Below are 72,089 nucleotides of genomic sequence, written 5' to 3'. Positions count from 1 at the left end.
TTCAAGATTTTCAGTTTCAAGTTCATCATCAGTTTCAACAATATCATGTTGTCTTACTCTAGCAATTTGTTCATCAAGAAATTCACCTAGTGGCACATTATCATCAAGCAAGGTACTAGCATCATCATGAGTAGCATTCATAGTAGAAGTAGCATCATCAACAACTTGCGACATATCATAATTAATAGCATGTGGTGGTGTGGCAAGTTTACTTATAACAGAAGGTGAATCTAAAGCGGAGCTGGATGGCAGTTCCTTACCTCCCCTCGTCTTAGAGGGAAAAATCTTAGTCTTAGCATCTTCAGATTCTTCATAGTGATAATATGATAATGATGCCAACTGACTCAACAAATATAGCTATGCTCCCGGGCAACGGCGACAGAAAAAGGTCTTGATAACCCACAAGTATAGGGGATCGCTATAGTTTTTGAGGGTAGAGTATTCAACCCAAATTTATAGATTCGACACAAGGGGAGCCAAAGAATATTTGCAAGTATTAGCAGCTAAGTTGTCAATTCAACCACACTTCGAGATTAATTATTTGCAGCAAAGTGATCAGTAGCAAAGTAATATGAAAGTTTTGATAATAGTAGCAGCAGCGGTAGTAACGGTAAGAGTGACAGCAGTGATTTGGTAGCAGTAACAATAGCAGTAGCAGCAGTAGTAACTTAGCAACAATAATTTAAGGTAAATTTGTAGGCATTGGATCAGTGACTCGTTGGATGATATTCATCATGAGACAGTCATACGGCGATACGACACTAGCTCCAATTCATAAATATAATGTAGGCATGTATTCCGTAAATAGTAATACATGCTTATGGAAAGAACTTGCATGACATCTTTTGTCCTACCCTCCCGTGGCAGCGGGGTCCTATTGGAAACTAAGGGATATTAAGGCCTCCTTTTACTAGAAAACCGGAACAAATCATTAACACACGGTGAATACATGAACTCATCAAACTACGGTCATCATCGGGAGTCGTCCTGACTATTGTCACTCCGGGGTTGCCGGATCATAACACGTAGTAGGTGACTATAACTTGCAAGATCGGATCTCGAACATGGATAAAATGATGATAACATAAACGGTTCAGAGCTAAAATCATGGCACCCGGGCCCAAAGTGACAAGCATTAAGCATGGCAAAGTCATAGCAACATCAATCTCAAAACATAATGGATACTAAACTAACTCGATTACATGATGAATCTCATCCAACTCCTCACCGGCCAGCGAGCCTATGAAGGAGTTGCTCACTCCCGGTGGGGAACATCATGGAATTGGTGATGGAGATGTGTTGGTGATGATGAAGATAGAAGATCCCCCTCTCCGGAGCCCCAAACGGACTCCAGATCTGGCCTCCCAATGAAGAACAAGAGATGGCGGTGGCTCGGTCTCGTGAAACGCGATAATTCTTTCTCTCTGATTTTTTTCTGGAAATATGTGATTGTATAGCATCGATTTCAGGGTCATTGGGGCCACCAGGTGGGGATAACCCACCTGGGAGTGCCTAGAGGGGGTGGCGCATCCTGGTGGGTTGTGCCCACCCAGGTGCCCCCCTCCGGTGGTTCTTGGCTCCATGCATTTTCTTTTATTGTATAAAAAATCCTCGCAAAGTTTCGTTCCATTCCAAGAACATTTATTTCTGCACAAAAACAACACCATGGTAGTTCTGCTAAAAACAGCGTCAGTCCGGGTTAGTTTCATTCAAATCATGCAAATTAGAGTCCAAAACAAGAGGAAAAGCGTTAGGAAAAGTAGATACGAAGGAGACGTATCAAAGACCATATCTATTCATGTGCTATGCTTTCAAGCAAATATCTTATCGGTATATTTATGACTTCCTTGTGGATATCTTATTCTTTGTGGATTGATATCATCATGATCTTCATCTACCTAGAATCTTATACACTTGAGAGAAGTTGGATATCTAGTTGATATCCCTTTCTTTCACGTCCACCTTTTCCTTCTTGTATTATTTCTTTCGTGGCTCCATGAAAGTGTGAGCCTTATGTGCAGGTCTTATCTTGTTACATCTTGATGCACTCTTGTGTGGTGAAGATACTTGTTTTCTCTTGCTTGTCTCGATGGTGCTTTTTCCATTCGATTGGTATCCCTCCTCTTGACAACGGTATGATTTTCTTTCTTCACCATGGGTTGTCACATGCGTTGGTTATTCTTTTTGCATATTGAGTGTGCTTGTGAACCCCTTTGCTTGATGTGTGTGGGAAGGACATGTATTGCACCTTGTATCTTATTTATTCAAGATAATGTTGATGCTTAATGCTCATCCTTATATTAGTCCTCTCAAGTGCTTTGGCATGACTCACACACATCATTTTGGTTGAGCCTATTTCTAAGTTGCCTCTTTTATATGTTGGTCAACTATTTGTTTGTTGCAAGTGCTAGGCTTAGTTTCCTATATGTATGCTTGCACTTGTTGTGAGGTTCTATTGATTTTGGGGGAGTGATGATCTTATTTTGTGCACTTTGTATCCAAATTCAAAAAATTCTTATTTATGCACAAATCATGGGGATCTTCTCTAGTTTCTTCAGCACACTCCTATGTTCATATCATAATATCTTTTATTCTTGTGGCTTGTAAGATCATTCATTTAGTTGGTTCAATTGGTATCTTTTGATTGCTTTTCAATTGGTATCTTTTGATTGCTTTTCAATTGGTATCTTTTGATTGCTTGATTGCTTGTTTCTGTCATTGTTATGTCTATGTGGCATATCATCCTTTAGCAATCTTTGGATCCTCAATATAGTTTGTCTTCCTCCAAATATTTATATTTGGATATGTGTATTACATTCCACTCTTTTTGAGAAATACATAATTTATTGAGGAACACATTTTGTATTGGTCTCCTATGCTTTTTTGCCCATTTTGTTAATCGATGCCAATGGGGGAGAAGTTTCAGAGAGTTTTGTGAAGAAGTTTAAAGAGCTACTTCTTCTTCCTTTGCTTTTGTGCCTAAGCGTTTGCATCTCATATGCATGCATTGTTGGTTGTTGCATTGCACGGTGATGCATAATTCCTTGTATAAACTCTCTTGAAAGTGATTGTCATCAATTACCAAAATGGGGGAGATTGAAAGAACATGCGGTGCCCCCATGTTTGGTTTTGGTAATTGATGACAATCTCTATGGACTAATGGTTGCCTTGAGTTATATTTGAAGGATTTGTCCATAGGCTTTTCTTGAGGTCCATTTGTTGGTTTCAAGGAGAGTATGTGATGACCAAGGTGCCATTCAAGGATTATCTAAAGATTGGTCATGTGAGAGGTTGATCAAGACTAAGTTAAAGAGAGAATCAAGTTGATCAACTCACAAAGCGTGCAAGATGTACCGAGAGGGATCAAGTGATCCCATGGTATGATAAGCATTGTCCATTATGCTTTGTGAACTAACCCATGGTCTACATGAGATTTCTGTGTGGGGTTAGTTATGTTTCCATGGGCTTGCGTCAAGAGGAAGATATCATACAATCCATGGAGAGGATGACATCAAGTGGTGATCGTCATCAAGATTGCGGTGTGCAAGTTCAAGTGGAGCATCATGAAGAGATCACATCATTGATGCTTTCCATCCATTTTGGTGACAATGCACTTGTGAAGATGTGCTAAGGAGTGGCTCACCCATAGTGAAGTATGGGGGAGCAATATACTAGTCTTCATCAAGCTAGCGCAGTCAAGAAAGGTGGTACAAGTTGAGGAGGTCAAGATCTTCATCATCTAGCTCAAATGGATTATGCACAAGGAAAAGCTAGCGCAATCAAGAAAGGTGGTACAAGTTGAGGAGGTCAAGATATTCATCATCTAGCTCAAATGGATTATGCACAAGGCAAATGTTTGTGAAAGTGCGTTAAGTCGACTAGAGGGGGGTGAATAGGCGATTTTATTACCTGTTTTGAATGATTATGGGCTTTATTATACACTTTTATATTACTTTTGGGACTAACCTATTAACCGGAGGCCCGGCCCATATTGCTGTTTTATTGTCTGTTTCAGTATTTCGAAGAAAAGGAATATCAAACGGAGTCCAAACGGAATGAAACCTTCGGCAGCGTTATATTTGGGAAGAATATCATCCTGGAGACTTGGAGTTTACGTCAGAAGATCCTCAAGGAGGCCAGGAGATAGGGGGCGCCCCCCCTACTGGGCGCGCCCCCCTGTCTCGTGGGCCCCTCGAGCACCTCCCGACCGACTTCTTTCGCCTATATAAGCCTATGTAACCTAAAAACATTGAATATCAAGATAGATCGGGAGTTCCGCCGCCGCAAGCCTCTGTAGCCACCAAAAACCTCTCGGGAGCCCTTCCCGGCACCCTGTCGGAGGGGGGATCCATCACCGGTGGCCATCTTCAACATCCCAGCGCTATCCATGACGAGGAGGGAGTAGTTCACCCTCGAGGCTGAGGGTATGTACCAGTAGCTATGTGTTTGATCTCTCTCTCTCATGTTCCCTCTATGGCACGATCTTGATGTATCGCGAGCTTTGCTATTATAGTTGGATCTTATGATGTTTCTCCCCCTCTACTCTCTTGTAATGGATTGAGTTTTCCCCTTTGAAGTCATCTTATCGGATTGAGTCTTTTATGATTTGAGAACACTTGATATATGTCTTGCCGTGCTTATCTGTGGTGAAAATGGGATATCATGTGCTACTTGATGTATGTTTTGGTGACCAACTTGCGGGTTCCGCCCATGAACCTATGCATAGGGGTTGGCACACGTTCTTGACTCTCCGGTAGAAACTTTGGGGCACTCTTTGAAGTACTTTGTGTTGGTTGAATAGATGAATCTGAGATTGTGTGATGCATATCGTATAATCATGCCCACGGATACTTGAGGTGACAATGGAGTATCTAGGTGACATTAGGATTTTGGTTGATTTGTGTCTTAAGGTGTTATTCTAGTACGAACTCTTGAATAGATTGATCCGAAAGAATAACTTTGAGGTGGTTTCGTACCCTACCATAATCTCTTCATTTGCTCTCCGCTATTAGTGGCTTTGGAGTGACTCTTTGTTGCATGTTGAGGGATTGTTATATGATCTATCTATGTTATTATTGTTGAGAGAACTTGCACTAGTGAAAGTATGAACCTTAGGCCTTGTTTCCTACCATTGCAATACCATTTACGCTCACTTTTACAACTTGTTACCTTGCTGTTTTTATAATTTCAGATTACAAATACCTTTATCTACCATCCATATTGCACTTTTATCACCATCTCTTCGCCAAACTAGTGCACCTATACAATCTACCATTGTATTGGGTGTGTTGGGGACACAAGAGACTCTTTGTTATTTGGTTGCAGGGTTGCTTGAGAGAGACCATCTTCATCCTACGCCTCCTACGGACTGATAAACCTTAGGTCATCCACTTGAGGGAAATTTGCTACTGTCCTACAAGCCTGTGCACTTGCAGGCCCAACAACGTCTACAAGAAGAAGGTTGTGTAGTAGACATCAAGCTCTTTTCTGGCGCCGTTGCCAGGGAGGCTAGGTAAACGACACTCACACCCCGTCAACTAAGCTCTTTTCTGGCGCCGTTGCCGGGGAGGTGAGTGCTTGAAGGTATATATTTAGATCTTGCAATCGAGTCTTTTAGTTTCTTATTTTATCACTAGTTTATTTTATAAAAGAAAACTACAAAAGAAAAATGGAATTTAGTTTGTCTCATACGCTTCGTCTTTTTAATATCTTTCGTGAGAATGATGGAAAGGGAAATTGTGCTCAAGTGCTAGAAGAAGAAATCTATAAAATGTTTGTCACTAAATCTTTGAATGATGAGCATGATTTCAATGTTATTAGTATGAATTCTTTGAATATCCATGATGCTAATGATATGCAAAGCCACAAGCTTGGGGATGCTATGTTTGATGAATATGATATTTTTTGTCCCCCAAGTTTTGATGAGCAAATTTACTATGATGAAAGCATGCCTCCTATTTATGATGATTATATTGATGAAAGTGGGTTTGGAAGAGTGTAAAATTTAGGTAGTATTGATCCCACTATTTTGGAGGATATTGAATCTTATTGTGATGAATATGAAAGTGGATTTGGAAGAGTGTCAACTTTATTTAGTGATGATTCCACTATTTCGGAAGAGGTTCCAATTGATTATGAGAACAAAGTTGCTATCTATGATGATTATTGTGATGACTTGTATGCTATTAAGAATAATGATAACCGTGAAACTTGTCATCATGATTTTAGTTTTCAATTGGATTATGCTTCACATGATAGTTATTTTGTTGAGTTTGCTCCCACTACTATTGATGAGAATAAATTTGCTTATGTGGAGAGTAGTAAAATTTCTATGCAAGTAGATCATGAAAAGAATGCTTTAGGTGCTGGTTATATTGTTGAATTCATCCATGATGCTACTGAAAATTATTATGAGGGAGGAACATATGCTTGTAGGAATTGCAATAATGTCAAGTTTCCTCTCTATGTGTTGAAAATTTTGAAGTCATGCTTGTTTTACCTTCCTATGCTAATTGATTATTGTTCCCACAAGTTGTTTGCTCACAAAATCCCTATGGATAGGAATTGGGTTAGACTTAAATGTGCTAGTCATATGGTTCATGATGCTCCCATTATGTTTCAATTGCTATCTTTTATGTGAGCATCATTGCCATCATCATGCCTAGCTAGGGGCGTTAAACGATAGCGCTTGTTGGGAGGCAACGCAAATTTATTTTTATTCCTGTTTTGTAATAAATAATTCATCTAGCCTCTGGTTAGATGTGGTTCTATGTTTTAATTAGTGTTTGTGCCAAGTAGAATCTTTGGGAAGACTTGGGTGAAGTCTATATGATCTTGCTGTAAAAAGAACAGAAACTTTAGCGCTCACGAGACTAGCTGCCATTTTTTACAGAAGAGTGATTTTAGGTTGATTCTTTTTGAAGATGATTAATAGACAAATTCCTCAGGTCCACCAATTTATTTCATAATTTTTGGGGTTCCAGAAGTATACGTTTGATACAGATTACTACAGACTGTTCTGTTTTTGGCAGATTCTGTTTTCATTGTGTTGCTTGTTTATTTTGATGAATATATGGCTAGTATGTAAGGGTATGAACCATAGAGAAGTTGGAATACAGTAGGTTTAACACCAATATAAATAAATAATGAGTTCATTACAGTACCTTAAAGTGGTGATTTATTTTCTTATACTAACGGAGCTTACGAGTTTTGTGTTAAGTTTTGTGTGGTTGAAGTTTTCAAGTTTTGGGTAAAGATTCGATGGACTATGGAATAAGGAGTGGCAATAGCCTAAGGTTGGGGATACCCAAGGCACCCAAAGGTAATATTCAAGGACAACAAAGCAACTAAGCTTGGGGATGCCCCGGAAGGCATCCCCTCTTTCGTCTTCGTTCATCGGTAACTTTACTTGGAGCTATATTTTTATTCGCCACATGATATATGTTTTGCTTGGAGCATCATTTTATTTTGTTAGTATTTGCTTTATGTTATTTAGAATAATGTTTTCCATCTATATTTTCAATAAAAATGTCAAGGATAGCCTTTACCATGCTTATTTTGCTAGTATACATGTTGCTGTTTGAAAACAGAAAGTTTACCGCTGTTGCAAAAATTCCCTAGAAAAGTCAGAGAGCGATATAATGTTGAATCTTTTTGAATGATGATCTCTGATAAATCGTTTACAGCGTAGTATTTTTCTTATAATTTTTAGAGTTAGGGAAGTATGATGAATCTTGCATTCTTTACAGACTATACTGTTTTGGCAGATTGCTGTTATGTTTGCATTGTTTGCATATGTTTGCTTGTTTAATGATTCTATTTGAGGATAGTAGTATTAAATTTACAGAGACATTTAGTATGCAATGTTGAATAATAATCTTAGTGATTTGTTACAGTATAAAATGATAAGGTTTTGCATTGGTTTATACTAACATATCTCACGAGTTCTTGTTGAATTTGGTGTGGATGAAGCTTTTGATAAAAAGAGAAACTGAGATATAAAAGGAATTAAGGAGACACAAAGTTTGGGGATGCCCAAGGCACCTCAAGATAATATTTCAAGAAGTCTCAAGCATCTAAGCTTGGGGATGCCCCGGTAGGCATCCCACCTTTCTTCTTCAACAACTATCGGTTAGTATCGGTTGAACCTAAGTTTTTCCTTCTTCACATGAGTTGTGCTATGCTTGCAATGTCATTTTGTTTTGCTTTGCTTGCTGTTTGAATACAATACCAAGATCTGAAATTCTTAAATGAGAGAGAGTCTTCACATAGTTATATAATTATTTAACTACTCATTGATCTTCACTTATATCTTTTTGGAGTAGTTTTTCATTTACTCGTGTGCTTCACTTATATCCTATGAGTAAATGGTTGAATGAGTTGAATGTCATAAATCTGAAATCATATATGTTTCATTTTCTTATCCCATGGGGAGTAATGACTTCACATCTAAGAAGTAGAGGTTGTAAATTTATTGACGGTTAGCTAGCATTGTATTGGTCATTTGAACAATTCATGAAAGAATATTGAAGGAAGAGATATTTCACATATAAATATATTATCATAGACATCTTTTATAATTGTGAGCACTCATTAAGTATGACATGCTAAAGAGTTGATGTTGGACAAGGAAGACAACAAAATGGGTTACGTTTTCTCACATCTCAGTTAAAGTATATTGTCATGGATCATTCAAACATGTTGAGCTTGCCTTTCTCCCCTTGCTAGCCTAAATATCTGTACTAAGCGGGAATACTGCTTGTGCATCCAATATCCTTAAACCCAGTTTTTGCCATGAGTGTCCACCATACCTACCTATATGCGGTATTTACCTACCATTCCAAGTAAATTTGCATGTGCCAAACTCTAAACCTTCAAATTATAATCTGTTTTGTATGCCCGAATTGCTCATGTAGCAACTAGGGACTGTCAGTGTCTTCCATGCTAGGTGGGTTATTCTCAAGAGGAGTGGACTCCGCTCCTCATTCACGAGAAAGTGGCGGTAACCGGGATGCCCAGTCCCATGATCAAAAAGATCAAAATCAAATCAAAAATAATTGCAAACAAAACTCCCCCTAGTTTGATGTTAGTTGGAGGCACCCGTTGTTTCGGGCAAGCCATGGATTGATGATTGTTGGTGGAGGGGGAGTAAAATCTTTACCATTCTGTTTGGGAACCGCCTATAATGTATGTAGTATGGAAGATATTGGGAACTCTTGGTTGTTATGTTGACAATGAGATCATACCTCTCAAAATTATTTATCTCTATTTCAAAATCGAGCTCTGGCACCTCTGCAAATCCCTGCTTCCCTCTGCAAAGGGCCTATCTTTTACTTTATGTCTTTTACTTTATGCAAGAGTCAAGGTGATCTTCACCTTTCCCTTTTTCATTTTATCCTTTGGCAAGCACTTTGTGTTAGGGTGATCCTGATATATATATATATCCAATTGGATGTACGTTAGCATGAACTATTATTATTGACATCACCCAAAGGTGAATACGTTTAGAGGCAACACTACAAGCCCCTATCTTTCTATGTGTCTGATTAAAACTTCATAACCACAAGTATTGCGTGAGTGTTAGCAATTGTAGAAGACTATATGATAGTTGAGTATGTGAAGTTTGCTAAATCAAAGCTCTGACATAGACTCTTCCTGAAAATAAGATGAATTCCAATTGTTTGATGACTAAGAACATAGTTTGCTAGTTTTCAAGAAAGTTTATGGTCTATGCTTTAACATGTGAATTGCTTGTTACTAGTTCGTGAAAAGTTTTATGAGATGAACTACTGTTATGACATATAATGATGCTAGTAAAGGTGATTGAAATTATCATTGATCAAACTTGTGCACCTCTAGCATTCACACTTCATAAATTCTTTCTTTATCATTTACCTACTCGAGGACGAGCATGGAGCTGAGGGACGCCGCCGGCCGGTATGATCTTCTCGAGAAGGAGAATCAGGCAAAGTCGGCTAACCTGAAGAAGGCCCTGGATGCGGCCAACGAGACGCGCTCTGAAATTAGAGCTGCGCGGGAGGAGCTTCGACAGGCCGGAGACATCGCGGTTGGAAGCCCCTATTTGTTGCAGATGAAGTTTGGAGACCCCAAGTATGCTCCTCTGGATCAGCTTATGAGCGCTGCGGACGTGTATGCAGACCTGGCAAAAAGTGTGGCTGATGCGACCAAGTTTTCAAGGATCAAAAAGATAATGACATAGAAAGGTTGTTCTGGTCACAATTCAATGCTCTGACGCGCCCGCTGCCATTGAGTGAGAGGATGGCCGCTATGGCCGAGCTCCATAGGTTGTCCGGTCTTGCCATGAGGTCTATAATAGACCATCTATGGCTAAAGGGACCAAGGTTGGGCAGATATTTTGGTTTAGTGCAACAATTCCTTGGCGCTGTATCGAGAATCGATGCCATGAGGAGGTCAGCGTGCATAGAGGGTGCGTGGATGGCTCTTGCCCGTGTTAAGACGTATTGGGCGGATATGGAGGCCACCAACATTGCAACGCAGAGTCCGACAGGAAGCCAGGACCCAGCCGAGCACTATTTTGAGCAGGTCATAGAAGGTGCCCGTATGATAGAGGTTCAGTGCTCGAAGAGTGTCATGTTCGAGTGGCAAGTCGTTTAATTGTAAAAACAATTCTGTGTTGATTATAAAGGCTGTGTTTATACTTTCGCCTGAAAGTTTTATAGTGCCTCCCGTGCGGCCGTTTATGTATGTATATAACCTGAAAGTTAGCAGTCGTTGGCTTCAGCCCCCATGCATATAATGCGGGGGTGTTCGAGAAAATGTGCGTAATCACACTTGATCCAATGTCTTGGTCCATTAAGGAGGTGATCGCACGTCGAACTAGGCAACTGGACTATATAGCTGTAACACTTTCACTTAGCCATAGGAGTTTGACGGTGGGGCTACTATGTAGCCCCTAGTACCTCCGCATTCATCCGGATAGGGGCGTGTGTGTACATGACCGGGAAACGGTCCTTCATTAATGCGGAGGAATCCTAAAGATTCCAATGAGTCCTCGAGTGGTTGACCAGTCTCTCGCTGTATCATGACAGTCGGTTTTCGGCTTTCTCTACTGAGGTGCTCATCCGGAATAACCAGGGCACAATCGCAGTAGTTCTCCTTTAGCCGCCTTAGCCGATAGAACGGAACGTAAGGCAGCAAACCCAGGAGCCGGGAAAACCCAACATTTGACCAAAGACATGATTCAGAGCTGATTCATATAAGGCCAAACTCGCGACGCCGAACACTCCCGAAGGTATTCGGCCTTTATAACATATACTGGGCTGAGCAACGCCCTCGATTATGAACCCTGTATTTCTAGGTACGTGCATTGATCTGTCATGGTAAAATGCCTATAACGCCAGTATCCCCTGTGGGTGTATTGAATACCCATGGGAAGTCAAGCAACAAGAGACAGTAAAGAAGGTCTGCACAGGGGCTTAATCTAAAGAGAAACCTTTGAGCGGGGCCCTGCTGTATGTCTGCGCCTTTGTCTCCGTTGTGCCATATCTTGGAAGGGTGTCGCACGAATAGTGTCTGTAAAAAACGAAAACTCATGTAAAAGAGTAAGCGTGCGAAAGGTTGTTTATTCTCAATGAATGTTAAAAATGTGAGATATTGTCATATTAATAAGGTCACGCCGAATTGTGGGCCTTATTACATGTTTGCATCCCCTGGTACCATCTATGGGGGTGTATGTATAGCACCCAGCTCGGGTTTATCCGGGCTATTACTGACGGTGGTGCACCGGACTCGTCTAGTCGTGTCTGTGGTCTTAACGACCGATCATGCGCTCTGGTGGGAGAGGCCGCTTAGTGTCCGGCTGCAAGAGTCGCCGCATACTCTTCCACACGTGAGGAGCGCTCTGTGTTTCCGCTAACAGTGATGACGCCATGTGGACCGGGCATCTTAAGTTTAAGGTAGGCATAGTTCGGTACAGCGTTAAAGCGAGCGAAGGCCGTTCTTCTGAGCAATGCATGATAACCGCTGCTGAAGGGAGCGATGTCAAAGAGTAATTCTTCGCTTCTGGAGTTGTCGGGAGAACCAAATGTCACCTCTAACACGAGGGAGCCCCTGCAGCGGGCCTCAACGCCTGGTATCACTCCTTCAAAGGTGGTGTTACTTTGGCTGATTCTGGATGGGTCTATCCCCATCTTGCGAACGGTGTCCTGATATATCAGATTGAGACTACTTCTGCCGTCCATTAGGACTTGAGTGAGATGGTATCCATCAACTATTGGGTCGAGCACCAAGGCAGCCGATCCTCCATGCCGGATACTGGTCGGGTGGTCCTTGTGATCAAAGGTGATTGGGCAGGCCGACCAGGGGTTGAATTTGGGGGCAACGGGCTCTACAGCGTATACGTCTCTGAGCGCGCGTTTGCGCCTTCTCTTTGGTATGTGAGTCGCATAGATCATGTTTACTGTTTTGACTTCTGGTGGGAATTTTTTCTGTCCCCCAGTGTTCGGCTGATGAGGCTCATCCTTGTCTTCACTTGGCGTTTCCCTTCCCTTATGTTCAGCGTTTAACTTGCCGGCCTGCTTGAAGACCCAACATTGTCTGTGAGTATAATTTGCAGGTTTTTCGGTGGTGCCATGGATTTGGCACAATCTGTCCAGGACTTTATTTAGGCCGAATGGTCCCTCTTTGCTGCCTTTAATGGCTTCTTTCTTTGACCAGGTCGCGAGCCCCTGAATCCGGTGTTGACCACCGTGTTGTCCCGACTGTCTTCATTGTTTTAACGCTTGTTCTTATTGCGCCGTGGTTTTCCGTTGCCATCCCTAATTTCGGATGTGCCTGGGTCACTGGTGCCTCTACGGGCCAACTAGCTATCCTCGCCCGCACAAAAGCGGGTCATAAGTCTTGTTAAGGTCGCCATTGTCCTCGGCTTTTCTTGGCCGAGGTGTCTGGCCAGCCACTCGTCCCGGATACTGTGCTTGAAGGCCGCTAGGGCTTCGGCATCCGGACAGTCAACGATTTGATTCTTCTTAGTGAGAAATCTGTTCCAAAGCTTGCGGGCTGACTCTCCAAGCTGTTGTATTATGTGACTTAAATCATCTGTGTCCGGAGGTCGGACATAGGTCCCTTGAAAATTGGCCCTGAAAGCGTCCTCAAGTTCCTCCCAGCTTCTGATTGAATTTTCAGGGAGGCTTTTCAACCAGTGCCGAGCTGGCCCTTTCAACTTGCGGGGAAAGTATTTGATGGCGTGGAGGTCATCCCCACGAGCCATGTGGATATGAAGGATAAAGTCCTCAATCCAGACCCCAGGGTCTGTCGTTCCATCGTATGCCTCTATGTTCACGGGTTTGAATCCCTGTGGAAATTCATGATCCAGCACCTCATTGGTGAAGCACAGAGGTGCGCAACCCCTCTGTATCTGGACATGTCGTGGCAGGCTGTCGACTGTTGTTGTGTCCGGTGTTGATTCCGAACTGTTACTCGATCAGTTTGATCGTTTTGGTGACCATAATCCCGCGTCGGAGCATGTCCTCTGGATCCATAAATGGACCTGGTCGCGCCGACCTTTTTGTCCAGGAGCTCACATAAATCGTGTGTGGCGTTAATGGCTGCTCTATCATGGCCATGAAGTGGTTGGTCCGGCCGATTGGCCGTATTGTTCTTCGGTGGAATGGGCTCTACGGCCTCGTCGTCGAATTCGGGCAGCAGCTTGCGTTTTGGGTAGCTCTTTGTGTGACGATCGTCTCCATATTGTCCTTCAGTGTCTAGCATCTTATTCCATCTGCGGTTGAGCGTATCCTGCGCGGCCTTAAGCCTTTGCTTCTGCTTTTTTAGGCTCCTCGCAGTGGCCATAAGCCTTCTGTGGAGGTTATCTTGTTCCAAACGCTTTTCTGGGATGATGAATGCATCGTCGACAGGACTGTCCTCCTCTCCGGGTGCAGGTTGATGGGTTCGGCCTTCGGGATCGCTGTCATCGGGCTTCTTCTTTGTGTTGTGTTCAGCGTGGCTTGGCTCATCCTGCTCCATCGCCAGGTCCATATGGTTATTGTTGCCTTTGGAGTCGACCGGAGTGTCAATGTTTCTTGCGCTGTTATCGCTATTCTTACCGTAACTGGACTTAGAGCGGCGCCTATGCTGTTGTTTTGGCATTTGTCCGGGGGGTTTATCCTCCGTTGCGTCCTTTTTGTCGCCGTTGTCCTCCTTAGGCGTATCCACCATGTATATGTCGTATGATGAGGTGGCAGTCCAGTGATGTCTACTACACAACCTTCTTCTTGTAGACGTTGTTGGGCCTGCAAGTGCACAGGTTTGTAGGACAGTAGCAAATTTCCCTCAAGTGGATGACCTAAGGTTTATCAATCCGTAGGAGGCGTAGGATGAAGATGGTCTCTCTCAAGCAACCCTGCAACCAAATAACAAAGAGTCTCTTGTGTCCCCAACACACCCAATACAATGGTAAATTGTATAGGTGCACTAGTTCGGCGAAGAGATGAAGATACAAGTGCAAAATAGATAGTAGATATAGGTTTTTGTAATATGAAATAATAAAAACAGCAAGGTAGCAAGCGATAAAAGTGAGCGTAAACGGTATTCCAATGATAGGAAACAAGGCCTAGGGTTCATACTTTCACTAGTGCAATTTCTCTCAACAATAATAACATAGATAGATCATATAAGAAGCCCTTAACATGCAACAAAGAGTCACTCCGAAGCCACTAATAGCGGAGAACAAACGTAGAGATTATGGTAGGGTACGAAACCACCTCAAAGTTATCCTTTCTGTTCTATCTATTCAAGAGTTCGTAGTAAAATAACATAAAGCTATTCTTTCCGCTCAATCCATCATAGAGTTCACACTAGAATAACACCTTAAGACACAAATCAACCAAAACCCTAATGCCACCTAGATACTCCATTGTCACCTCAAGTATCCGTGGGCATGATTATACGATATGCGTCACACAATCTCAGATTCATCCAACCAACATAAAAGTACTTCAAAAAGTGCCCCAAAGCTACTACCGGAGAGTCAAGAATGTGTGCCAACCCCTATGCATAGGTTCCCAATGTCACGAAACCCGCAAGTTGATCACCAAAACATACATCAAGTGGATCGCAAGACATACATCAAGTGTCTCATAAAAGACTCAATCCGATAAGATAACTTCAAAGGGGAAACTCAATTATCACAAGAGAGTAGAGGGGGAGAAACATCATAAGATCCAACTACAATAGCAACGCTCGGGATACATCAAGATCGTGCCATAGAGGGAACACGAGAGAGAACACGAGAGAGAGAGAGAGAGAGATCAAACACATAGCTACTGGTGCATACCCTCAGCCTCGAGGGTCAACTACTCCCTCCTCGTCATGGAGAGCGCCGGGATGGTGAAGATGGCCTCCGATGATGGGATCCCCCTCCGGCAGGGTGCCGGAACAGGGTCCCGATTGGTTTTTGGTGGCTACAGAGGCTTGCGGCGGCGGAACTCCCGATCTATCTTCTGTTCTGGAAGTTTTATGATACGTAGGTATATATGGGTGCAGGGGGTACGTCGGAGGAGCTACGGGGGGCCCACGAGGCAGGGGGCGCCCCCACCCTCTTGGGCAGCCCGTATCTCCCCTGACGTGCACTCCAAGTTCCCTGGGTTGCTTTCCTTCCAAAATTAACTTCTCCAATTGATTTCATTCCGTTTTGACTTCGTCTGATATTCCTTTTCCTCGAAACACTGAAATAGGCATAAAACAACAAATCTAGGCTGGGCCTCCGGTTAATAGGTTAGTCCAAAAAATAATATAAAAGTGGATAATAAATCCCAATATTGCCTAAAACAGTAGATAAAGTAGCATGGAGCAATCAAAAATTATAGATACGTTGGAGACGTATCATCCAGCGCCCTATGGGCAGTGGTTCCAGATTGTCCCCTGCATCAATGTCTATACCGTCGATGTCGTCGGAGTCAAAATCAAGCATGTCTGTTAGGTCATCGAAAGTGTCTATGAAGTGGGTGGTGGGTGGGCAGCGATTTTCTTCGTCGTCCGTATCCCACTCGGGCCGGACATAGTTCGGCCAAGAGTCTTCTGACAAAGAGCGAGACCTTAAAGAGTTTAGCACGTCGCCGAAGGGTGAGTGCTAAAACATATTCACGGCAATGAACTCCATAATTGGCGCCCAATCAGCTTCGATGGGTATGGATGCGCGCGGTCCAGGACCCGTGGCCAGAAACGAGTCCGGGGGTCCGACGACACAGATTTCCTTAGAGGTGGAGTCTGTGTCCAGATCCAACGTCGATGGGTGTGCGGCCTCCGTGGCGGGGTCCATCCACCCGTCCTCGGATGACGCGATCTACCCCGGATTTGGGTCTGGGGCTGCTGCAGGTGCGATATCCCGAATACTGTCCGACAAGAGATCTAAGTCGTGCTCGTCGCGACCGTTCGGCGCTCCCGACGTAGGCCCAAATCCGTCGAAGATCAAGTCCCCGCGGATGTCGGTTGTGTAATTCAAGTTTCCGAACCTGACCTGATGGCCAGGGGCGTAGCTGTTAATCTGCTCCAGATGGCCAAGCGAATTGGCCCGCAGTGCAAAGCCACCGAACACGAAGATCTGTCCAGGGAGAAAAGCCTCACCCTGGACCGCATTGTTGTTGAAAATTAAAGGAGCCATCGAGCCTTACAGCGACGACAATGAGGAACTCTCAATGAAAGCACCAATGTCAGTGTCAAAACCGGCGGATCTCGGGTAGGGGGTCCCGAACTGTGCGTCTAAGCCTAATGGTAACAAGAGGCTGGGGACATGATGTTTACCCAGGTTCGGACCCTCTCGATGGAGGTAATACCCTACTTCCTGCTTGATTGATCTTGATGATATGAGTATTACAAGATTTGATCTAGCACGAGATCATAGAGGCTAAACCCTAGAAGCTAGCCTATGGTTATGATTGTTGTTGTCCTACGGACTAAACCCTCCAGTTTATATAGACACCGGGGGAGGCTAGGGTTACACAGAGTCGGTTACAGAGAAGGAGATCTATCATCCAAATCGCCAAGCTTGCCTTCCACGTAAAGGAGAGTCCCATCCGGACACAGGACGAAGTCTTCAATCTTGTATCTTCATAGTCCAACAGTCCGGCGAAAGCATATAGTCCGGCTGTCCGGATACCCCCTTATCCAGGACTCCCTCATTGACGAATTTGAAGACCTAAGAAGAATTTCAACTCTCCCATCATAGACATTTGATATTCCTCACTCATCATATAGGCAAATTTGTCACTGTAATGTTGGTTAGTACAACCAAAGATAATACCATCAACATATATTTGGCACATGAATAATTCATCATCATATGGTTTGGTGAAAAGAGTTGGGTCAAGTGAACCGGGTTTGAAGCCTTTCTTCATGAGGAATTCCTTTAGTGTGTCATTCCAGGCCCGAGGTGCTTGCTTGAGGCCATAGAGGGCTTTGTTGAGTCTGTACACGTGATCTAGAAATTTTGGATCCTCAAAACCTGGTGGTTGAGCAGCATATACTTCTTCCTCAAGCTTACCATTGAGGAATGCACTTTTCACATCCATTTGATGTAAGATGATATTATGATGGTTAGCATAAGCAAGCAATATGCGAATAGCTTCAAGTCTAGCAACAGGTGCAAAAGTTTCATTGAAATCAATTCCTTCAACCTGTGTGTAGCCTTGAGCTACGAGACGAGCCTTATTCCTCACCATAAGGCCATTTTCATCTTGTTTGTTGTGGTAGATCCATTTGGTACCGATGATGTTGTGCTTGCGTGGGTCTGGTCGCTTAACAAGCTCCCACACATTGTTGAGCTTGAATTGATGCAATTCATCTTGCATGGCTTGAATCCACTCAGATTCCATGAATGCTTCATCAACTTTAGTGGGCTCTGTGATAGAGACAAATGCAAAATGCCCACAAAAGTTAGATAAGTGTGAAGCTTTTGAGCGCGTGAGAGGACCTGGTGCGTTGATACCGTCAATGATTTTCTTGATCTGCACTTCGTTTGCAACGCGAGGATGTGCAGGTTGACGACTTTGCTTAGGCCCAGCAATTTCTTCAGGACCATTTTCTTTAGTAGCACCAGTGTGATTTTCTTCACGATCCGGAATGACTTCTTCAGCAGATTCTTCGGAGGGATGATATCCCCAGTAGCTTTGAGTTTGATGGATTCCTTAGGTGACAGTTCATCTAGCACATGAGGTAGGTACTCTCTTTGCGAGCCATTATTTTCATCGAACCGCACATCTACAGTTTCAACAATCTTGTGATGATTGATGTTGAAGACTCTGTAGGTGTGCGAGTCCTTTTCGTAACCAAGCATAAAACCCTCATGTGCTTTCGGTGCAAATTTAGAGTGATGGTGAGGATCTCTAATCCAGCATTTAGCACCGAAGACTTTGAAATAATTTACATTGGGTTTCTTGTCAGTGAGGAGTTCATATAAGGTCTTTTTGAAGAATTTGTGAAGATATACCCTGTTGATGATGTGGCATGCAGTATCAATAGCTTTAGGCCAAAAGCGCTAAGGTGTCTTGTATTCATCAAGCATGGTGCGAGCCATCTCAACAAGAGTTCTGTTCTTGCGCTCCACGACGCCATTCTGCTGAGGAGTATAGGGAGCATATAACTCGTGAGTAATACCAAGTATATCAAGATATTCATCGAGACCAGTGTTCTTGAACCCAGTTCCATTGTCACTCCTGATATGCTTGATCTTCACATCGAAGTTAGTAGAAGCTCTTGAGGAAAATCGTCTGAAGACTTCCTGCACTTCATTTTTGTAAGTGATGATATGCACCCATGTGTAACGAGAATAATCATCAACTATGACAAAGCCATATAATGATGCAGAACTAGAGAATGTGGCATAATGAGTAGGGCCAAAGAGATCCATATGAAGTAATTCAAAGGGACGAGAAGTGGTCATGATAGTTTTCGAGGGATGCTTGGATCTGGTGATCTTTCCAGCCTCACAAGCCCCACAAAGATGATCTTTGAGGAATTTGACACCCTCGATGCCAATGACATGCTTCTTCTTCGCGAGTGTATGCAAGTTCCTCATCCCAGCATGACCAAGTCGGTTATGCCATAGCCAGGATTCTGAAGCTTTTGCAAGTAGACATGTGGCAGGCTGTGGTCCTGCAGAGAAATCAACAATATACAAGTCTCGTTTCCTAAAGCCTTTGAAGACTTTGGAATTTTCAGATTCCATTACCACAATGCAACGATATTTGCCAAAGACGACAACCATATCAAGATCACAAAGCATTGAGACAGACATGAGGTTGAATCCTAAGGACTCTGCTGGGTTTCGTAGTAATTTCAAAAAATTTCCTACGCACACGCAAGATCATGTGATGCATAGCAACGAGGGGAGAGTATTGTCTACGTACCCAACGCAGACCGACTGCGGAAGCGATGACACGACGTAGAGGAAGTAGTCATACGTCTTCTCGATCCAACCGATCAAGCACCGAAACTACGGCACCTCCGAGTTCGAGCACACGTTCAGCTCGATGACGATCCCCGGACTCCGATCCAGCAAAGTGTCGGGGAAGAGTTCCGTCAGCACGACGGCGTGGTGACGATCTTGATGAACTATAGCGGCAGGGCTTCGCCTAAACTCCGCTACAGTATTATCGAGGAATATGGTGGCAGGGGGCACCGCACACGGCTAAGGAATCGATCACGTGGATCAACTTGTGTCAACTTGTGTGTTTAGAGGTGCCCCTGCCTCCGTATATAAAGGAGGAGAGGAGGGGAGGCTGGCCGGCCAAGGGGGGGAGGCGCAGGAGAGTCCTACTCCCTCTGGGAGTAGGATTCCCCCTCCAATCCTAGTCCAACTAGGATTCCTTGGAGGGGAAAAGAGGAGGAGGGGGCCGGCCACCTCTCCTAGTCCTAATAGGACTAGGGGAAGGGGGGGCGCGCAGCCCATCTAGGGCAGCCCCTTCTCTTTTCCACTAAGGCCCACTATGGCCCAAATAGCTCCCGGGGGGTTCCGGTAACCCTCCCGGTATTCCGGTAAAATCCCGATTTCACCCGGAACACTTCCGATATCCAAATATAGGCTTCCAATATATCAATCTTTACGTCTCGACCATTTCGAGACTCCTCGTCATGTCCGTGCTCACATCCGGGACTCCGAACAACCTTCGGTACATCAAAATGCATAAACTCATAATATAACTGTCATCGTAACCTTAAGCGTGCGGACCCTACGGGTTCGAGAACAATGTAGACATGACCGAGACACGTCTCCGGTCAATAACCAATAGCGGGACCTGGATGCCCATATTGGCTCCTACATATTCTACGAAGATCTTTATCGGTCAGACCGCATAACAACATACGTTGTTCCCTTTGTCATCGGTATGTTACTTGCCCGAGATTCGATCGTCGGTATCCAATACCTAGTTCAATCTCGTTACCGGCAAGTCTCTTTACTCGTTCCGTAATACATCATCTCACAACTAACATATTAGTTGTAATGCTTGCAAGGCTTATGTGATGTGTATTGCCGAGAGGGCCCAGAGATACCTCTCCGACAATCGGAGTGAAAATCCTAATCTCGAAATACGCCAACCCAACATCGACCATTGGAGACACCTGTAGTACTCCTTTATAATCACCCAGTTACGTTGTGACATTTGGTAGTACCCAAAGTGTTCCTCCGGTAAACGGGAGTTGCATAATCTCATAGTCATAGGAACATGTATAAGTCATGAAGAAAGCAATAGCAACATACTAAACGATCGGGTGCTAAGCTAATGGAATGGGTCATGTCAATCAGATCATTCTACTAATGATGTGACCTCGTTAATCAAATAACAACTCATTGTTCATGGTTAGGAAACATAACCATCTTTGATTAACGAGCTAGTCAAGTAGAGGCATACTAGTGACACTCTGTTTGTCTATGTATTCACACATGTATTATGTTTCCGGTAAATACAATTCTAGCATGAATAATAAACATTTATCATGATTATGAGGAAATAAATAATAACTTTATTATTGCCTCTAGGGCATATTTCCTTCAGTCTCCCACTTGCACTAGAGTCAATAATCTAGATTACACTGTAATGATTCTAACACCCATGGAGCTTTGGTGCTGATCATGTTTTGCTCGTGGAAGAGGCTTAGTCAACGGGTCTGCAACATTCAGATCCGTATGTATCTTGCAAATCTCTATGTCTCCCACCTGGACTAGATCCCGGATGGAGTTGAAGCGTCTCTTGATGTGTTTGGTCCTTTTGTGAAATCTGGATTCCTTTGCCAAGGCAATTGCACCAGTATTGTCACAAAAGATTTTCATTAGACCCGATGCACTAGGTATGACACCTAGATCGGATATGAACTCCTTCATCCAGACTCCTTCATTTGCTGCTTCCGAAGCAGCTATGTATTCCGCTTCACATGTAGATCCCGCTACGACGCTTTGTTTAGAACTGCACCAACTGACAGCTCCACCGTTTAATGTAAACACGTATCCGGTTTGCGATTTAGAATCGTCCGGATCAGTGTCAAAGCTTGCATCAACGTAACCTTTTACGATGAGCTCTTTGTCACTTCCATATACGAGAAACATATCCTTAGTCCTTTTCAGGTATTTCAGGATGTTCTTGACCGCTGTCCAGTGATCCACTCCTGGATTACTTTGGTACCTCCCTGCTAAACTTATAGCAAGGCATACATCAGGTCTGGTACACAGCATTGCATACATGATAAATCCTATGGCTGATGCATAGGGAACATCTTTCATATTCTCTCTATCTTCTGCAGTGGTCGGGCATTGAGTCTTACTCAATTTCACACCTTGTAACACAGGCAAGAACCCTTTCTTTGCTTGATCCATTTTGAACTTCTTCAAAATTTTGTCAAGGTATGTGCTTTGTGAAAGTCCAATTAAGCGTTTTGATCTATCTCTATAGATCTTAATGCCTAATATGTAAGCAGCTTCACCGAGGTCTTTCATTGAAAAACTTTTATTCAAGTATCCCTTTATGCTATCCAGAAATTCTATATCATTTCCAATCAGTAATATGTCATCCACATATAATATCAGAAATGCTACAGAGCTCCCACTCACTTTCTTGTAAATACAGGCTTCTCCGAAAGTCTGTATAAAACCAAATGCTTTGATCACACTATCAAAACGTTTATTCCAACTCCGAGAGGCTTGCACCAGTCCATAAATGGATCGCTGGAGCTTGCACACTTTGTTAGCTTCCTTTGGATCGACAAAACCTTCCGGTTGCATCATATACAACTCTTCTTCCAGAAATCCATTCAGGAACGCAGTTTTGACATCCATCTGCCAAATTTCATAATCATAAAATGCGGCAATCGCTAACATGATTCGGACGGACTTAAGCATCGCTACGGGTGAGAAGGTCTCATCGTAGTCAATCCCTTGAACTTGCCGAAAACCTTTTGCGACAAGTCGAGCTTTGTAGACAGTAACATTACCATCAGCGTCAGTCTTCTTCTTAAAGATCCATTTATTCTCAATTGCTTGCCGATCATCGGGCAAGTCAACCAAAGTCCATACTTTGTTCTCATACATGGATCCCATCTCAGATTTCATGGCTTCAAGCCACTTTGCGGAATCTGGGCTCACCATCGCTTCTTCATAGTTCGTAGGTTCATCATGATCTAGTAGCATGACTTCCAGAACAGGATTACCGTACCACTCTGGTGCGGATCTTACTCTGGTTGATCTACGAAGTTCAGTAGTATCTTGATCTGAAGTTTCATGATCATTATCATTGGCTTCCTCACTAACTGGTGTAGGTGTCACTGAAACAGTTTTCTGTGATGAACTACTTTCCAGTAAGGGAGCAGGTACAGTTACCTCGTCAAGTTCTACTTTCCTCCCACTCACTTCTTTCGAGAGAAACTCCTTCTCTAGAAATGATCCATTCTTAGCAACGAATGTCTTGCCTTCGGATCTGTGATAGAAGGTGTACCCAACAGTTTCCTTTGGGTATCCTATGAAGACACATTTCTCCGATTTGGGTTCGAGCTTATCAGGTTGAAGTTTTTTTCACATAAGCATCGCAGCCCCAAACTTTAAGAAACGACAACTTTGGTTTCTTGCCAACCACAGTTCATAAGGCGTCGTCTCAACGGATTTTGATGGTGCCCTATTTAACGTGAATGCGGCCGTCTCTATAGCATAACCCCAAAACGATAGCGGTATATCGGTAAGAGACATCATAGATCGCACCATATCTAGTAAAGTATGATTACGACGTTCGGACACACCATTACGCTGTGGTGTTCCGGGTGGCGTGAGTTGCGAAACTATTCCACAGTTTTTCAAATGTACACCAAACTCGTAACTCAAATATTCTCCTCCACGATCAGATCGTATAAACTTTATTTTCTTGTTACGATGATTTTCAACTTCACTCTGAAATTCTTTGAACTTTTCAAATGTTTCAGACTTATGTTTCATTAAGTAGACATACCCATATCTGCTTAAATCATCTGTGAAGGTGAGAAAATAACGATATCCGCCACGAGCCTCAATATTCATTGGACCACATACATCGGTATGTATGATTTCCAACAAATCTGTTGCTCTCTCCATAGAACCGGAGAACGGTGTTTTAGTCATCTTGCCCATGAGGCACGGTTCGCAAGTACCAAGTGATTCATAATCAAGTGGTTCTAAAAGTCCATCAGCATGGAGTTTCTTCATGCGCTTTATACCGATATGACCTAAACGACAGTGCCACAAATAAGTTGCACTTTCATTATCAACTCTGCATCTTTTGGTTTCAACATTATGAATATGTGTATTACTACTATCGAGATTCAATAAGAATAGACCACTCTTCAAGGGTGCATGACCATAAAAGATATTACTCATATAAATAGAACAACCATTATTCTCTGATTTAAATGAATAACCGTCTCGCATTAAACAAGATCCAGATATAATGTTCATGCTCAACGCTGGCACCAAATAACAATTACTTAGGTCTAATATTAATCCCGAAGGTAGATGTAGAGGTAGCGTGCCGACTGCGATCACATCGTCTTTTGGAACCGTTTCCCACGCGCATCGTCACCTCAACCTTTGCCAGTGCTCGCTTATTCCGTAGTCCCTGTTTTGAGTTGCAAATATTAGCAACAGAACCAGTATCAAATACCCAGGTGCTACTGCGAGTTCTAGTAAGGTACACATCAATAACATGTATATCACATATACCTTTGTTCACCTTGCCATCCTTCTTATCCGCCAAATACTTGGGGCAGTTCCGCTTCCAGTGACCAGTCTGCTTGCAGTAGAAGCACTCAGTTTCAGGCTTAGGTCCAGAATTGGGTTTCTTCTCTTGAGCAGCAACTTGCTTGCCGTTCTTCTTGAAGTTCCCCTTCTTCTTCCCTTTTCCCTTTTTCTTGAAACTAGTGGTTTTGTTAACCATCAACACTTGATGCTCCTTCTTGATTTCTACCTCCGCAGCTTTCAGCATTGCGAAGAGCTCGGGAATAGTCTTGTTCATCCCTTGCATATTATAGTTCATCACGAAGCTCTTGTAGCTTGGTGGCAGTGATTGGAGAATTCTGTCGATGACGCAATCATCCGGAAGATTAACTCCCAATTGAATCAAGTGATTATTATACCCAGACATTTTGAGTATATGCTCACTGACAGAACTGTTCTCCTCCATCTTGCAGCTATAGAACTTATTGGAGACTTCATATCTCTCAATCCGGGCATTTGCTTGAAATATTAACTTCAACTCCTGGAACATCTCATATGCTCCATGACGTTCAAAACGTCGTTGAAGTCCCGATTCTAAGCCGTAAAGCATGGCACACTGAACTATCGAGTAGTCATCAGCTTTGCTCTGCCAGACGTTCATAACATCTGGCGTTGCTCCAGCAGCAGGCCTGGCACCCAGCGGTGCTTCCAGGACATAATTCTTCTGTGCAGCAATGAGGATAATCCTCAAGTTACGGACCCAGTCCGTGTAATTGCTACCATCATCTTTCAACTTTGCTTTCTCAAGGAACGCATTAAAATTCAACGGAACAACAGCACGAGCCATCTATCTACAATCAACATAAACAAGCAAGATACTATCAGGTACTAAGTTCATGATAAATTTAAGTTCAATTAATCATATTACTTAAGAACTCCCACTTAGATAGACATCCCTCTAATCCTCTAAGTGATTACGTGATCCAAATCAACTAAACCATAACCGATCTTCACGTGAGATGGAGTAGTTTTCAATGGTGAACATCGTTATGTTGATCATATCTACTATATGATTCACGCTCGACCTTTCGGTCTCCGTGTTCCGAGGCCATATCTGCATATGCTAGGCTCGTCAAGTTTAACCTGAGTATTCTGCGTGTGCAAAAACTGGCTTGCACCCGTTGTAGATGGACGTAGAGCTTATCACACCCGATCATCACGTGGTGTCTGGGCACGACGAACTTTGGCAACGGTGCATACTCAGGGAGAACACTTCTTGATAATTTAGTGAGAGATCATCTTATAATGCTACCGTCAATCAAAGCAAGATAAGATGCATAAAAAGATAAACATCACATGCAATCAATATAAGTGATATGATATGGCCATCATCATCTCGTGCTTGTGATCTCCATCTCCGAAGCACCGTCATGATCACCATCGTCACCGGCGCGACACCTTGATCTCCATTGTAGCATCGTTGTCGTCTCGCCAATCTTATGCTTTCACGACTATCACTACCGTTTAGCAATAAAGTAAAGCATTACATCGCGATTGCATTGCATACAATAAAGCGACAACCATATGGCTCCTGCCAGTTGCCGATAACTTGGTTACAAAACATGATCATCTCATACAATAAAATTCAGCATCATGCCTTGACCATATCACATCACAACATGCCCTGCAAAAACAAGTTAGACGTCCTCTACTTTGTTGTTGCATGTTTTTACGTGGCTGCTACGGGCTTAAGTAAGAACCAATCTCACCTACGCATCAAAACCATAACGATAGTTTGTCAAATAGACTCCGTTTTAACCTTCGCAAGGACCGGGCGTAGCCATACTTGGTTCAACTAAAGTTGGAGAGACAGTCGCCCGCAAGCCATCTCTGTGCAAAGCACGTCGAGGGACCCGGTCTCGCGTAAGCGTACGTGTAAGGTTGGTCTGGGTCGTCTCGTCCAACAATACCGCCGAACCAAAATATGACATGCTGGTAGGCAGTATGACTTGTATCGTCCACAACTCACTTGTGTTCTACTCGTGCAGATAACATCAACATCAATAACCTAGGCTCGGATGCCACTGCTGGGTTTCGTAGTAATTTCAAAAAATTTCCTACGCACACGCAAGATCATGTGATGCATAGCAACGAGGGGAGAGTATTGTCTACGTACCCAACGCAGACCGACTGCGGAAGCGATGACACGACGTAGAGGAAGTAGTCGTACGTCTTCTCGATCCAACCGATCAAGCACCGAAACTACGGCACCTCCGAGTTCGAGCACACGTTCAGCTCGATGACGATCCCTGGACTCCGATCCAGCAAAGTGTCGGGGAAGAGTTCCGTCAGCACGACGGCGTGGTGACGATCTTGATGAACTATAGCAGCAGGGCTTCGCCTAAACTCCGCTACAGTATTATCGAGGAATATGGTGGCAGGGGGCACCGCACACGGCTAAGGAATCGATCACGTGGATCAACTTGTGTCAACTTGTGTGTTTAGAGGTGCCCCTGCCTCCGTATATAAAGGAGGAGAGGAGGGGAGGCTGGCCGGCCAAGGGGGGGGAGGCGCAGGAGAGTCCTACTCCCTCTGGGAGTAGGATTCCCCCTCCAATCCTAGTCCAACTAGGATTCCTTGGAGGGGAAAAGAGGAGGAGGGGGCCGGCCACCTCTCCTAGTCCTAATAGGACTAGGGGAAGGGGGGGCGCGCAGCCCATCTAGGGCAGCCCCTTCTCTTTTCCACTAAGGCCCACTATGGCCCAAATAGCTCCCGGGGGGTTCCGGTAACCCTCCCGGTATTCCGGTAAAATCCCGATTTCACCCGGAACACTTCCGATATCCAAATATAGGCTTCCAATATATCAATCTTTACGTCTCGACCATTTCGAGACTCCTCGTCATGTCCGTGCTCACATCCGGGACTCCGAACAACCTTCGGTACATCAAAATGCATAAACTCATAATATAACTGTCATCGTAACCTTAAGCGTGCGGACCCTACGGGTTCGAGAACAATGTAGACATGACCGAGACACGTCTCCGGTCAATAACCAATAGCGGGACCTGGATGCCCATATTGGCTCCTACATATTCTACGAAGATCTTTATCGGTCAGACCGCATAACAACATACGTTGTTCCCTTTGTCATCGGTATGTTACTTGCCCGAGATTCGATCGTCGGTATCCAATACCTAGTTCAATATCGTTACTGGCAAGTCTCTTTACTCGTTCCGTAATACATCATCTCACAACTAACATATTAGTTGTAATGCTTGCAAGGCTTATGTGATGTGTATTACCGAGAGGGCCCAGAGATACCTCTCCGACAATCGGAGTGACAAATCCTAATCTCGAAATACGCCAACCCAACATCGACCATTGGAGACACCTGTAGTACTCCTTTATAATCACCCAGTTACGTTGTTACGTTTGGTAGTACCCAAAGTGTTCCTCCGGTAAACGGGAGTTGCATAATCTCATAGTCATAGGAACATGTATAAGTCATGAAGAAAGCAATAGCAACATACTAAACGATCGGGTGCTAAGCTAATGGAATGGGTCATGTCAATCAGATCATTCTACTAATGATGTGACCTCGTTAATCAAATAACAACTCATTGTTCATGGTTAGGAAACATAACCATCTTTGATTAACGAGCTAGTCAAGTAGAGGCATACTAGTGACACTTTGTTTGTCTATGTATTCGCACATGTATTATGTTTCCGGTAAATACAATTCTAGCATGAATAATAAACATTTATCATGATTATGAGGAAATAAATAATAACTTTATTATTGCCTCTAGGGCATATTTCCTTCAGACTCGACAAGCATGACTTTGTCCATGTGTCTATCCTTTGAGATCGCAACCTTACCTAGACCCAATACCTTGCTTTTGCCTTTGTCAGCGTAGGTGATATGCTTCAGATGAGATGGTGACAAATCAGTGTCAATCAACAAGTTCATGTCACCGGTCATGTGATTTGTACATCCACTATCGAGGACCCACTCAGTAGCTTTAGGTTGTTCATCCTACAGATGAATTAGTGCAACTTACAAACCCATATACTTAATCAGTGAAGAATATGATATCAATTTCATTAACAGTAATAGATGTAGAAATATGAGGACGAGAGAAATGAGTGATTCATTTCTTCATGATTAGCTTGCGTCCATTCAAGCATATTTAGGTCTCCGGAAAATTCTTCAGATGATTAAGTTCGTCTGGAGACCTGACCCTACATAAGAGATTAGTTCTTTTTCTTCACCACCCACATCTGGAGGGGTGGCAAATAGTTCATCATTCTGAGAGCTCCATAAGAAAAAGATGGCATTGAAGCCAGTGCACTTCGTTTCACAGAAGAGTGGTTAGGACAAGCATATGAATAAACAGAGAAATTATTCGAGGACTTATGAACATAATTATTTGAAGAATAATGCACATATTCATAGCCTTTAGACTTTCCTTGCGAAACAGAAGTGTTAGCACGATGATGTTCATGTGAGGATTTTGATCCATATGAAGAATTTGGTCCATATGAAGAATTTGATCTGGGGTTCCTTTTCTTCATAGGTGGTGTCATGATGACATTCACCTGAAGATTTTCAAGGCACCTTTTGGGAACCCAGATTTTCTTCATAGGGGGACCGTTCCTGCAGTTAGTTCCAACATATCGAGCAAATACTTCACCATTTTGGTTCTTGAACATTTTATAGTTGGAGTCAAAAGGCTCATCAGAGGAATATGAAGAATCACAAGTAAAGCCAAATAGAGTGCATGGATGTACAGGAGGCCCTTTTGCAGCTGCCCATGAGGTTTCGTGATACTGCTCAGGTTTCTAGTAGGTCCCATCAGCATTGAGTTTCCTTTCAAAGGCAATACCCTCTTTCGTAGGGTTCCTGTTCAAGATCTGCTTTTTGAGCACATCACAAAGAGTCTGACGCCCTTTGAGGCTTTTGTATATGCCTATCACATACAATTCCTTCAGCCCTGCATTATCGTCAGTGATACTTGTGGTATCCTCAGGTGAGGAATTTGTGACCACAGAGATAGTTGAAGAATTTGCAGCAATAGAAGCATTTGAACATTCAGCTGAAGAATTAGCAGATTCATGCTCAATGCATTTCAGACATGGTGGAATAAATTCTTCCTGAGCGGAATTGATCTGTTGAGCAAGCAATGAATCGTTTTCCTTCTGAAGATCTTCATAACTCACTTTTAACTTCTCAAGATCTTGCTTTCTCTGAAGAAATTCATAAGAAAGCTTCTCATGATCAGTTAAGAGAGTGTTATGATGATTTTGAAGGTTGTCAAACTTAGATTGAAGTTTCTAAAGACTATCAGTCAAAGCCTTAGTTCGATTCAATTCCTCATCCAACATATCATTGCTTTCATCAAGCATGTTTTGAACTTTTCCAAGAGCTCTTTGTTGTTTAGTGGCAAGGGAAGCAAGTTTAGTGTAGCTGGGTCCAAATTCATCACCAGATTCATCATCACTAGATTCGGAAAGGTAGCATTCAGTTACCTTGGCATCCTATGCCACAAGACATGGTGCAGTGGATGATGATTCTGGGGCCAAAGTCATCTCCTTGAGAGATTCCTTGAAATCCTCAAACTAAGGATCATGACGAGTTCAATGGCCTTCATAAACCTCAGAGAGTAGGTCCCAGATAAGCTTCGCATGGTTGAGATGCATGATGTTCCTGAACTAATTTTGGGACAAACAGGAGCAGATGACATCCTTCACCGTGAGGGAGTGTACTTGCAAATATCATCAGCCTCTGCCATCTTGCAAAGATTGGTAAGACCAATATCAGTGACGGTCCACAATTCGCTTTTCGTCGCCATGAGTCGCTTCTTCATTATGGACTTCCTGTAAGTGCATCTAGTGCCACCCCTAGTTGGTTTTGGAGTATTGACGACAAAGTTGGTTGATGGACTAATGCATTTGTGAGAATTGCAGGATAACGCAGGTAGTGTCCCTCATTGATTCGGTTTACCTACCAGAGATGACCCCTAAAAATGTATGAAGACATTGAAGACAATGGTGGTATGAGAAGATATTCATATTGAAGACTATGACATGAGAAGACATTGCGTGAAGACTATGGAGCGCGAAGACTGTGTGGTTTCGTTGTTTCCTTTTCTTCTTTGTTGAGTCATAGGAACCACCGTACTGTTAAGTGGGGTCCAAGTGAACTAAGTTAGAGTGACTGAAGTGATGCTCAACCCAAATCCTATGTCTTCGAGCGAAGACAATGAGAGCAAATCTTATCCAGAGCTGGATGAGTCAGCTTTGCTTGTAGCCCAAGTAAAGTTGCCGCGTGTGTTTGAAATCTGACCATTGGAACACATGTCAGTTCCTTAGTGACCCAGGGTCATTTCGGACAAATCAGGTCGGGTTGCCTTGTGGCTATAAATAGCCCACCCCTACACCATAAATTGGTGGCTGCTCAGAATTAGTTTACGGATTTTTGTCATTTTGAGAGCAACCCACCTCGAAGCCTTTGAGAGAGAAATCCTTGCGAGGACAAAGCCCAAACACCAAGAGCCAAAGAGTGTTAGGCATCATTGAAGTCTTTCTGTCTGTGTGACCTGAAGACTTATTACACTTGAGGACTGTGTATCCTCCAGCCGGTTAGGCGTCGCGTTCTGAGCATCCAAGAGTCATTGTGGATTGTCGGGTGAACGAAGTCTGTGAAGGTTTGGAAGTCTACCTTGAAGACTTACCAGAGTGATTGGGCGAGGACTGGGTGTCCTTAGCTCAAGGGTAATAGGGTGAAGACACGGTCTTCTGAGTTAAATCTCAGCCTCCCTAACCAGACATACAGTTGTCACAGCAACTGGAACTGGTCCAACAAATCCTGTGTCTTCAACAAGCGAATGGTTCTATCCCTTTCCATCCTTTACTTAAGTTTGTCTTCGTGAAGTCGTTGTTTATCTGTCTTATCTGATTGACTTCATTGCTTGACTACTATTGTTGATTGGCTTCATACTATTTTCCATCCTGATCCTACTACCTAGCTGCTATTAGTCTTCGTACGTTAACGCTATTGCATACTTGACTATGGCTTGCTTGTTGTAGTTTATCTCCCGCTGCATATCAATTAGGTCATTTCTATTGTTTATCTTCGAAACTTACACGTTTTGAAGACTTAGATAAAAATCGCCTATTCACCCCCCTCTAGTCGATAACTAGCACTTTCAATTGGTATTAGAGCAAGGTAATCCCTTGTTCTGTGTGATTCGGTTTAACCACCTGGAGTTTAGCTATGTCGACTGCAGGGATAATCAAAGTCTCCGCTGCCTGCCCCATGTTCGATGGAACTGAATATCCCTACTGGAAGAATAAGATGCGCATGCATCTTGAAGCCATTGATGCGACCTCTGGTATGTCGTCAAGAATGGCGTTCCCAAAACTGGTGAAGGTGTCACCCCTACTGATGTCAAGAAGTTCATTCAACTGGACTCGACTGCAAAGAACATCATCTGTGGTCATCTGACGAAAGGACAGTATGGCCGTGTGAGTGCTCTGGAAACGTCAAAGCTAGTCTGGGACTGGCTATCCAAGGTCAATGAAGGCGTCTCAACACAGAGAGATCAAAGGATCAGTGTTCTTCGCAACCTCTTCAACCGCTTCAAGAGAAACGACAATGAAAATGTCCATCTCACGTTTGATCGTCTGACTGACATCACAAATGAGCTTCAAGCTCTTGGCGCCACTGAGATCACCAAGCATGAAATTGTCAAGACACTGCTGAGATCACTTGACACCTCCTTTGACACCCTTGCCCTCATGATACAAGAACGTCCTGACTTCAAGACACTCGATCTGTCTGATATACTTGAGAGGTTCAACACACATGAGTTCCAGCTTTCTGAGAAAAGAGATATCTATGGCCCCAACTATGGCCGAACTCGTGCTTTGAAGGCAAAAGTTGTTTCCTCATCTGAAGAAGAAGAATCTGACTGCGGTTCTGATGATCCTAAAGACATTGGAAGGGAGCTTGCTATGCTTGTGAAGAAGTTCCAGAAATTCACCAAGAAGAAGGGCTTCAGAAAGTCTTCACGATCCAGTTCAAGAAATGATGAAGCTTCCACTCAAGACAACAAGAAGAGAACATGTCACAAGTGTAAGAAGCCTGGGCACTACATCTCTGAGTGTCCTCAGTGGGAAAACGAGAAGAAGAAGAAGAAGAGCAAGGAATATGACTCTGATGACAAGAAGAAGAAGAAATCATCAAAGTCTTCTTCCAAGTCCACATCAAAGTCCTCATCTCATAAGAAGAGCTCATCTGGCAAGGCTCATGCCTTTGTTGGCAAGGAAATGGATTCAGAGGAGGAGTCTGCGTCGGAGGAGGCAGAGGTGGAATCTGAAGCTGAGTCCGACTCTGGCGTTGCAAGTCTGGCTCTGGCCACAGCCTACGTTGCAAAGTCCATCTTCAACACTGAAGACAATGACTCCCACACCAATGCTGATGATGACAAGGACGATCCTGCTCCCACCTACTGCTTCATGGCACGCGGTGCCAAGGTAAAATCGCGCGATGCTTACTTTCAAACATCAAGTGAAGATGACTCTGATTGTGAATCTAAACCCAGCTACAAAACACTTGCTAAAATTGCTACTGAACAACAAAGGGCTATGGAACATACTCAAAAACTGTTAGACAAAAGTGATGACCTGTTGGACGCGGAAATGACACGTTCACAGTCCTTAGTTGAAGACATAAAAAATCTTCATGCTAAGTATCAAGAACTTGAAAGTCTTCATGAGACGCTCTCAACCACTTATGAAAAGCTCTCCTATGATCATCTTCAAAGGAAGCAAGAGCTTGAGAAACTGAAAGCGACTCATGAAGATCTTTAAAAAGAGAATGAGTCATTTCGCGCTCAACAGATCAGTCCCGCTCAGGATGAATTTGAACCACCATGCTTAAAATGCATTGAGCGTGATAACGCTGGTTCCGTTGCTGAATGTTCCACTGCTGCTACTGTTGCTCTGTCTTCAACTTCTGATGTGGTAACTAACCCCTCATCTGAGGATACCACTACTATTGCTGATGAAAATGCTAGGTTGAAGACATTGCTTGAAACAGGGATGTATAAAAGTCTGAAAGGGCATCAGACACTTTGTGATGTCCTCAAAAAGCAGATTCTGAACCGAAACCCTAGGAAAGAGGGTGTTGGGTTCAAGAGGAAAATGAATGCTGATGGTTCCTACTGGAAGCCTGAGCAGTATCCCAAAACCACATGGGTTGCTGCAAAGGAACCTTCAGCGGATCCATCCACTTTATCTGGCTTTACCTGTGCTAATCCTATTATCATTGATGAATCCTTTAATGCAAACTATAAACTGTTCAAAAATCAGAATGGTGAAGTGTTTGCCAGGTATATTGGTACTAACTGCAGGAATCGACCGCCAATGAAGAAGATCCGGGTTCCCAAAAGCTGTCTTGAGAATCTTCCTGTGAATGTTGTCATGACACCACCATGGAAGAAGACAAACCCCAGACCAAAGGCGTCACATGGTCCAACGGCTTCATACGGAAACAAGACTCACCTGAGTCACCCTAACGCCAATATTTTGCAGGGAAATCACACTCAAACTTATGAATATGAGCGTGTGTCTTCAAACCACTATGTTCATAATACTAAGAAATTTTCTGCTTATTCATATGAGTATCATTCATCTCCTGCAAGGCTATTTGCTAGGGCTCCAAAGCCAAAATTCTCAGATGCTGCACTTAGACTAATTGCTTCTAAGCCACCCCTAAAGATGTGGGTGATGAAGAAGAACTAACTCTCTTTTGCAGAACATGGTCTCCAGCCAGCAATCAAAGGCGTCCGATATTATTGCTGGGGACCTAAAACACAAAGGGACGCATGATAAAATGACTTACTATATATTCCACATATGAATCGCTTACCTATCATACTGTGTGCTAACTTTCATCTATCCTGTGATAATTCAAGTGTGCATCAACTGCTTATGCTTCACAACATACATTGTGAAGCCTATCCTCCTAACTGCACTGTAGGGCATGTCACCAAAAGCTTCAGAATGGATTATTGACAGCGGATGCACTAATCATATGACTGGTGATCGAAGTCTTCTCATGGACTCAACCTTACGTCCATCCGACAAGAGTCAAATCACATTTGCTGACACTGGTAAAGTCAAGGTATTGGGTCTAGGTAGAGTTGCAATCTCAAAGGATCAACACATGGATAAAGTGATGATTGTTGAATCCCTTGGATTCAACTTAATGTCTGTCTCAATGCTTTGTGACTTAAACATGATTGTGATATTTGGAAAATATCGTTGCCTTGTACTAATGGAATCTGACAAGTCTCTAGTCTTTGAAGGGTATAGGAAAGGTGATCTATACATGGTAGATTTCTCAGCAGGTCCACAGCTTGCCGTATGTCTTCTTGTAAAAGCTTCAGAATGCTGGCTTTGGCATCGAAGGCTGGGGCATGCTGGCATGAGGAACTTGCACACTCTCGTCAAGAAGAAGCGTGTCATAGGCATTGAAGGTGTCAAGTTCAAGAAAGATCATTTGTGTGGTGCTTGCGAAGCTGGGAAGATGACGAGGGCCAAGCACCCCTCAAAGACAATCATGATGGCATCTCAACCCTTTGAGCTGTTGCACATGGACTTATTTGGCCCTACTCACTACTCCACCCTCACAACAACGGCGTGTCTCTATGGCTTCGTCATTGTTGATGACTACTCAAGATATACATGGGTGCACATAATTCTCTACAAGACTGAAGTACAAGATGTCTTCAGATGATTCGCCAATCGAGCAATGAACAATTATTGCGTCCAGATCAAGCATATTAGAAGTGATAATGGCACTGAATTCAAGAACACCGGCCTTGATCTTTATCTGGATACAATGGGAATCACTCATGAATTTTCTGCTCCATATACACCTCAGCAAAATGGCATTGTTCAGCGCAAGAACAGAACCCTATTTGAGATGGCTCGAACAATGCTCGACGAGTATAAGACACCAAGAAAGTTCTGGCCTGAAGCTATTGACACAGCTTGTCACATCATCATTCGTGTTTACATCCACAAGCTTCTGGGCAAAACATCCTATGAGCTCCTTACTGGCAAGAAGCCAAATGTCAGCTACTTCAGAGTCTTTGGTGCTAGATGCTGGTGAAGGAAATATGCCCTAGAGGCAATAATAAAGTTATTATTTATTTCCTTATTTCATGATAAATGTTTATTATTCATGCTAGAATTGTATTAACTGGAAACATAATACATGTGTGAATACATAAACAAACAGAGTGTCACTAGTATGCCTCTACTTGACTAGCTCGTTAATCAAAGATGGTTATGTTTCCTAACCATGAACAAAGAGTTGTTATTTGATTAACGAGGTCACATCATTAGGTGAATGATCTGATTGACATGACCCATTCCATTAGCTTAGCACCCGATCGTTTAGTATGTTGCTATTGCTTTCTTCATGACTTATACATGTTCCTATGACTATGAGATTATGCAACTCCCGTTTACCGGAGGAACACTTTGGGTACTACCAAACGTCACAACGTAACTGGGTGATTATAAAGGAGTACTACAGGTGTCTCCAATGGTCGATGTTGGGTTGGCGTATTTCGAGATTAGGATTTGTCACTCCGATTGTCGGAGAGGTATCTCTGGGCCCTCTCGGTAATACACATCACATAAGCCTTGCAAGCATTACAACTAATATGTTAGTTGTGAGATGATGTATTATGGAACGAGTAAAGAGACTTGCCGGTAACGAGATTGAACTAGGTATTGGATACCAACGATCGAATCTCGGGCAAGTAACATACCGATGACAAAGGGAACAACGTATGTTGTTATGCGGTCTGACCGATAAAGATCTTCGTAGAATATGTAGGAGCCAATATGGGCATCCAGGTCCCGCTATTGGTTATTGACCAGAGACGTGTCTCGGTCATGTCTACATTGTTCTCGAACCCGTAGGGTCCGCACGCTTAAGGTTACGATGACAGTTATATTATGAGTTTACATGTTTTGATGTACCGAAGGAGTTCGGAGTCCCGGATGAGATCGGGGACATGACGAGGAGTCTCGAAATGGTCGAGACGTAAAGATTCATATATTGGATGATATGGTTAGGCCAAGGGGTCAAGCCCATGAGGCTTTAGGTCGGTGCAAAAGGAGTTTTGCGGAGGCCAGGGGGCCAAACGCCAGAGACCCTGGCGTCTGGCCCTGGGCCAGACGCCGAGGCCCATGGCGTCTGGGCCAGACGCCAAGGATTGTGGCGTTTGGTCCTGGAGTCCGAGTGGGACTCTTGCCTTTCGGGCAAAACCGACTTTGAGGAGGCTTTTGCTCCAAGTTTCGACCCCGGGGCTCAACATATAAATAGAGGGGCAGGGCTAGCACCAAAGGGACACAAGTTGATCCACGTGATCTATTCCTTAGCCGTGTGCGGCGCCCCCAGCCACCATATTCCTCGATAATACTGTAGCGGAGTTTAGGCGAAGCCCTGCTGCTGTAGTTCATCAAGATTGTCACCACGCCGTCGTGCTGACGGAACTCTTCCCCGACACTTTGCTGGATCGGAGTCCGGGGATCGTCATCGAACTGAACGTGTGCTCGAACTCGGAGGTGCCGTAGTTTCGGTGCTTGATCGGTTGGATCGAGAAGACGTACGACTACTTCCTCTACGTCGTGTCATTGCTTCCGCAGTCGGTCTGCGTTGGGTACGTAGACAATACTCTCCCCTCGTTGCTATGCATCACATGATCTTGCGTGTGCGTAGGAAATTTTTTGAAATTACTACGAAACCCAACAGTGGCATCCGAGCCAGGTTATTTATGTTGATGTTATATGCACGAGTAGAACACAAGTGAGTTGTGGACGATACAAGTCATACTGCCTACCAGCATGTCATACTTTGGTTCGGCGGTATTGTTGGACGAGACGACCCGGACCAACCTTACGCGTACGCTTACGCGAGACCGGTTCCCTTGCCGTGCTTTGCACAGAGATGGCTTGCGGGCGACTGCCTCTCCAACTTTAGTTGAACCAAGTATGGCTACGCCCGGTCCTTGCGAAGGTTAAAACGGAGTCTATTTGACAAACTATCGTTGTGGTTTTGATGCGTAGGTGAGATTGGTTCTTACTTAAGCCCGTAGCAGCCACGTAAAACATGCAACAACAAAGTAGAGGACGTCTAACTTGTTTTTGCAGGGCATGTTGTGATGTGATATGGTCAAGGCATGATGCTGAATTTTATTGTATGAGATGATCATGTTTTGTAACCAAGTTATCGGCAACTGGCAGGAGCCATATGGTTGTCGCTTTATTGTATGCAATGCAATCGCGATGTAATGCTTTACTTTATTACTAAACGGTAGTGATAGTCGTGAAAGCATAAGATTGGCAAGACGACAACGATGCTACGATGGAGATCAAGGTGTCGCGCCGGTGACAATGGTGATCATGACGGTGCTTCGGAGATGGAGATCACAAGCACAAGATGATGATGGCCATATCATATCACTTATATTGATTGCATGTGATGTTTATCTTTTTATGCATCTTATCTTGCTTTGATTGACGGTAGCATTATAAGATGATCTCTCATTAAATTATCAAGAAGTGTTCTCCCTGAGTATGCACCGTTGCCAAAGTTCATCGTGCCCAGACACCACGTGATGATCGGGTGTGATAAGCTCTACGTCCATCTACAATGGGTGCAAGCCAGTTTTTGCACACGCAGAATACTCAGGTTAAACTTGACGAGCCTAGCATATGCAGATATGGCCTCGGAACACGGAGACCGAAAGGTCGAGCGTGAATCATATAGTAGATATGATCAACATAATGATGTTCACCGATGAAACTACTCCATCTCACGTGATGATCGGACATGGTTTAGTTGATTTGGATCACGTAATCACTTAGAGGATTAGAGGGATGTCTATCTAAGTGGGAGTTCTTTAAGTAATATGATTAATTGAACTTTAATTTATCATGAACTTAGTCCTGATAGTATTTGCAAATTATGTTGTAGATCAATAGCTCGCGTTGTTGCTTCCCTGTGTTTATTTTGATATGTTCCTAGAGAAAAATTGTGTTGAAAAATGTTAGTAGCAATGATACGGATTGGATCCGTGATCTGAGGTTTATCCTCATTGCTGCACAGAAGAATTATGTCCTTGATGCACCGCTAGGTGACAGACCTATTGCAGGAGCAGATGCAGACGTTATGAACGTTTGGCTGGCTCAATATGATGACTACTTGATAGTTTAGTGTACCATGCTTAAACGGCTTAGAATCGGGACTTCAAAGACGTTTTGAACGTCATGGACCATATGAGATGTTCCTGGAGTTGAAGTTAATATTTCAAGCAAATACCCGAGTTGAGAGATATGAAGTCTCCAACAAGTTCTATAGCTAAAAGATGGAGGAGAATCGCTCAACTAGTGAGCATGTACTTAGATTGTCTGGGTACTTCAATCGCTTGAATCAAGTGGGAGATAATCTTCCAGATAAGATAGTGATTGACAGAATTCTCTAGTCACCACCACCAAGTTAGTAGAACTTCGTGATGAACTATAATGCAAGGGATGACGTAAACAATTCCCGAGCTCTTCGTGATGCTAAAATCGACGAAGGTAGAAATCAAGAAAAACATCAAGTGTTGATGGTAGACAAAGACCACTAGTTTCAAGAAAAGGGCAAAGGGAAGAAGGGGAACTTCAAGAAGAACGGCAAGCGAGTTGCTGCTCAAGTGAAGAAGCCCAAGTCTGGTCCTAAGCCTGAGACTAAGTGCTTCTACTACAAAGGGATTGGTCACTGGAAGCGGAACTACCCCAAGTGATTGGCGGATAAGAAGGATGGCAAAGTGAACATAAGTATATTTGATATACATGTTATTGATGTGTACTTTACTAGTGTTTATAGCAAACCCCTTAGTATTAGGTACTAGTTCAGTTGCTAAGATTAGTAACTCGAAACGAGAGTTGCAGAATAAACAAAGATTAGTTGAAGGGGAAGTGACGATGAGTGTTGGAAGTAGTTCCAAGATTAATATGATCATCATCGCACACTCCCTATACTTTCGGGATTAGTGTTGAAACTAAATAAGTGTTATTTGGTGTTGGCATTGAGCATGAATATGATTTGATCATGTTTATTGCAATACGGTTATTCATTCAAGTAAAAGAATAAACTGTTGTTCTGTTTACATGAATAAAACCTTATATGGTTACACACCCAATGAAAAATGGTTCATTGGATCTCGATCGTAGTGATACACATATTCATAATATTGAAACCAAAAGATGCAAAGTTAATAATGATAGTGCAACTTATTTGTGGCACTGCCGTTTGGGTCATATCAGTGTAAAGCGCATGAAGATACTCCATAAAGATGGATTTTCGGAATCACTTGGTTATGAATCATTTGATGCTTGCGAACCGTGCCTTTTGGGCAAGATGACTAAAACTCCGTTCTCCAGAACAATGGAACGTGCTACTGACTTATTGGAAATAATACATACCGATGTATGCAATCCAATGAGTGTTGATGCTCGTGGCAAGTATCATTATTTTCTGATCTTCACAGATGATTTGAGCAGATATGAGTATATCTACTTAATGAAACACAAGTCTGAAACATTTGAAAAGTTCAAAGAATTTCAGAGTGAAGTGAAAAATCATCGTAACAAGAAAATAAAGTTTCTACGATCTGATCGTAGAGAAGAGTATTTGAGTTACGAGTTTGGCCTTCAGTTAAAAACAATGTGAAATAGTTTCACTACTCATGCCACCTGGAACACCACAATGGTGTGTCCGAACGTCATAATTGTACTTTATTGGATATGGTGCAAACTATGATGTTTATTACCGATTTACCACTATCATTTTGGGGTTATGCATTAAAGACAGCTGCATTCACGTTTAAAAGGGCACCATCTAAGTCCGTTGAGACGACACAATCTGAACTGTGGTTTGGCAAGAAACCAAAGTTGTCGTTTCTTAAAGTTTGGGATTGTGATGCTTATATGAAAAGGTTTCATCCTGATAAGCTCAAAACCAAATCGGAGAAATATGTCTTCATAGGATACCCAAAGGAAACTGTTGGGTACACCTTCTATCACAGATCCGAAGGCAAGACATTCGTTGCTAAGAATGGATCATTTCTAGAGAAGGAGTTTCTCTCGAAAGAAGTGAGTGGGAGGAAAGTAGAACTTGACGAGGTAACTGTACCTGCTCCCTTATTGGAAAGTAGTACATCCCAGAAAACTGTTTCTGTGACACCTACACCAGTTAGTGAGGAAGCTAATGATGATGATCATGAAACTTCAGAACAAGATACTACTGAACCTCGTAGATCAACCAGAGTAAGATCCGCGCCAGAGTGGTACGATAATCCTTTTCTGGAAGTCATGCTACTAGATCATGATGAACCTACGAACTATGAAGAAGCGATGGTGAGCCCAGATTCCGCAAAGTGGCTTGAAGCCATGAAATCTGAGATATGATCCATGTATAAGAACAAAGTATGGACTTTGGTGGACTTGCCCGATGATCGGCAAGCCATAGAAAATAAATGGATCTTTAAGAAGAAGACTGACGCTGATGGTAATATTACTGTCTACAAAGCTCGACTTGTTGCAAAAGGTTTTCGGCAAGTTCAAGGGATTGACTACGATGAGACCTTCTCACCCGTAGCGATGCTTAAGTCCGTCCGAATCATGTTAGCGATTGCCGCATTTTATGATTATGAAATTTGGCAGATGGGTGTCAAAACTGCATTCCTGAATGGATTTCTGGAAGAAGAGTTGTATATGATGCAACCGGAAGGTTTTGTCGATCCAAAGGGAGCTAACAAAATATGCAAGCTCCAGCGATCCATCTATGGACTGGTGCAAGCATCTCGGAATTGGAATATACGCTTTGATAAGTTGATCAAAGCATATAAGTTTTATACAGACTTGCGGTGAAGCCTGTATTTACAAGAAAGTGAGTGGGAGCACTACAACATTTCTGATAAGTATATGTGAATGACATATTGTTGATCGGAAATAATGTAGAATTATTCTGCAAAGCATAAAGGAGTGTTTGAGAGGAGTTTTTTAAAAGAAAGACCTCGGTGAAGCTGCTTACATATTAAGTATCAAGATCTATAGAGATAGATCAAGACACTTGATAAGTTTTTCAATGAGTACATACCTTGACAAGATTTTGAAGTAGTTCAAAATGGAACAGTCAAAGAAAAAGGTTTCTTGCCTGTGTTACAAGGTGTGAAGTTGAGTAAGACTCAAAGCCTGACCACGGCAAAAGATAGAAAAAGTATGAAAGTCATTCCCTATGCCTCAACCATAGGTTCTATAAAATATGCCATGATGTGTACCAGATCTATTGTATACCCTACACTGTGTTAAGCAAGGGAGTACAATAGTGATCTAAGAGTAGATCACTGGACATTGGTCAAAATTATCCTTAGTGAAATAAGGAAATATTTCTCGATTATGGAGGTGACAAAAGGTTCGTCGTAAAAAGTTACGTCGATACAAGTTTTGACACAGATCTGGATGACTCTAAGTCTCGATCTAAATACATATTGAAAGTGGGAGCAATAAGCTAGAGTAGCTCCGTGCAGAGCATTGTTGACATAGAAATTCGCAAAATACTTACGGATCTGAATATGACAGACCCGTTGACTAAATTATCTCACAAGCAAAACATGATCACACCTTAGTACTCTTTGGGTGTTAATCACATATATGATGTGAAACTAGATCATTGACTCTAGTAAACCCTTTGGGTGTTGATCACATATCGATGTGAACTATGGGTGTTAATCACATGGTGATGTGAACTATTGCTGTTAAATCACATGGCAATGTGAACTAGATTATTGACTCTAGTGCAAGTGGGAGACTGAAGGAAATATGCCCTAGAGGCAATAATAAAGTTATTATTTATTTCCTTATTTCATGATAAATGTTTATTATTCATGCTAGAATTGTATTAACCGGAAACATAATACATGTGTGAATACATAAACAAACAGAGTGTCACTAGTATGCCTCTACTTGACTAGCTCGTTAATCAAAGATGGTTATGTTTCCTAACCATGAACAAAGAGTTGTTATTTGATTAACGAGGTCACATCATTAGGTGAATGATCTGATTGACATGACCCATTCCATTAGCTTAGCACCCGATCGTTTAGTATGTTGCTATTGCTTTCTTCATGACTTATACATGTTCCTATGACTATGAGATTATGCAACTCCCGTTTACCGGAGGAACACTTTGGGTACTACCAAACGTCACAACGTAACTGGGTGATTATAAAGGAGTACTACAGGTGTCTCCAATGGTTGATGTTGGGTTGGCGTATTTTGAGATTAGGATTTGTCACTCCGATTGTCGGAGAGGTATCTCTGGGCCCTCTCGGTAATACACATCACATAAGCCTTGCAAGCATTACAACTAATATGTTAGTTGTGAGATGATGTATTACGGAACGAGTAAAGAGACTTGCCGGTAACGAGATTGAACTAGGTATTGGATACCGATGATCGAATCTCGGGCAAGTAACATACCGATGACAAAGGGAACAACGTATGTTGTTATGCGGTCTGACCGATAAAGATCTTCGTAGAATATGTAGGAGCCAATATGGGCATCCAGGTCCCGCTATTGGTTATTGACCGGAGACGTGTCTCGGTCATGTCTACATTGTTCTCGAACCCGTAGGGTCCGCACGCTTAAGGTTACGATGACAGTTATATTATGAGTTTATGCATTTTGATGTACCGAAGGTTGTTCGGAGTCCCGGATGTGATCACGGACATGACGAGGAGTCTCGAAATGGTCGAGACATAAAGATTGATATATTGGAAGTCTATGTTTGGACATCGGAAATGTTCCGGGTGAAATCGGGATTTTACCGGGTTACCGGGAGGTTACCGGAACCCCCCGGGAGCCATATGGGCCATCATGTGCCTTAGTGGAAAGGAGAAAGGGGCATCCCAAGGGGGCTGCGCGCCTCCCCCCTTCCCCTAGTCCTATTAGGACTAGGAGAGGTGGCCGGCCACCCCTCTCCCTCTTTCCCCCTTGGGAATCCTAGTTGGAATAGGATTGGGGGGGGGGAGTCCTACTCCCGGTAGGAGTAGGACTCCTCCTGCGCCACCTCCTCCTGGCCGGCGCCTCCTCCCCCCTTGGCTCCTTTATATACGGAGGCAGGGGCACCTCTAAACACACAAGTTGACACAAGTTGATCCAGGTGATCGATTCCTTAGCCGTGTGCGGTGCCCCCTGCCACCATATTCCTCGATAATACTGTAGCGGAGTTTAGGCGAAGCCCTGCTGCTGTAGTTCATCAAGATCGTCACCACGCCGTCGTGCTGACGAAACTCTTCCCCGACACTTTGCTGGATCGGAGTCCGGGGATCGTCATCGAGCTGAACGTGTGCTCGAACTCGGAGGTGCCGTAGTTTCGGTGCTTGATCGGTTGGATCGTGAAGACGTACGACTACTTCCTCTACGTCGTGTCATCGCTTCCGCAGTCGGTCTGCGTTGGGTACGTAGACAACACTCTCCTCTCGTTGCTATGCATCACATGATCCTGTGTGCGCGTAGGAAATTTTTTGAAATTACTACGAAACCCAACAGCTGGATCAAGGATCCCCATCACAAGTCAAAATTTAAACCCAAAGCTCACGAAGGCTTCATGCTTGGCTATGGAAAGGATTCGCACTCCTACAGAGTCTTCAACCTCTTCCACTACAAAATCGTTGAAACAGTGGATGTGCGATTTGATGAAACCAATGGTTCACAACGAGAGCTCCTGCCAAGCACACTAGATGAAGCTCCTTCCAGTGAATCTATCAAGCTGATGGGAACTGGTGAAATCATGCCCTCTGAAGCACAGCCCGAAGAGGAACTTATCATTTCTGCACCAAACCAACCTGAAGACAATGCTCAGACCGAAGACAATACTTCCAATGATGACAATGATCAGCATGAGCAAGGTCTTCATCCAGTTCATCCTCGTGTTGCAAATGAAGTACAAATTGAGAAGATAATTGATAGCATCAACGCACCTGGTCCGCTTACTCAATCAAGAGCAACATAGTTAGCAAATTTCTGTGGGCATTTTTCATTTGTATCAATATCTGAACCCAAGAAAGTTGCTGAAGCCTTTATGGAACCTGAATGGATTCAAGCCATGCAAGAAGAACTTCAACAGTTCAAGCTGAATAATGTTTGGGAACTTATCAAGCGACCTGACCCTCGCAAGCATAACATTATTGGCACAAAATGGATATATCGGAACAAACAAGATGAGCATGGTCAAGTCGTCAGAAACAAAGCACGTCTTGTGGCTCAAGGATATACACAAGTTGAAGGAACTGACTTCGATGAAACATTTGCTCCTGTTGCTAGGCTTGAAGCTATTCGCATACTGCTAGCCTATGCTAATCATCACAACATCTTGCTATATCAAATGGATGTGAAGAGTGCATTTCTCAATGGCAAGATTGAAGAAGAAGTATATGTCGCTCAACCACCTGGCTTTGAAGATCCAAAACATCCTGATATGGTGTACAAGCTAAACAAAGCACTGTATGGCCTCAAACAAGCTCCTTGCGCATGGTATGATACGATCAAAGACTTCCTGAAGAGCAAAGGCTTCAAACCAGGATCCCTCGATCCCACACTCTTCATGGAGACATATGATGGCGAACTGTTTGTGTGCCAAATATATGTGGATGACATTATCTTCAGCTGCACCAACCAGAAGTATAGTGATGAGTTTGGATACATGATGCAAGAGCAATATCAGATGTCCATGATGGGAGAACTGAAGTTCTTCCTTGGTCTTCAAATTCGTCAGCAAAGCAATGGCATCTTCATATCTCAAGAAAAATACCTCAAAGATTGTCTGAAGAAGTTTGGAATGGAAGACTGCAAAGGTTATACGACGCCAATGCCAGCCAAACATCATCTTGGTCCCGACGACAATGGTAAAGAGTTCGATCAAAAGGTATATCGCTCCATGATTGGTTCTTTACTTTACCTATGTGCATCTAGGCCAGATATTATGCTTAGTGTTTGCATGTGTGCTCGATTCCAAGCGGCACCAAAGGAATCGCATCACTTAGCTGTGAAGCGAATTCTTAGATATTTGGCTTACACCCCAACACTCGGATTATGGTATCCCAAGGGCTCAAGGTTTGATCTAGTTGGATTCTCGGATGCTGATTATGCTGGTGACAAGGTGGATCGCAAGTCAACATCAGGAACATGTCACTTTCTGGGACGATCACTTGTCTATTGGTCTTCAAAGAAGCAGAATTGTGTATCACTCTCAACTGCTGAATCTGAATACATTGCTGCTGGATCCTGTTGTGCTAAGCTTCTATGGATGAAGCAAACTCTCAAGGACTACGGCATCAACCTGAAACAAGTACCTCTCTTCTGCGACAACGAGAGTGCCATCAAGATAGCAAACAATCCAGTCCAACACTCGAAGACAAAGCACATTGAAATTCGTCATCACTTTCTCAGAGATCATGTCATGAAGAAAGATATCGATATCATTCACGTCAACACTGAAGAGCAACTGACAGATATCTTCACAAAGCCCTTGGATGAGAAAAGGTTTTGCAAGTTATGGTGTGAGCTAAATATCTTGGAATCCTCAAATGTCCTGTGATCAGGCACACATCCTAACACTTATGCATGTTGATGACTTAGATGTGCAACACACAACGTAATGTATATCTTCAATCAATGAAGATTTACACTCTGAGTGTGAATACATTAACATGGAATTTGACTTCGGAGCGCCACGATAATTGTGCACCGTGTCTGGGTCTAATACTTCCTATACGGTGGGTAACGCCACCACCAAATTTCTCTGTCTGAAGTGTTTCACTCATGGCGTTACTTTTGCAAAGACTTCGCATTTGGTTTGTCTTCAGTTTCAATTTATCTTCATGATTTTCTGCGCTGTGATGATTTGATTGCATATATATATACTAGTGTTCTGTCCTCTACAGCATTCACTTATAGCTATGTCTTCAAGTTGAATCTTTCGAACTAAGTGAATGTGATCGGACCCTAACCTCTCTATGCTTTCTATCTCAAACTCTATCTGTCCAAATCATATGCATTCTACTGAAACTGTCAAATGTCTTCTCTGTGTCCTAGTCAGCAGAAGACACAGAGACAAACATCAAGTCCTATTCAAATAATTCATCTTTCTTGTCGATATCCGGAGAAGCCGGAACAACTCTCCGACATGCCTGGCGGGCGTGGGAATGTGGGACAACTCTGAGTATGTTGCATGCTTGCCACGTGTCCTACGGATGTGAACAGACAGGGGCACCTGCGTAATTGCGCAGTGCCGCACACCTACTTATAAATACGTGTCCCCTGCGGTCAAGAAAACCTTCTTCCACCTCTCCACCTCGTCAAAACCCTAGCGCCACCACTAGCTCTCGACGACGCCGGCGACGAAGCGCTTAGCTGCCGCGACTTCTCCGACGCCGTCCTCACGCCGGCCATGGACATCGTCCTCTCCGCCGTCGCTGTAGGTGTCCTCCGTCGCCAAGTTAGGGCACGGTGGGCTGAACTGCTCGGTCTCCTATTCATCCCATCTAGCAGTTCTTCGTGCGGTAATTATAACTCTATTTTTACCACCTTTTTGATCTTCATAGATTCATCCTATCTACCGAAAGTGGTTTCTACCTACTCAATGTTATATCTATTCTGTCTGCATCTCATAATGCCTAGTCTATTCACTTAGATTTCCTATCTAGTTTGATTCCTCACTTGTGCTTATTCACGGATTGGTACAAATCTGGAACCAACTCACCTCATATAAGTGAATGTCTTTGCATCATGAGGTCAATGTCTTCAAACTGATTTATCTTCAAAATCTTCTGAGAATGCATATGACCTCTTCCCCTTCCCTCGCATCTCTAATGCTGTCACAGGTACATGTCCGTGGGAGAATCCCTTGGTTCTCATAGTATGCATTCGTTTGCAGAATACTTACAGCATCATATCAATTCTCCTGAAGCCAGTTCCTGCTTGACCAGCAAGCGAAAGTCTCTGAAGCCTTTGAACATATTGAAGCCATTCAGTTTGAAGTTCATGGCTGCAGAAAAATCAGCAAGGAAGGGTGGCAGACAGCACCGAGAAGGAACATCCAAAGATCTGCCTGATGACCTAGCAGAGCTCTACAAGACAGATCCTGAAGAGACATATCATCAGCGCAAGACACGAATCCAATGGATTCGACGCTATTAGACTGAAGAGTGGTTCAAGTACAAGTTCGTAACCAAGGAATATGCAGAGAAGAATGCAACCAAGAGTCCTTGGGGCGATATTCTCTATCGAGGTCTTCAACCCAAGAACAGAGTTGAAGCTATTGCACAAGATTTCTATCCTTGCATGGTCCGTGGACCACAGCCTGAAGAAGTCGACCCTTCATCATTGCTCTGGTGTCATGACGACAATATCTTCAAGCGCAACTTCCAGTTTGCTAAGGCTTCAGCAAAGGAAAACAAGAAGTCACAGAGATTAGACTTCAATCCTGGCCCCTCTGCTCCCCGTGATGATGGCACACGTGAAGCTGAAGAAAACAGAATTGGCCCCTTTGCAAACCTTGATGGCCTCATCTCCTACATCTTGGTACAAGGTGCCAAAGTGGATCATTCTGACAATGAGGCTGATTCTGATGAAGCCCCAGCTCCTCCTCCAAGGCCGCAGAAGCCAAAGAAGATTAAGGCTTCATCATCAACTGCACCTCCAAAAGCTTCTCGTGTGAAGCCACTGGCCACTGCACCTCCTGAAGCCAGTGTGCAGTCTGAAGATCAATCCCGCATCTCCAAGAAGACGGAGAAGAAAAAGCAACTTGTCAGGCATACTGATCAAGCCTTGACTCCTGCCGCCATTCTGCGTGAACAACCCATTGATCTGTCAAGTGATGAAGATCTTGCTGATGATGCCCTTGAGCAACTGATAAAGAGCAAGGAAGAAGCAGAAATCTTCAACAACTTGCCTCTCTTTGATGTGGCAATCATCCATAACTTCATGGATGAGTGGTTCGACACCCCTAATCTAAGCTTTGAAGATTTGCAGCTTCCCATTGGCCTCAGCGTCTCTTTCAATGGCGCCATTGCTTCTGAGCTGGCTCTTGCTTAGTGCATCGTTGAGCTGAAGAACAAAATTGATTATGAGAAGGCTCAATTCAAGAAGCATGTGGCGAAGCTCAGTGTTCAAGATGTCAGAAACTTCGAGGTCATGCTGCATGAGCTTAAAGAAGCTTTTCTGAAGAAGCGCCAAGAAGCTCAAGGCTCTCATGATCGCATGAAGAGTTTGGTTGATAAGTGTGTGCTTGCCTACAATGAGGCTGAGAAGCGCAAGTCACTTGGCCGTCCTGGCATTGATCCCAGGATGGCTGCAAAGAAAAAGAAGAAGCTTCCTGCTGACCAGCCTGCACCTTCAAGCCAAGAAGCCCCTCGCATTATCTTCCCAAGCAGCATGATTGTCTCGAAGCCAAAGGTCACCACAACCGCTTCAGAACAGAAGAAGACGTGGGCTGCCGAGGCTGAAGCCAGAAAGAGGAAGAATATTGAAGCCTCTGATGCCGCTCCCTCCAAGAAGAAGCGCAAGACCAAGAAGACTAGGGCTGCTCCCACAGAGCCCTTAGTCGTTGAACCCATTTCAGTGGTTCGCCCTGCGTCAGAACATCAAGAAAGAAGGATGATAGTTCATGAGCCTGCTTCCACAGAGGCTCATGAAGCTGAAGATATACCAACAGCTGAACCCACCGCTGCTGAAGACATTGGTCATGATGACAATGTTGAAGATGATGAAGTTCTTCCTCAAATTGAATATAATGTGGTATCATCGCCTGTTCGTACGAACAGCGAAATCATCAGCATTGGTCGTCCTCTGACGCCAATTGCTCAGGATGCTTCATGGGCTGATCGTCCGCAAGAACAAGACTCCCCGAGTACTCCCCAATAACAACAAACCACACCATCCGTACAAGTTGAAGAGGATGAGGACCTGCCCACTCCATCTCCAAAGGCGTTGCCAGCATTTCGCAGGCTTCGCAAAGGACAAAGGCCTCAAGTCCCTCTGTCGAGCGTTCCAGAAGGAGAAGTGCAACACCAACCTATTGCACGTCAAGTATTTTCTGAACCCACTCCAACTGTGAATGTCTCCATGTCTGAAGCCCAAGCTGCTGAAGACATTCCGGCTGCATCAGCCGAAGAGAATCAAGAAGACGTACGTGTCCCTACTCCCCCAGTTATTGAAGAAGCTACTCCTGATGTGAACGTGCCAGTTCCCGGCCCTCCTGTTCATCAAGAGGAGGTTGAAAATGTTGAAGCTTCCACCACCAACGACAATGAAGCCGATGACGTTGTCATGGCTGACGCTAATGTGGAGCTTGAACCAGCCAGTGTGCCTGAAGCTAATGAGGCCACTGCACCTGAAGCTAGAGGCAACTGCTCCTGAAGCACCTGTTGTGCAGCCTGAAGCCTCAGCTGTTGCCCCTGCTCCAGTTCTGCCACCAAGGCCCCATACAGTTGAGCAAGCATACAACCATGGTCAGCTAACCACTGTTCGATGGCCCATTCTGGTACCTCCGCCTACTGCCTCTGGACCTCAATTTGATTATCATGTTGAGCATAGGCCTCAGGTCCAGAAGCCCAAGCCAAGACTACCAAGGTTTCCAGGTACCGCAAACTCACCAGGGTCCTTCAATGCTAATGGCTTCAAAAGCCATAATACCTTCTTTGACAACGCCAATAACCCTTACTCAAAGCCAAGGATATCATCAGATCGGTTCTGGAGCTATCAATAGAGAAGCTATTACTCCTGCGTTCTGTATGATCAAGGGCGCATTTTCCCTCATATGCGCCTCGACACTGAAGCCATTGTTGGACTGCCGTGCTTAGAAGAAGCACTTGATTGCTTTCGTGATGCTGGTCTGCTCAACTTTGTGACAGACAAAGAACACTAGAATGAAGAGCTATTGCTTCAATTCTATGCTACTCTACACATTCGTGGCTACAACAGAGATACGAAGACATGGGTTCTCGAGTGGATGACAGGAAATGTTCATCATGAAGCCAAAGCTCTTGACATCATTGAGCTTACAGGCCTATCCACTCCCGGAGAACTCTATGAACCTGGTTGTCAAAATCACCGCAATGCTCTGGAAAGCATCTACCATAAGCCTGAACCCAATATGAGTCAGATGTTGAGCATGATGAAGCCTTTGCCACGTGATGCTGAATATCCAAAGGAGTTCTTTGTTGATGACCTTGAGTATCTGCCATGCACCATATATCACATCATCAGGCGGACTCTATGGCCTATCAAAGGACATTCATCAGCTGCAAAACTCGAAGGAGCTATGAAGACATTGGTCTTCTACATTCTCAATGGCATCAGCTTCAATGCACATGATTTCTTCATCAGGCAACTTGCTGCATCTGGATCTGATCTGTTTGGTCTGAAGTTTTATGCTCCATGGGTCATGCGCCTCATCAAGCGACACTCATCTGTCAACTATCAACCATCTGCTTGCAATCATGTGATTTTTCTACCAGAGGTTGATATGTCAGTTGAAGCCATATACTCTGACCCTGCCAAGAAGCCTCTTTGTCTTCAGAATGTCGAGCACCAAAGCTTCACTCAACCCATTGAAGGTGTTCAAGCAGCAACACGAATCTATCCATTGGCTGGAAATACTCGTTTGCCTCATCGAGCACCTACTGAAGCCACTGAAAGCACCATTGCCCAAAGGCCTCGGAAGCGTTCTCGTGTTCTCAATGACCGAGAACTTCTTGTGGCCCTTCATCAGAAACAGGATAAACATCACTTTTGGCTCAAAAGACAGATGCAAAGCCTCTTGGTGGATGTCAATCGCATTCGTAACCTTGCCAGTAGGAATGCCTTTGTTGCTCATGAAACTTGCCGGCGATCATGGAAGAGCCTGACCCTGCTTAGTGCTGAAGCAGATCTTCAAGACGATGGCTTCAATGAAAGATTCCAGTTTGACTCCACTCCTCCACGGACTGTTGTCCTACGTCGCACTCCATCTCTTGAAGACTCTGAATATTCTTCCTCCGCGGCAACTGTCAATGCCAGAGTGATCGATAACAAAGATGATGCTACTTCACCACCTCCTACTACTGCACGCATCGACACTGCACCAAGTTCGTCTGCACCGCCAACCAACGACGATAACCCTGCTGCTTCACCTACTCATGAGGACGAGTAGATGCTCTATGTCTTCAAACCTTTTTGGTCCTTACTGACAAAAGGGGGAGAAGCGTATGAGTTGACAGTCTTCAAGCGGGTTCATATGGGCGGTTGCATTATATTTTGCCTCGTGCTTACAACTCTTGCTTTTTAAAAACATTTGGTTCTTTGAGTTGTAACACCTAAACTTGATGGTCGTCTGCTACTTATTTGCTTTACTATGATGCGATTATAAATTCCGCATGTGTGATGATAACTTCTGCACTTAGATCATCCTGCAGACGCCCATTTTTCATTATGCATGTCATCCTATTTACTATATCATTTCATGCATGATGAATTATCTTCATAAGTTGAAGTGGATCTCCACAAGTACAACCTGCCATATGCATTTGCATTCCAAAAGCAAAATTACTTATATGCACATCTTCAGGGGGAGCCCTTGCTACTTATGAAGACAATTTCCTATCCTTTACAATTTCACATACTTTATCCCCGTTGAAAACTTCAACCAGTTTGTCATCAATCACCAAAAAGGGGGAGATTGTAAGTGCATCTAGTGCCACCCCTAGTTGGTTTTGGAGTATTGACGACAAAGTTGGTTGAGGGACTAATGCATTTGTGAGAATTGCAGGATAACGCAGGTAGTGTCCCTCATTTATTCGGTTTACCTACCGGAGATGACCCCTAAAAATGTATGAAGACATTGAAGACAATGGTGGTATGAGAAGATATTCATATTGAAGACTACGACATGAGAAGACATTGCGTGAAGACTATGGAGCGCGAAGACTGTGTGGTTTCGTTGTTTCCTTTTCTTCTTTGTTGAGTCATAGGAACCACCGTGCTGTTAAGTGGGGTCCAAGTGAACTAAGTTAGAGTGACTGAAGTGATGCTCAACCCAAATCCTATGTCTTCGAGCGAAGACAATGAGAGCAAATCTTATCCAGAGCTGGATGAGTCAGCTTTGCTTGTAGCCCAAGTAAAGTTGCCGCGTATGTTTGAAATCTGACCATTGGAACACGTGTTAGTTCCTTAGTGACCCAGGGTCATTTCGGACAAATTAGGTCAGGTTGCCTTGTGGCTATAAATAGCCCACCCCCTACACCATAAATTGGTGGCTGCTCAGAGTTAGTTTACGGCTTTTGTCGTTTTGAGAGAAACCCACCTCGAAGCCTTTGAGAGAGAAATCCTTGCGAGGACAAAGCCTAAACACCCAGAGCCAAAGAGTGTTAGGCATCACTGAAGTCTTTCTGTCTGTGTGACCTAAAGACTTATTACACTTGAGGACTATGTATCCTCCAGCTGGTTAGGCGTCGCGTTCTGAGCATCCAAGAGTCATTGTGGATTGCCGGGTGAACGAAGTCTGTGAAGCTTTGGAAGTCTACCTTGAAGACTTACCAGAGTGATTGGGCGAGGACTGGGTGTCCTTAGCTCAAGGGGAATAAGGTGAAGACACGGTCTTCTGAGTTAAATCTCAGCCTCCCTAACCAGACGTACAGTTGTCACAACAACTGGAACTGGTCCAACAAATCATGTGTCTTCAACAAGCGACTGGTTCTATCCCTTTCCATCCTTTACTTAAGTTTGTCTTCGTGAAGTCGTTGTTTATCTGTCTTATCTGATTGACTTCATTGCTTGACTACTATTGTTGATTGGCTTCATACTATCTTCCATCCTGATCCTACTACCTAGCTGCTATTAGTCTTTGTACGTTAACGCTATTGCATACTTGACTATGGCTTGCTTGTTGTAGTTTATCTTCCACTGCATATCAATTAGTTCATTTCTATTGTTTGTCTTCGAAACTTCCACGTTTTGAAGACTTAGATAAAAATCGCATATTCACCCCCCCTCTAGTCGATAACTAGCACTTTCACTTCCACTTGGGATACTCATGACCGTCAAAGATGGGGCAAGTCACTTTCTTCATTCCTACAGTCGACATAACTGAAACTCTAGGCGGTTAAACCAAAATCACACAGAGCAAAGGAGTACCTTGCTCTGATACCAATTGAAAGTGCGTTAAGTCGACTAGAGGGGGGTGAATAGGAGATTTTTACAAATTCATCACTGAGGAATTTTAGGGTGAGGAAATTCCTAAGTCACGAACAACTAGCAGCGGAATAAGTACTCAGGTATACGCATAACAGAGCAATAGTAGAGTCATCATGATGAAATGAAAGCAAACACAGAGTACAGAAAGCGTAAACACATGATAAGCAGGCTGAAGGCAATGCGACTGAAGAAATAGGATTGAGGAAATAGAGAAAGTCTTCAATCAAAGTCTTCAAACAGTAATGATCAGGTTCATCAACACATGAACGAGGAAATAGAACCAGTAGGCTTGGTGAAGACAATGATTTGGTAGACCAGTTTCAACTGTTGTGACAGTTGTACGTCTGATTGGAGCGGCTGAGCATGTAAACTCGAGGACACACAATCCCAGACACACAGTCCTCACCGTATCCTCCTTGAGCTAAGATCACACAAACCTCTCCCAACACTCGTGGTAAGTCTTTACAGGTGACTTCCAAACCTTCATAGACTTGGTCACTTGGCGATCCACAATTCCTCTTGGATGCTCAGACCATGACACCTAACCGTCTGGAGGATACACAGTCCTCAAAGGTAACAAGCGTCGGTTCCACACAGGAACAATCTCTTCAGTGATGCTCAATCACTTTGGGTTTGTAGGTGTTTGGGCTTGGGATTTGGGTTTTCCTCACTTGATGATTTTCGCGCAAAGTCCTCGGAGGATGGGATGCTCTCAATTGACAAGTGTCAGTTTCTCTCGGAGCAGCCACCTAGCTAGTGGTTGTAGGGGGTGCCTATTTATAGCCTAGGGAGCAGCCCAACATGATAAGACATAAATGCCCTTCAATGAGATGACCGTTAGGTGGTAGGATATTTTGGACAGCTGGTGTGTAGCATAGCAACGGTCGAATTTGAGGTTCGAATTCCTCAGGGCTATCATGTTCCTCACTGTGTAGGCAATCCGCACTGGCAAATTCCTAACTCCTCAGTCAGAACAAATTCCTCAGAGACCAGAAGATCTTCATCTCTGTCACTGAAGAAATTGACTGAACTGATATGAGATTTCCAATGGCTTCACTCGAAAGGATTGGGTAGGTGTAGGATTTTGAGATGAGCATCACTTGGAAATCAGTTTCCTTAGTATTACCTCGACCCCCTTTAACAGTGCGGTGTTTCCTATGACTCAAGAAAGAGAAAATGAAACTACGAAAACAAAAGTCTTCACACTTCATAATCCTCACATGAATATCCAAGTCTTCAAGGTCACACCAATTTCTTCACTTGCAAAGTCTTCAGGAGAACCAAAGTCTACAGGTGAAGACATTCATTTTTAGGGGTCGACATTCATTGTAAATATCAAACTCCTCATCGACTTATAGAGCCCGTGTACACTCACAAACATATTAGTCCCTTAACCTATAAGTCTTCAATACACTAAAATCACTAAGGGGCACTAGATGCACTTACAGATTGTCTTTGATAGGTTTCTATTTTACCGGTCTCATGGTGTTATTTGGGAGACCGGTTTATTGGATCGATGGCCGTACTACCAAGGGGGGCTCTCGAGTGAGTAGCTTATTCGTATCATTCGTAGAGAGCTCAAACCTTTGCATCTTTGGCATCATATTTCCTGGTTCCTGTTTGGCTTTTCTCTTTGTGAGGTTTTAGATCTTGTGGTTATCTTCATGACAAGCTCTAGTTCATCGAAAACCGATTTCCTATGCATCTTCTTTTGCGTTTTCGATGTTGGAGTTTTTACCGGTCTTATTTGAGAAATGGTTCTCACCATTTTATTTTGGGTATTTTCTCAATTGCTATTTCTTGATATCTCTATCAAGATTGTGTTAGCCCTTGTCTTTAGCTTTCCAACAAACTTGGTTTCATCAAATTCAGAGTTTGTTTGCAAAAGTTGTGGTCGTTTCAATTTTACTGGTCCCCGCATCTCTCTGCCTAGTGCGGGTACCCGGGGTCCTTGACCCCCGGGCCCGGGGTCACCCGAGCCTCTCCATAGTGACCTCTCTGGCCGGTCCGGGGCGCCCCCCTCCTCCTCTAATCACCCCGGGTGCCCGAGGTCTTGGACCCGGGTGCCCGGGCTCCTTCGCCTCCTCCTCTCGGCCCCCTCCGGGCGCCTGGGGTTGGGACCCTCGGGTGCCCACCCTCCCGCCGTTGTGCTTCCCTTATTCGTCCGGGTACCCGGGTTTTCCCCTCAGGCTTTTTCTCTGGGTTGTCCGGGTGCCCGGACCCCTTTTGTCCGGGTGTCCAGTGTACAACGGCCATATTTTTCTTGGGGTATTTATACCCTCTTCATCCTCCTGAAAGCTAAGAAATCTGAGAAAGTTTTCCCCCCACCATTGTTGACCTCTTTGAGCTTGCTATCTCTCAATCCCTGCATGGATTCTTGCTAGTTGAGGGGGGGGGAAGAGAGAGGATATCTAGATCCACATTTCCACCAATCACTTTCTCCTCTATGTGAGGGGAACCCCTTGGATCTAGATCTTGGAGTTATTGGTATTCTCCTTCTTGTTCTTCCTCTCATTTTCCTCCATAGCTTTCGTTGCTTTGGTGGGATTTGGGAGTGAGCAATTTGGGCACTCCGTGTGCCCTTGCCATTGCATTAGTTGCCTTGGTTTGAGTTCTTCGCGGTGATACGTGGAAGTGAAAAGTTGAGAGGCTTATTACTCTTGGGTGCCTGGTACCCTAGAGCTTCTTCCTCTTGGTTGCTTGGGCACCCTAGACGGTTGGTGGTGCTTCAGAGCTCAATCATTATGGTGTAAAGCTTCGGGCAAGTGTCAGGGTCTCCAATTAGGTTGTGGAGATCGCCCCGAGCAATTTGTACGGGTTCGGGTGATCGCCCCCAAGGGTTTCCAAAGTGTACGGGTTCGGTGACCGCTCCCAAGGCTTACCATTTGTATGGGTTCGGTGACCGCCCTCAAGGGCCCGTTAATAGAATCACGACACCTTGCATTGTGCGAGGGCGTGAGGAGATTAAGGTGGCCCTGGTGGCTTCTTAGGGAGCATTGTGCCTCCACGCCGCTTCAAACGGAGATTAGCATCCGCAAGGGTGTGAACTTCGGGATACATCATTGTCTCTACGTGCCTCGGTTATCTCTTGCCCGAGCCCTTTACTTATGCACTTTACTTTGTGATAGCCATAGTATGACATGTTATATATCTTGCTATCACTTAGTTGTTTATCTTGCTTAGCATAAGTTGTTGGTGCACATAGGTGAGCCTAGTTGATTTAGGTTTTGTGCTTGACAAATTAAACGCTAGTTTTATTCTGCATTTGTTCAAGCCTAAACCATAATTATTTTAAAGCGCATGTTCACCCCCCCTCTAGGAGACATCCACAATCTTTAACCGTGGCTCCTTCTCCTGCTCTGGTGACCACGGCGGCGTGGTTGACCATGGGCCGACACCCATGGCACCGGCGGGAAGGTAGGCGAGTGGGATGCGACGGCGGCGGCTAGGGTTTGCTCGTATGGGGCTCAAGGAAGCATACCAGCTAGGAAGTGGAAGCTGTGGACTGGTCGGTCCACGATTTCCACATTAAGAAGGACGACGACCCACCAGCTAGGTGGCTAATAGCTGGGGCCTGCCGCGCATGCGCATTTATTTTGGGCAGTGGAGGTAGGTGCACGACCGTCACGCGTTCCTGAGGCGGACGACAAGCAAGCGTGTGCCCGTCCGTTCGGCGTCTGTGTGGACACAAACCGGGCGTAGGTTTGCGCTGGAAATGGGGCGGACCGAGCGCCAAATGGATAAAAAAGGCTAATGCGGCCATGCGTTGGGCCGTGACGTATGTCTGTTTGGGCCCAAACAGAGAAACGCAGAGAGGATGGCGTTGTGTGTTGGAGTTGGCCTTAGTCCCCATCGTATTTAGCTCATTTGATCATGTATTTTACTATCAAATACTAATGCATGTCATAAAAATTTATAACGGACCATCTCGTGTCAGCGTGAGAAAAGCGCCCGCCCCGAGTCGCTCCCTCGGGCGACTCCGGGCGGCAACCCTAGCGCCGCCGCCCCAGCTCCTCGCCTCAGCCTCTCCTTCCTCGCCGCCGCTTGTGCATCGCTGGCCAAAGGCCGTGTGGCGCAGGCGGCAGCGGGGCGTCTCCTCCCGCGTGCAGGTGACCAACGTAGCGGGGCGCCCCCTCCTGTTCGTCGGCATCGGGCGGCGGCCCTCCTCTGCTCTGGCTCCCTCCTCCTCCCTAGCGCCATGGTGGCTCACGGGAGTGCCCCCTCTTCCCCTCCCCCTCCAGCGATGGCTTGTGGGGCTCCAGGGAGTTGGGTTGCTCTAGTGGCAGATCTGGGTGTCTCTGCCCCGATATGTTTGGTGGTGGCGGATGGTGGCGGCGGGGACGGCTGGCGGCCCTGCTAAGGTGGTGGTGGTGCCGCTGGTGGCTGTGCTGCTCCTGTGGGGTGGTGGTGCTTCCGGTGGTGTTCGCCAGGGCGTGGACGTGCTTGATCTGTGGTGGTGGCTGGCGCACCGGCGTGTGGCAACGGTGGTGCGTGTCCGGCGGCTCCGACGCTTGGAGCTCGCACGAGAGACGCGGGTGGGCAGCGGCCGGGCGTGGCCATTTCTTTGGTCGTGGGCGGCGGCGCGGGGAGGTCCGGCGTTGCTAGTGTTCTACCGGTGTCGTAGCGGCTTCACGGTGGCTCGGCGGCTCTAACTGCGGCGGCGACCGGCTTCTCCAGCGTTGGCTCGTCCATGATCGGAGCGTTTCAACCTCCGCCCCATCTCCTCATCGTTCGGGCACTACTTCCATCGAAGGGTTGTCCCTCTCCCCGCCGCGGTCCATCGCTCGTCTCGCGCACGGTGCTGCAGGACGGAGTTCGTCTCGCGCATGGTATAGCAGGACTGAGCTCGTCTCGCGCACGGTGCAGCAGGACCAAGCTCGTCTCGTGCACGTGTAGTAGGACTGACCTCGTCCCCCTCACGATGTTGCAGGACCGAGCTTGTGTCGCGCTCAGGGCTGCAGGACGGGTCGATGGATGCCAATTCTGGCCGGCCTATTGGGTCTCGACGTTGGGGGTCGTTTAGGGGTGCGAAAGGTGGGACCTTTCCGCCTATCTCTTTGGTTGGGGTAGCGGCGAGTCTCAGGTGAGGCAGTGTCAAGGTCTTAGATGCCGGGGCAGCGGCCCTGGTGGTGGTAGCGCGGTGCTCTTGGGCAGAGCCCTTGGCTTGGTGATGCCCAGTGGTCATGGCCGTGTGGGCGGCGTGGTAGTCAGGGTGTGGCGTTCGGTGGCAGTGAGTGTTGGCCGAGGTGAAAACATGTTCTTTCTTCAGACAAACCGGCGGCGGCGAAGCTCGTTCCCTTCTTGAAGGCGTCGTCACGGCTCTCATTGCCGTCATGCGGCTCTAGGGAAAACTCTGATCCTCGGATCGGGCGGTGGCGGCGCTCTGGTGTCGTTCCCTTCCTGAAGGCGCCGCCTTGGAGCCCATAGTTCGTCGTATGTGGCTTCATCTCTTTGCAGCCGTAGTGCTAGGGTTGTTGTTGCTGCGCTCAGCGCCTATCTATTCTGCCCTGAGTGCATAGGCGGAACCAGGATTTTGCAAAGCCTAGGGCTAAAACTAACTGACTAAATATAAAGTCAAATACCATGCACATCAATGTGCGTTATAAGTATGCCACAAAATCACATTCAAAACGAAATATAAATTCATTATTATCACGAGAGAAAATTCCATATAACAAATAGTTTAACAAAGTGCATCATCGCAACATGGTTTGGTACCAAATTAGTGAAGACTTGCTTAGTTCAAGGCAGTTGTTTCTTCACCAGCAATAGTAGAAGGATCTAAATCTACAAACATAAAATCAAGTATTTCAAATCAAGACTCTGGACATAGACTAAATCAATTGTTCATATGAAATTTTGCAAGAAAAAGAACATATTATACCATTAACACGAAGTCCACCAGGTAGTAGCCCCTTGCGTTTCCTCATTTTTTTGATAGCATTATATAATCTTACTATCATCAATGCTTGCAAATACATCACGCTCAATATAGCACACCAAACGATGCTACATCCATTCATCATTCATCTTGTTTCGCAGATCAGTTTTGACAATGCTCATAGCTGAGAAAGCTTTTTCTACGGTTGTCGTTGTGACGGGGAGAATCAAGGCCAATTCAATGAGACGATATACCAACGGAAAATGTGTGTGCCTATCTGTTTGAACCATCTTTATAGCAAGCTGGCCAAGATCAATGCAACTTCAAAATTCAGTATCAGCTCTAGCTTCAGTAACAAATGTCTCAAGTTGGTCCCTAAGAACTCTGCACTCATATTCTGTGAATATCTGCACCATAAATCTGAGCAAGTTCCGCTAGCTTATTTATATCAAAATTGGCAAAAGAATTTCTTGGCTCAAGACAAGCGATGCATCTCAATAGTTGGGTAGATTTCTCAGCAAAGCGATTGTTGAACTCAACAATAATCTGGTCAAGCACCACATTAAATATTTCGTGATGGAAATAATGTAAGTGAGTTACCATATGCTGCCAGGACCTCTCGAACGACCCCCAATAGCTAATGTTTCCGTCATGTTTGGAATAATGATGTTATGTTTGAGACAAAAGGCATTTACCTCTTCAAATAGCTCATCCCACCCCTGATGCCTCATCTCATTAAGTTTCTGCAATGTGGTTTGAATCAAGCCCATAGCACGAACAATATTCTGGTTCTTCTTTTGCAATCACTTCGATAGATCATTAGTTTTTCCCAACAATTTCATCATAAGATGCAGTATAAACACAAACTCAAAGCTCTCCATATGACATATCAAACCTCGTGTTGTGGTCTTTTGTGATGTGTTAGTGGCATCATCAGACATATTCTCCAATACCTCTAGCACTGCATACCACATGAGATAAAGACGGCACAAGGTTTTATGATGTGAGCCCCACCTAGTATCACCGGGTCTTGTAAGGTTAGTTTGTTGGTTCCTCCCTCTCCCTGTAAAAATTTCTCCAGTCTCTAATTTCTGCACAAGATCATCATGTTGCGCTTGGGCTAATTGGTCATGTCTCTTACAAGAACCATTAACACTGTTGACAATCATTGAAGTGTAACTAAAGAAATCCATGACAGAAGGACAACACTTGGCAACGGCAACAACCACTAACTGCAACTGATGTGCAAAGCAATGTATATAAAAAGCATAAGGATTCTCATCTAGTACCCTTCTTTGCAGCCCATGAAATTCACCTCTCATGTTCGATGCTCCATCGTATCCTTGGCCTCGCGTTCTATGGATAGATAGGCCATGTTTAAGAAACGTAGCATCCAAGGCTGCCTTCAATGAAGATGATGTTGTGTCGGCAACATGTTTAATCGCAAGAAACCTCTCAATCACTTCCCCTTGACTATTCAAATACCTAGATGAGATAAGAAAAAAAATATGAGCATACTTCATAACAAAAAAAGCAATAAAAAATCAATTCATGACATACAAACCTCAAAGCCACAGCCATTTGTTCCTTGAGAGATGCATCTCGAGCCTCATCAACAAGGACATCGAATTTTTTATCCCCAATATCCTTCACAATTGCTTTAGTCGTCTCTTCTCCACAAGCTTTGCACAAATGCTTTTGTATTTGTGCAGATGTCAACAAATTATTTCCAGGAGCACAATCTAACAACTTAGCGGCATTCAAATCTCCTTTTTTTATACCACTGCACCATCTCTAAGAAATTCCCCTTATTGTTTGAGTTAGCAAACTCATCATGTCCACGAAAAGCAAGAGCTTGCAATAAAAGAAACTTCACGACACCTAACATGATAGTGAGACGACCCAAGTACGCTTCCTCCTTCTTCTTGTCTGAATCGGCCCATACTTGTTCCACATTTTGCCTCGGGTTTTGAAAAGCTTGACATTGTCTTCTTGCTCTATTACGAGCACTGTTAACATTACCAACATGAGTAACAAAAGATGCAATAGCATTTTTCCAGTTACTAAAACCTTTCTTTGTATATGCTTCTATTCCATAGTTTTCAGCTCTTGGTTGCTTAAAGAGAAAACAATGAAAACAGAAGGCCGCCTTTTTGGCAACACTATATTCCAACCAATCATGCGATTTGTACCACTCTTCACGAAAGCCTCTCATCTGCTTCCCAATTCTTCCCTGTTCATAAACATGGCCTGTTGGTCAACATGCTCCCATGGCCAAATACTCTCTTCTAGCACCATCCCTAACATCCGGATGCAACTCTTCAATTGGTTTTCGGAGGCCGGGATCAGGATTAATGTCATCCGGATTAAGCTCCACACGTGGTTCACTTTCCTTTGCATTACTAGCTCCCATCGGTACTGATTCTGTAGGTGATCCATCAGTGTTGGTGTTGTTGGCTGAAGGCTGATTGGATGTTGACTAAAAGAAAGATTCAATTGTACGGGTCCTCTTATTCATCTTGTATTTCTAATTTGCTGACAACAAATGAAATAAAATTGACTAAGTAAATATAACTCACTGAGTTTGGCTGATACTCCCTCCGTTCGGAATTACTTGTCTCGGAAATGGATGTATGTCCATATACATCCATTTCCGAGACAAGTAATTCCGAACGGAGGGAGTATAAAAGAATTAGGGAAAACAAAATTAGATGATACAGATTACCTGTGCGGCCAATGTGTGTTGGCCTGAGTGCATGCACTGCAATTCAGAATCAGATGGAGAAGAACAAGAGGTGGTCGGGTTGTGAGGACGCCGGACCCGGCGGCCGGGGCGGCGGGGAATTGCCAATCGCTAGTTGATGAGGACGGCGGCGCAACAAGGGTTTCTCTATTGCCGCTGCGGCGATCAGGCGAGGGATTTTTTTTCTCTTTCTTGATTAATGAACGATCAGGCTACAGATCAGAGATCGAAGCGTCAATCGTGTGTAATGGGCGATTCCTTCTCTGTTGTGATCGATCGATTGAGTTGGGCTAATGGGCTGAACTATATCTGGCCATGGGCCGGGCTTGGGTTGGGCCTGAAAAAGCCCACGGCAGAAAACTGAGGCCCAGGCCCTCCCAAGCCCTATCACTGGGCCTACTTTTCAAGCCCAAGCCCGGCCCATCTGGTAAAAAGCCCTAAAAAGCCCTTAGGGCCGTGGGCCGGGCCTCTTCCTTAAAATGACAATATGCCAAGCCCAAGCCCGTCCAGGCCCTACTGATGGGCTCAAAACTCAGGCCCAAGCCTGGCCCATGGGCAAGCCCATCGGGCCTAGGCCCTGGATTTTAGGGCCGGGCCTGGGTGGGCCGACAGGGCCGGGCCTGAGATGGCCAGGACTAGGCTGAACTGCTGAAGGCTTGTACGTGAGTGCGTGGGTCTAGGTGAAGCCTGGGGCTGGGCTTCTATGTATCCCATATTCTAATTTTTTTTCTACTATGCATATAGATACTAGTCGGGCCACGCCTGGGGCTACAGCCCCAGTTGCCCCAGGCCCAGTTTCGCCCCCGCCTGAGTGTGTGCATGTGTTGTGATGGCGTGCGTTTGTACTTGGTGATTCGTGATCGGTGTTTTATATATAAAGCTGGGCGAAAGCCTTTTTTGATAAAAAATTATATCATTGGATCCATATTTAAATATATTTTTTAATATTATTGTTTTCGCTACATATAATTTATATTTTATTAGTTAAAATTATGATCAAAATATGACCTGGATCTCAAGGAGGACTAGCAAATCACGATAGCGATAGTAGTTTCAAGATGTTATATGTGTGCACAAAATAATTCTGAGTTCCATACATACTCCCTCCGTCTAAAAATACTTGTCATCAAAAAGAATAAAAAAGATGTATCTAGATGTATTTTAGTTCTAGATACATCCCTTTTCATCCATTTTGATGACAAATATTTTCGGACGGAGGAAGTATTATCTGTCTCTACACATACGACACAAGTAAAAATGCAAAGATAAAATTGTGTGTGACCTCAACGCACAAAGTGTGTCTGGTGTCTGCTACGTGTGAGTGTTGACCAGACGATGTCAAAAGAAAAAAGTTACCAATTTGAAGGAAATATGCCCTAGAGGCAATAATAAAGTAATTATTTATTTCCTTATAATCATGATAAATGTTTATTATTCATGCTAGAATTGTATTAACCGGAAACATAATACATGTGTGAATACATAGACAAACAAAGTGTCACTAGTATGCCTCTACTTGACTAGCTCGTTAATCAAAGATGGTTATGTTTCCTAACCATGAACAATGAGTTGTTATTTGATTAACGAGGTCACATCATTAGTTGAATGATCTGATTGACATGACCCATTCCATTAGCTTAGCACACGATCGTTTAGTATGTTGCTATTGCTTTCTTCATGACTTATACATGTTCCTATGACTATGATATTATGCAACTCCCGTTTGCCGGAGGAACACTTTGGGTGCTACCAAACGTCACAACGTAACTGGGTGATTATAAAGGAGCATTACAGGTGTCTCCAAAGGTAGATGTTGGGTTGGCGTATTTCGAGATTAGGATTTGTCACTCCAATTGTCGGAGAGGTATCTCTGGGCCCTCTCGGTAATACACATCACATAAGCCTTGCAAGCATTACAACTAATATGTTAGTTGTGAGATGATGTATTACGGAACGAGTAAAGAGACTTGCCGGTAACGAGATTGAACTAGGTATTGGATACCGACGATCGAATCTCGGGCAAGTAACATACCGATGACAAAGGGAACAACGTATGTTGTTATGCGGTCTGACCGATAAAGATCTTCGTAGAATATGTAGGAGCCAATATGGGCATCCAGGTCCCGCTATTGGTTATTGACCGGAGACGTGTCTCGGTCATGTCTACATTGTTCTCGAACCCGTAGGGTCCGCACGCTTAAGGTTTCGATGACAGTTATATTATGAGTTTATGAGTTTTGATGTACCGAAGGTTGTTCGGAGTCCCGGATGTGATCACGGACATGACGAGGAGTCTCGAAATGGTCGAGACGTAAAGATTGATATATTGGAAGCCTATGTTTGGACATCGGAAGTGTTCCGGGTGAAATCGGGATTTTACCGGATTACCGGGAGGTTACCGGAACCCCCCGGGAGCCATATGGGCCTTCATGGGCCTTAGTGGAAAGGTGAAGGGGCTGCCCACAAGGGCTGCGCGCCTCCCCCCTTCCCCTAGTCCTATTAGGACTAGGAGAGGTGGCCGGCCACCCTTCTTCCCCTTTCCCCCTTGGGAATCCTAGTTGGAATAGGATTGGGGGGGGGGAGTCCTACTCCCGGAAGGAGTAGGACTCCTCCTGCGCCTCTCTCCCTGGCCGGCGCCCCCTCCCCCCTTGGCTCCTTTATATACTGAGGTAGAGGCACCCTAGAACACACAAGTTGATCCACGTGATCTGTTCCTTAGCCGTGTGCGGTGCCCCCTGCCACCATATTCCTCGATAATACTGTAGCGGAGTTTAGGCGAAGCCCTGCTGCTGTGGTTCATCAAGAACGTCACCACGCCATCGTGCTGACGGAACTCTTCCCCGACACTTTGCTGGATCGGAGTCCGGGGATCGTCATCGAGCTGAACGTGTGCTCGAACTCGGAGGTGCCGTAGTTTCGGTGCTTGATCGGTTGGATCTGAAGACGTACGACTACTTCCTCTACGTCGTGTCATCGCTTCCGCAGTCGGTCTACGTTGGGTACGTAGACAATACTCTCCCCCTCGTTGCTATGCATCACATGATCTTGCGTGTGCGTAGGAAATTTTTTGAAATTACTACGTTCCCCATCAGTGGCATCCGAGCCTAGGTTATTTATGTTGATGTTATATGCACGAGTAGAACACAAGTGAGTTGTGGACGATACAAGTCATACTGCCTACCAGCATGTCATACTTTGGTTCGGCGGTATTGTTGGACGAGACGACCCGGACCAACCTTACGCGTACGCTTACGCGAGACCGGTTCCCTCGACGTGCTTTGCACATAGATGGCTTGCGGGCGACTGTCTCTCCAACTTTAGTTGAACCGAGTGTGGCTACGCCCGGTCCTTGCGAAGGTTAAAACGGAGTCTATTTGACAAACTATCGTTGTGGTTTTGATGCGTAGGTGAGACTGGTTCTTACTTAAGCCCGTAGCAGCCACGTAAAACATGCAACAACAAAGTAGAGGACGTCTAACTTGTTTTTGCAGGGCATGTTGTGATGTGATATGGTCAAGGCATGATGCTGAATTTTATTGTATGAGATGATCATGTTTTGTAACCAAGTTATCGGCAACTGGCAGGAGCCATATGGTTGTCGCTTTATTGTATGCAATGCAATCGTGATGTAATGCTTTACTTTATTACTAAACGGTAGTGATAGTCGTGGAAGCATAAGATTGGCGAGACGACAACGATGCTACGATGGAGATCAAGGTGTCGCGCCGGTGACGATGGTGATCATGACGGTGCTTCAGAGATGGAGATCACAAGCACAAGATGATGATGGCCATATCATATCACTTATATTGATTGCATGTGATGTTTATCTTTTTATGCATCTTATCTTGCTTTGTTTGATGGTAGCATTATAAGATGATCTCTCACTAAATTATCAAGAAGTGTTCTCCCTGAGTATGCACCGTTGCGAAAGTTCTTCGTGCTGATACACCACATGATGATCGGGTGTGATAGGCTCTACGTTCAAATACAACGGGTGCAAAACAGTTGCACACGCGGAATACTCAGGTTATACTTGACGAGCCAAGCATATACAGATATGGCCTCGGAACACGGAGACCGAAAGGTCGAGCGTGAATCATATAGTAGATATGATCAACATAATGATGTTCACCGATGAAACTACTCCATCTCACGTGATGATCGGACATGGTTTAGTTGATTTGGATCACGTGATCACTTAGAGGATTAGAGGGATGTCTATCTAAGTGGGAGTTCTTAAGTAATATGATTAATTGAACTAAATTTATCATGAACTTAGTACCTGATAGTATCTTGCTTATTTATGTTGATTGTAGATAGATGGCTCGTGCTGTTGTTCCGTTGAATTTTAATGCGTTCCTTGAGAAAGCAAAGTTGAAAGATGATGGTAGCAATTACACGGACTGGGTCCGTAACTTGAGGATTATCCTCATTGCTGCACAGAAGAATTACGTCCTGGAAGCACCGCTGGGTGCCAGGCCTGCTGCTGGAGCAACACCAGATGTTATGAACGTCTGGCAGAGCAAAGCTGATGACTACTCGATAGTTCAGTGTGCCATGCTTTACGGCTTAGAATCGGGACTTCAACGACGTTTTGAACGTCATGGAGCATATGAGATGTTTCAGGAGTTGAAGTTAATATTTCAAGCAAATGCCCGAAATGAGAGATATGAAGTCTCCAATAAGTTCTATAGCTGCAAGATGGAGGAGAACAGTTCTGTCAGTGAGCATATACTCAAAATGTCTGGGTATAATAATCACTTGATTCAATTGGGAGTTAATCTTCCAGATGATTGCGTCATTGACAGAATTCTCCAATCACTGCCACCAAGCTACAAGAGCTTCGTGATGAACTATAATATGCAAGGGATGAACAAGACTATTCCCGAGCTCTTCGCAATGCTGAAAGCTGCGGAGGTAGAAATCAAAAAGGAGCATCAAGTGTTGATGGTAAACAAAACCACTAGTTTCAAGAAAAAGGGCAAAGGGAAGAAGAAGGGGAACTTCAAGAAGAACGGCAAACAAGTTGCTGCTCAAGAGAAGAAACCCAAGTCTGGACCTAAGCCTGAAACTGAGTGCTTCTACTGTAAGCAGACTGGTCACTGGAAGCGGAACTGCCCAAAGTATTTGGCGGATAAGAAGGATGGCAAGGTGAACAAAGGTATATGTGATATACATGTTATTGATGTGTACCTTACTAATGCTCGCAGTAGCACCTGGGTATTTGATACTGGTTCTGTTGCTAATATTTGCAACTCGAAACAGGGGCTACGGATTAAGCGAAGATTGGCTAAGGACGAGGTGACGATGCGCGTGGGAAACGGTTCCAAAGTCGATGTGATCGCGGTCGGCATGCTACCTCTACATCTACCTTCGGGATTAATATTAGACCTAAATAATTGTTATTTGGTGCTAGCGTTGAGCATGAACATTATATCTGGATCTTGTTTAATGCGAGACGGTTATTCATTTAAATCAGAGAATAATGGTTGTTCTATTTATATGAGTAATATCTTTTATGGTCATGCACCCTTGAAGAGTGGTCTATTTTTATTGAATCTCGATAGTAGTAATACACATATTCATAATGTTGAAGCCAAAAGATGCAGAGTTGATAATGAAAGTGCAACTTATTTGTGGCACTGTCGTTTAGGTCATATCGGTGTAAAGCGCATGAAGAAACTCCATACTGATGGACTTTTGGAACCACTTGATTATGAATCACTTGGTACTTGCGAATCGTGCCTCATGGGCAAGATGACTAAAACACCGTTCTCCGGTACTATGGAGAGAGCAACAGATTTGTTGGAAATCATACATACCGATGTATGTGGTCCAATGAATATTGAGGCTCGTGGCGGATATCGTTATTTTCTCACCTTCACAGATGATTTGAGCAGATATGGATATATCTACTTAATGAAACATAAGTCTGAAACATTTGAAAAGTTCAAAGAATTTCAGAGTGAAGTTGAAAATCATCGTAACAAGAAAATAAATTTCTACGATCTGATCGTGGAGGAGAATATTTGAGTTACGAGTTTGGTGTACATTTGAAAAACTGTGGAATAGTTTCGCAACTCACGCCACCCGGAACACCACAGCGTAATGGTGTGTCTGAACGTCGTAATCGTACTTTACTAGATATGGTGCGATCTATGATGTCTCTTACTGATTTACCGCTATCATTTTGGGGATACGCTCTAGAGATGGCCGCATTCACGTTAAATAGGGCACCATCAAAATCCGTTGAGACGACGCCTTATGAACTGTGGTTTGGCAAGAAACCAAAGTTGTCGTTTCTGAAAGTTTGGGGCTGCGATGCTTATGTGAAAAAGCTTCAACCTGATAAGCTCGAACCCAAATCGGAGAAATGTGTCTTCATAGGATATCCAAAGGAAACTATTGGATACACCTTCTATCACAGATCCGAAGGCAAGACTTTTGTTGCTAAATTCAGAAACTTTCTTGAGAAGGAGTTTCTCTCGAAAGAAGTGAGTGGGAGGAAAGTAGAACTTGACGAGGTAACTGTACCTGCTCCCTTATTGGAAAGTAGTACATAACAGAAAACTGTTTCTGCGACACTTACACCAATAAGTGAGGAAGTTAATGATAATGATCATGAAACTTCAGAACAAGATACTACTGAACCTCGTAGATCAACCAGAGTAAGATCCGCACCAGAGTGGTACGGTAATCCTGTTCTGGAAGTCATGCTACTAGATCATGATGAACCTACGAACTATGAAGAAGCGATGGTGAGCCCAGATTCCGCAAAGTGGCTTGAAGCCATGAAATCTGAGATGGGATCCATGTATGAGAACAAAGTATGGACTTTGGTTGACTTGCCCGATGATCGGCAAGCAATTGAGAATAAATGGATCTTCAAGAAGAAGACTGACGCTGATGGTAATGTTACTGTCTACAAAGCTTGACTTGTCGCGAAAGGTTTTCGACAAGTTCAAGGGGTTGACTACGATGAGACTTTCTCACCCGTAGCGATGCTTAAGTCTGTCCGAATCATGTTAGTGATTGCCGCATTTTATGATTATGAGATTTGGCAGATGGATGTCAAAACTGCATTCCTGAATAGATTTCTGGAAGAAGAGTTGTACATGATGCAACCAGAAGGTTTTGTCGATCCAAAGGGAGCTAACAAAGTGTGCAAGCTCTAGCGATCCATTTATGGACTGGTGCAAGCCTCTCGGAGTTGGAATAAACGTTTTGATAGTGTGATCAAAGCATTTGGTTTTATACAGACTTTCGGAGAAGCCTGTATTTACAAGAAAGTGAGTGGGAGCTCTGTAGCATTTCTGATATTATATGTGGATGACATATTACTGATTGGAAATGATATAGAATTTCTGGATAGCATAAAGGGATACTTGAATAAAAGTTTTTCAATGAAAGACCTCGGTGAAGCTGCTTACATATTAGGCATCAAGATCTATAGAGATAGATCAAGACGCTTAATTGGACTTTCACAAAGCACATACCTTGACAAAATTTTGAAGAAATTCAAAATGGATCAAGCAAAGAAAGGATTCTTGCCTGTGTTACAAGGTGTGAAGTTGAGTAAGACTCAATGCCCGACCACTGCAGAAGATAGAGAGAATATGAAAGATGTTCCCTATGCATCAGCCATAGGCTCTATCATGTATGCAATGCTGTGTACCAGACCTGATGTGTGCCTTGCTATAAGTTTAGCAGGGAGGTACCAAAGTAATCCAGGAGTGGATCACTGGACAGCGGTCAAGAACATCCTGAAATACCTGAAAAGGACTAAGGATATGTTTCTCGTATATGGAGGTGACAAAGAGCTCACTGTAAAAGGTTACGTTGATGCAAGCTTTGACACTGATCCGGACGATTCTAAATCGCAAACCGGATACGTGTTTACATTAAATGGTGGAGCTGTCAGTTGGTGCAGTTCTAAACAAAGCGTCGTAGCGGGATCTACATGTGAGTACATAGCTGCTTCGGAAGCAGCAAATGAAGGAGTCTGGATGAAGGAGTTCATATCCGATCTAGGTGTCATACCTAGTGCATCGGGTCTAATGAAAATCTTTTGTGACAACACTGGTGCAATTGCCTTGGCAAAGGAATCCAGATTTCACAAAAGGACCAAACACATCAAGAGACGCTTCAATTCCAACCGGGATCTAGTCCAGGTGGGAGACATAGAGATTTGCAAGATACATACAGATCTGAATGTTGCAGACCCGTTGACTAAGCCTCTTTCACGAGCAAAACATGATCAGCACCAAAGCTCCATGGGTGTTAGAATCATTAAAGTGTAATCTAGATTATTGACTCTAGTGCAAGTGGGAGACTGAAGGAAATATGCCCTAGAGGCAATAATAAAGTTATTATTTATTTCCTTATAATCACGATAAATGTTTATTATTCATGCTAGAATTGTATTAACCGGAAACATAATACATGTGTGAATACATAGACAAACAAAGTGTCACTAGTATGCCTCTACTTGACTAGCTCGTTAATCAAAGATGGTTATGTTTCCTAACCATGAACAATGAGTTGTTATTTGATTAACGAGGTCACATCATTAGTTGAATGATCTGATTGACATGACCCATTCCATTAGCTTAGCACACGATCGTTTAGTATGTTGCTATTGCTTTCTTCATGACTTATACATGTTCCTATGACTATGAGATTATGCAACTCCCGTTTGCCGGAGGAACACTTTGGGTGCTACCAAACGTCACAACGTAACTGGGTGATTATAAAGGAGCATTACAGGTGTCTCCAAAGGTAGATGTTGGGTTGGCGTATTTCAAGATTAGGATTTGTCACTCCGATTGTCGGAGAGGTATCTCTGGGCCCTCTCGGTAATACACATCACATAAGCCTTGCAAGCATTACAACTAATATGTTAGTTGTGAGATGATGTATTACGGAACGAGTAAAGAGACTTGCCGGTAATGAGATTGAACTAGGTATTGGATACCGACGATCGAATCTCGGGCAAGTAACATACCAATGACAAAGGGAACAACGTATGTTGTTATGCGGTCTGACCGATAAAGATCTTCGTAGAATATGTAGGAGCCAATATGGGAATCCAGGTTCCGCTATTGGTTATTGACCGGAGACGTGTCTCGGTCATGTCTACATTGTTCTCGAACCCGTAGGGTCCGCACGCTTAAGGTTTCGATGACAGTTATATTATGAGTTTATGAGTTTTGATGTACCGAAGGTTGTTCGGAGTCCCGGATGTGATCACGGACATGACGAGGAGTCTCGAAATGGTCGAGACGTAAAGATTGATATATTGGAAGCCTATGTTTGGACATCGGAAGTGTTCCGGGTGAAATCGGGATTTTACCGGATTACCGGGAGGTTACCGGAACCCCCCGGGAGCCATATGGGCCTTCATGGGCCTTAGTGGAAAGGTGAAGGGGCTGCCCACAAGGGCTGCGCGCCTCCCCCCTTCCCCTAGTCCTATTAGGACTAGGAGAGGTGGCCGGCCACCCTTCTTCCCCTTTCCCCCTTGGGAATCCTAGTTGGAATAGGATTGGGGGGGGGAGTCCTACTCCCGGAAGGAGTAGGACTCCTCCTGCGCCTCTCTCCCTGGCCGGCGCCCCCCTCCCCCCTTGGCTCCTTTATATACTGAGGTAGAGGCACCCTAGAACACACAAGTTGATCCACGTGATCTGTTCCTTAGCCGTGTGCGGTGCCCCCTGCCACCATATTCCTCGATAATACTGTAGCGGAGTTTAGGCGAAGCCCTGCTGCTGTGGTTCATCAAGATCGTCACCACGCCATCGTGCTGACGGAACTCTTCCCCGACACTTTGCTGGATCGGAGTCCGGGGATCGTCATCGAGCTGAACGTGTGCTCGAACTCGGAGGTGCCGTAGTTTCGGTGCTTG

Source organism: Triticum dicoccoides, chromosome 1B, assembly GCF_002162155.2.
Source record: "Triticum dicoccoides isolate Atlit2015 ecotype Zavitan chromosome 1B, WEW_v2.0, whole genome shotgun sequence".
NCBI classification, from domain to species: Eukaryota; Viridiplantae; Streptophyta; class Magnoliopsida; order Poales; family Poaceae; genus Triticum; species Triticum dicoccoides.
This window is presented reverse-complemented; position numbering follows the sequence as displayed.